General features: G+C 44.5%; 1 protein-coding gene across 1 annotated transcript; it reads left to right on the top strand.

Moving 5' to 3' along the window:
* Window positions 1–17,118: 17,118 nt before the first annotated feature.
* Window positions 17,119–40,275, top strand: LOC121550058 (PX domain-containing protein 1-like). The gene is made up of 5 exons (XM_041862166.2): window positions 17,119–18,053; window positions 32,739–32,830; window positions 33,008–33,125; window positions 34,953–35,064; window positions 37,459–40,275. Exons 1-5 carry the CDS (start codon window positions 17,798–17,800, stop codon window positions 37,580–37,582), a joined length of 702 nt encoding a protein of 233 aa, XP_041718100.1. The 5' UTR covers window positions 17,119–17,797; the 3' UTR covers window positions 37,583–40,275.
* The last annotated feature ends 31,814 nt before the right edge of the window (window positions 40,276–72,089 follow it).

Below are 72,089 nucleotides of genomic sequence, written 5' to 3' on the forward strand. Positions count from 1 at the left end.
TGCTGCTGTTATTCCAAACATTTCCTTAGAACCTCAACTGTACTATCTTCCTTTGCCTTATCCTCAACCCCCCCTATGTGCTCCCTCAGCTTCCCCTTGGTTCTGGTAAGGGGGTGGAAACTCCAAAATGGCAGCCTGCTGTGGCACCCTTCCCCTCACCACTACCACCTCATCGTCTGGATTTATTCCTCCAGGCCTGATCTGCCAGGGAGTCTTGATCTAGACCTTTCTATAAGGGGAGCTGTGGGTTCTGTCTTAGACCTCGCTCTCTCACACACTGCTTCTTTCTCCTTTACACACCTTATGTATCTGTTTAAGCATGGATTCCAGTTTAATTACATCAAGTCGCCCAGTAAAGCCATTTTATTTTTTTCCAATTAGGTAAATAATACACATTTCGTTTGTCTCTAATTTCCATGTATTTCTAATCCCCAGTCAATTCTGGAACCTCTTGTGAGGATTTGCCTCCCATGGTTGGTTCTGTTAAAAATCCCTTAGCCACCTCTTCTATATAACAAGTTATTCAAAACAGTTTCACACAACAATTGGAATCACCCCTTCCTGTATAGATACTAGTCCCCCAGAATTATCTCCTACTCTACGGATGAATTCATCCCCACAATGTAATCTTGATAATTCCTGAAAGTCTCATACAACAGGAATGGGTTCTCCCTCTTTTCTATACAACCACCTGGAACCACCCCTTCCTGTATATGTAGTCTTGACTAGTCCCCCAGAATTATCTCATACTCTACGGAGGAATTCATCCCCACAATGTAATCTTGATAATTCCTGACAGTCTCATACAACAGGAATGGGTTCTCCCTCCTCTATACAACCACATGGAATTATTCATAGATGTGACTTTTGAGCAAATATTAGATCTCACACGTATACAACCTTACATGATTATTGGTTAACACTATAGGTAACCCGGAGTTTGTAAGGCTCCAGTTTCATGAAACGGATAGAGTTACGGCAAAATCTACAGTTGTTTGTGACTTTTGACTTTACTAATATTCTATTTCTCACACATGCTATTTTAATTCCTTCTGGTGTAGTTTTTGTATTTGTTTAACCCAGATGATTTGTTGACTGTTCTATACTCTCTTACAGGTTACATCCCTTAGGTGTACTTTTAATAGTTACTTCTATTTCAACACCGGGTAGTTTATTTTGGTAATGGCCTATTACCGTGAATCGTTACGGACCCACCAACAGGTTGACTACCCCAGAATTATCTCCTACTCTACGAGGAATTTATCCCCACAATGTAATCTTGATAATTCCTGACAGTTTCACTTAAAATGTCTATGCATTGATCAATTTGCTACTTTTCAATATTTGAGCAAGTTCTCAAATCAATTTCACCAAGTAATGAATAAAGACTACTGACCTTATCCTTGCAGCCGAGATTCAATGTAGGTTTGGATTCCGTCATTAATCAGGTGTCCTCTGGCCTGTCTTAACCCTTAATGTCAAAGGGCAGGACTTTCTATTCACGAATGTATCATTCGCCCGTCGACGTTTTTCAGAGTTACCTGGAATGACAGAGGCAGGTATTGGATTCCGAGCTCGAAGGACCAAGCTGTTACGTGAATTATTTAACAAACTATTTCAGTGTCTCTGTGCGTCTCCCAAAAGGTTGTAAATCTTTTGGGATTTAAGTAACGGAAAGAGTCCTGGTCTGCATAGTCAGAGATTTATTCATTGAGAATTCTGCCATCACAATTTCAGAGTCCATCTTTTATACTCATACGTCATACAAAAATCCCTCCTCTCTATAGGCGGGCTGTAGTTTTCCACTTTAAAACTGCTCTCCTGACCATCAGTACACACACACACACACACACACACACACACACGCACTCTTCCAAGCCTAACAGTTTCTCTCCTCCCTAAATTCCTCAGTTATCTTGGTTTCTCAGTTGCCTGTAGAGAGTTCTCCTTGTCCTTTGTTGTCTGGTCTAACTCTTACTCACATTGCTAAATAGTAGCTCAATGTCATAGTCTTGGTCATAGTACTGGTCCTACACTCACACATTCTAACACATTTCACACAGTTTCAGGGTGTAATAATTAGTCATTAATAATTAATCTATCACTTGTCAAAAGCTTTTGATACTGTAGACCATGTTATTCTGTTGAATAAGCTGTCCTCGATAGGGTTGGGTACTGATGCTTGCTGATGGTTTCATAATTATCTCAAAAACCGGTTTTTAGAAAATGTTGCTAATTTATTACAAATTACAGCCTTAAGTCTTCTTGGGTATGACGCTACAAGCTTGGCACACCTGTATTTGGGGAGTTTCTCCCATTCTTCTCTACAGATCCTCTCAAGCTCTGTCAGGTTGGATGGGGAGCGTTGCTGCCCAGCTATTTTTAGGTCTCTCCAGAGATGTTCGATCGGGTTCTAGTCCGGGCTCTGGTTGGGCCACTCAAGGACATTCAGAGACTTGTCCCGAAGCCACTCCTGCGTTGTCATGGCTGTGTGTTTAGGGTTGTTGTCTGTTGTAAGGTGAACCTTCGCCCCAGTCTGAGGTCCTGAGCGCTCTGGAGCAGGTTTTCATCAAGAATCTCTCTGTACTTTGCTCCGTTCATCTTTCCCTCGATCCTGACTAGTGTCCCTGTCCCTGCCGCTGAAAAACATCCCCACATCATGATGCTATCACCACCATGCTTCACCGTAGGGATGGTGCCAGGTTTCCTCCAGACGTGACGCTTGGCATTCAGGCCAAAGAGTTCAAACTTGGTTTCATCAGACCAGAGAATCTTGTTTCTCATGCTCTGAGAGTCTTTAGGTGCCTTTTGGCAAACTCCAAGCAGGCTGTCATGTGCCTTTTACTGCGGAGTGGCTTCTGTCTGGCCACTCTACCATAAAGGCCTGATTGGTGGAGTGCTGCAGAGATGGTTGTCCTTCTGGAAGTTTCTCACATCTCCACAGAGGGACTCTAGAGTTCTGTCAGAGTGACCATCGGATTCTTGGTCACCTCCCTCCCCTTGCTCAGTTTGGCCAGGCGGCCAGCTCTAGGAAGAGTCTTGGTGGTTCCAAACTTCTTCCATTTAAGAATGATGGAGGCCACTGTGTTCTTGGGGACCTTCAATTGTGCAGAATTTTTTTTGGTACCCTTCCCCAGATCTGTGCCTCGGCACAATCCTGTCTCGGAGCTCTACGGACAATTCCTTCGACCTCATGGCTTGGTTTTTGCTCTGACATGCACTGTCAACTGTGGGACCTTACATAGACAGGTGTGTGCCTTTCCAAATCATGTCCAATCAATTGGATTTACCACAGGTGGACTCTAATCCAGTTGTAGAAACCTCTCAAGGATGATCAATGGAAACAGGATGCAACTGAGCTCAATTTTGAGTCTCATAGCAAAGGGTCTGAATAATGTAAATTATGGGGTATTGTGTGTAGATTAATGAGGAAAAACATTTATTTAATCCATTTTAGAATAAGGCTGTAACGTAACTGTCACGCCCTGATCGAGAGAACTCTCGTTGGTTGGGTCAGGGTGTGAGTTTTCTGTTGAGATCTATGTTAGTGTATTTCTATGTGGTAGATCTAGGTTATATTTCTATGTTTGGCCGGGTGTGATTCCCAATCAGAGACAGCTGTCGCTCGTTGTCTCTGATTGGGGATCATACTTAGGTAGCCTGGTTGCCTACCTTAGTTGTGGGATCTTGTTCCTGTTAGGCTTGTATGTGTATAGCCCTTTGGACTTCACGTTATGTTGTTTCTTGTTTTGTTGTATGTTTATTGAGGAAATAAACATGTACGCTTTTCACGCTGCACCTTGGTCCGACCCGTCTCTCAATGTTCGTGACAGTAACAAAATATGGAAAAAGTAAAGGGGTCTGAATACCTTCTGAAGGCACTGTAGATGGGTTCAAATCTGAGTTCCTTGAGTTGCATAAAGTGGTGCCCCAAGGTTCGATACTCAGCCCACTACTGTTTACAATCTATATAAATAACATTGTTAATGCTTTAAATATGTATATATATATATTCATTTGTATGCAAACGGTACACAAATTGAGTGAGTTCCTTCCTACAAATATCTTGGTATCTGGCTTGATGACAAACTGTCATTTGAAAAATATGTCACTGAGCTGGTGAAGAAGTTGAAGTTCATGGTTGGTTTAATTTACAGAAACAAAGCATGTCTGACTTTTGTTAATAGGAAGGAAATTATCCAGGCCACTTGTTTTTCAAATGATAGTTTGTCATCAAGCCAGATACCAAGATATTTGTAGGAAGGAACTCGCTCAATTTGTGTACCGTTCAAACTAGTCATTACAAATTCATTGTATAAATTGTCAGTTCAACTTCGTAAAAAACGCACCCAATATAATTCCTCATTTGAGATGCTTGACATGGTCCCCCCTGTCTTATTTTCCATGATCTGAAAAGCAAAAGTGATCCTAGAACGGCACACATAGTCTTGGATACCTTGTAAATATGGGCCCAGAAGTATGCAGCATATAAAGAGGATGGGTGAAGTGATGGTGAATAACCCAGTTACCAGTATTTCCCTGGGTTAGTTATGTCTAAGAAGGCTATAAGGGAAGCATGGAATTCATGATTGACCATACTGCCATGGCTATATAATGAAAAAGAATATGTAAGACAGCTTCCCTGGTTGTGCAGGGGATAAAAGTCATTTTTACATGACCTGGAAACCTAATGAGAACTTTTTGGGAATGTTCTGTGGTGGTTGTTACAGATGTTGCGCATTCTTTGAATGTTTTTGGGATGTTATCATTCTAATGTTAGGGTTTTATCTAACTGTCAACTATGCCTCTGTCTATCCCTGCTCTCTCCTCTCCGCACAGGCTATACAAACGCCTCACACCGCGTGGCTGCTGCCTCTCTAACCTGGTGGTCCCTGCACGCACCACCCACGTGGAGTTCCAGGTCTCAGGCAGCCTCTGGAACTGCCGTTCTGCTGCCAACAAGGCAGAGTTCATCTCAGCCTATGCTACCCTCCAGTCCCTCGACTTCTTGGCGCTGACGGAAACATGGATTACCACTGAAAACACTGCTACTCCTACTGCTCTCTCCTCGTCTGACCACGTGTTCTCGTATACCCCGAGAGCATCTGGTCAGCGGGGTGGTGGCACAGGAATCCTCATCTCTCCCAAGTGGACATTCTCTATTTTTCCCCTGACCCATCTGTCTATCTCCTCATTTGAATTCCATGCTGTCACAGTCACTAGCCCATTTAAGCTTAACATCCTTGTAATTTATCGCCCTCCAGGTTCCCTCGGAGAGTTCATCAATGAGCTTGACGCCTTGATAAGTTCCTTTCCTGAGGATGGCTCACCCCTCACAGTTCTGGGGGACTTCAACCTCCCTACGTCTACCTTTGACTCATCTCTCTCATCTCCCCCCTACTCACAAGGCAGGCAATACGCTTGACCTCATCTTTACTAGATGCTGTTCTTCTACTAATCTCACTGCAACTCCCCTCCATGTCTCCGACCACTACTTTGTATCCTTTTCTATCTCGCTCTCCTCCAACACTACTCACTCTGCCCCTACTCAGATGGTAATGCGCCGTCGCAACCTTCGCTCTCTCTCTCCCGCTACTCTCTCCTCTTCCATCCTATCATCTCTTCCCTCTGCTCAATCCTTCTCCCTCCAATCTCCTGATTCTGCCTCCTCAACCCTCCTCTCCTCCCTTTCTGCATCCTTTGACTCTCTATGTCCCCTATCCTCCCGGCCGGCTCGGTCCTCCCCTCCAGCTCCGTGGCTTGATGACTCATTGCGAGCTCACAGAAGAGGGCTCCGGGCAGCCGAGCGGAAATTGAGGAACACTAGACTCCCTGCGGACCTGGCATCTTTTCACTCCCTCCTCTCTACATTTTCTTCATCTGTTTCTGCTGCTAAGGCCACTTTCTACCACTCTAAATTCCAAGCATCTGCCTCTAACCCTAGGAAGCTCTTGCCACCTTATCCTCCCTGCTGAATCCTCCCCCCCCCTCTGTGGATGACTTCGTCAACCATTTTGAAAAGAAGGTTGACGACATCCGATCCTCGTTTGTTAAGTCAAATGACACTGCTGGTCCTGGTCACACTGCCCTACCCTATGCTTTGACTTCTTTCTCCCCTCTCTCTCCAGATAAAATCTTGCGACTTGTGACGGCCGGCCGCCCAACAACCTGCCCGCTTGACCCTATCCCCTCCTCTCTTCTCCAGACCATCTCCGGTGACCTTCTCCCTTATCAACTCATCCTTGACTGCTGGCTATGTCCCTTCCGTCTTCAAGAGAGCGAGAGTTGCACCCCTTCTCAAAAAACCAACACTCGATCCCTCTGATGTCAACAACTACAGACCAATATCCCTTCTTTCTTTTCTCTCCAAAACTCTTGAGTGTGCCGTCTTTAGCCAACTCTCTTGCTATCTCTCTCAGAATGACCTTCTTGATCCAAACCAGTCAGGTTTCAAGACTGGTCATTCAACTGAGACTGCTCTTTTCTGTGTCACGGAGGCTCTCCGCACTGCTAATGCTAACTCTCTCTCCTCTGCTCTTGTCCTTCTAGACCTGTCTGCTGCCTTTGATACTGTGAACCATCAGATCCTCCTCTCCACCCTCTCCAAGCTGGGCATCTCCGGCGCGGCTCACTCTTGGATTGCGTCCTACCTGACCGGTCGCTCCTACCAAGTGGCGTGGTGAGAAGCTGTCTCCGCACCACGTGCTCTCACCACTGGTGTCCCCCAGGGCTCAGTTCTAGGCCCTCTCCTATTCTCGCTATACACCAAGTCACTTGGCTCTGTCATTTCCTCACATGGCCTCTCCTATCATTGCTACGCAGACAACACACAACTAATCTTCTCCTTTCCCCCTTCTGATAACCAGGTGGCGAATCGCATCTCTGCATGTCTGGCAGACATATCAGTATGGATGACGGATCACCACCTCAAGCTGAACCTTGGCAAGACGGAGCTGCTCTTCCTCCCGGCTCGCCATCACGGTTGACAACTCAGTTGTGTCCTCCTCCCAGAGTGCGAAGAGCCTTGGCGTGACCCTGGACAACACCCTGTCGTTCTCCGCTAACATCAAGGCGGTGACCCGATCCTGTAGGTTCATGCTCTATAACATTCGGAGAGTACGACCCTGCCTTACACAGGAAGCGGCACAGGTCCTAATCCAGGCACTTGTCATCTCTCGTCTGGATTACTGCAACTCGCTGTTGGCTGGGCTCCCTGCCTGTGCCATTAAACCCCTACAACTCATCCAGAATGCCACAGCCCGTCTGGTGTTCAACCTTCCCAAGTTCTCTCACGTCACCCCGCTCCTCCGCACACTCCACTGGCTTCCAGTTGAAGCTCGCATCTGCTACAAGACCATGGTGCTTGCCTACGGAGCTGTGAGGGGAATGGCACCTCCGTAACTTCAGGCTCTGATCAGTCCCTACACCCAAACGAGGGCATTGCGTTCATCCACCTCTGGCCTGCTGGCTCCCCTAACTCTGCGGAAGCACAGTTCCCGCTTAGCCCGTCAAAACTGTTCGCTGCTCTGGCACCCCAATGGTGGAGCAAGCTCCCTCACGACGCCAGGACAGCGGAGTCACTCACCACCTTCCGGAGACATTTGAAACCCCACCTCTTTAAGGAATACCTGGGATAGGATAAAGTAATCCTTCTAACCCCCCCTTACCCCACCCCAAAAAACAAAACAAAAAAATAAACATTGTAAAGTGGTTATCCCACTGGCTATAAGATGAATGCACCAATTTGTAAGTCGCTCTGGATAAGAACGTCTGCTAAATGACGTAAATGTAAATGTAGAACTTAATGGGAATCTTAGCTAATGTTCTGGGAATGTTCCCGGTTTGCTCGGAAGAGAGCATGTGACAACAACTTGTCCAATCCAGGTATCAAATTATTTCTGTGTTAGTAGAGTTTACACCTCTTAAAACACAATATCCAAAGAGCATAAGCAACTCCCACAATCATAGTCTTTCTCTTCCAGAAGGTTTTAGGTTTTATTTAGTCTCACCAAAGAAAAGAAGTGAAAGACAAAACAGTACAAATAAAAAAACAGGTAAAAATGGTGTACAGGTAAGGTTGGAAGCCCAAAAGGGCTTATATGAAAACCACACCACAAATATAAGATTATAAAAAAAGTTTGTTCAATCAGTTAAACAAAGTATATTAATTATAATTGTACATGACACACTCAGTATACAAGAAAAAACATGTTTGATTATGTGTGTGCATTTGTGTGAGAGAGAGTATGAGAGTTAGGCTACATGGAGGGGATTATTGGGAAGTTTGGTTCATCAGGCTGACCCCCAGTCCTCGCTTGAAGTTATTGAGGGATGATGAGGTTTTAGCAATGTGAAGATAATAATTCCAGAGTATGGTACCTCTGTATCTGATAGAGAATTGACTATGTGAGGTGCGGCAGTGGGGAGGGTGAAGGTTATCGCAGTGTCTTGTGTTATATAGATGGAATTCAGAATTAACCTGGAAGAATCCATTGAAGGGTTTACAGTATGTAAACTGTCTGGGAGGTATGATTATTTGTAGATGAAAGTGCATAATTGGCGCACATTAATGACGTAAATAAACAAGATATGGAGGAGGTGGCTAGTCTTGCAAATTTATTTTGTATGATGAGTAATTTGTGTAGGTAGGAGGCATACAGTGCATTCGGAAAGTATTCAGCCTTACATTACAGCCTTATTCTAAAATGGATTAAACACATTTTTAGAAATGTTTTAAAATGTATTAAAAAAAACAAAAATACTTTATTTATATAAGAATTCAGACCCTTTGCTATGAGACTTGAACTTGAGCTCAGGTAAATCCTGTTTCCATTGGTCATCCTTGAGATGTTTCTACAACTTAATTGGAGTCCACCTGTGGTAAATTCAATTGATTGGACATGATTTGGAAAGGCACACAACTGTCTTTATAAGGTCCCACAGTTGACAGTGCATGTCAGAGCAAAAACCAAGTCATGTTGTCCGTAGAGCTCCAAGACAGGATTGTGTCGAAGCACAGATCTGGGGAAGGGTACCAATAAATGTCTGCAGCATTGAAGGTCCCCAAGAACACAGTGGCCTCCATCATTCTTAAATGGAAGAAGTTTGGAACCACCAAGACTCTTCCTAGAGCTGGCCGCCCGGCTAAACTGAGCAATTGGGGAGAAGGGCCTTGTTCAGGGAGGTGACCAAGAACCCGATGGTCACTCTGACAGAGCTCTAGAGTCCCTCTGTGGAGATGCGAGAAACTTCCAGAAGGACAACCATCTCTGCAGCACTCCACCAATCAGGCCTTTATGGAAGAGTGGCCAGACGGAAGCCACTCCTCAGTAAAATTATTTCTTCAAACCAAGCTGCTTACCTATTGCAGATTCAGTCTTCCCAGCCTGGTGCAGGTCTACAATTTTGTTTCTGGTGTCCTTTGAAAGCTCTTTGGTCTTGGCCATAGTGGAGTTTGGAGTGTGACTGTTTGAGGTTGTGGACAGGTGTCTTTTATACTGATAACAAGTTCAAACACGTGCCATTAATACAGGTAATGAGTGGAGGACAGAGGAGCCTCTTTAAGAAGAAGTTACAGGTCTGTGAGAGCCAGAAATCTTGCTTGTTTGTAGGTGACCAAATACTTATTTTCCACCATAATTTGCAAATAAATTCATTAAAAATCCTACAATGTGATTTTCTGGAAAAAATAATCTCAATTTGTCTGTCATAGTTGACGTGTACCTATGATGAAAATTACAGGCCTCTCTCATCTTTTTAAGTGGGAGAACTTGCACAATTGGTGGCTGACTAAATACTTTTTTCCCTACTGTAAAGTTATTTTCCTGCAGATCTATTAGCTCTTTATTGAACTATTTTTGTTGATCGACTAGTTCATACATTTTACATTTACATTTTAGTCATTTACCAGACTTATCCAGAGCGACTTACAGTTAGTGAGTGCATACATATATATATATATATATATATATATATATACACACATCTTTTTTTCATACTGGCCCCCCGTGGGAATCGAACCCACAACCCTGGCGTTGCAAACGCCATGCTCTACCAACTGAGCTACATCCCTGCCGGCCATTCCCTCCCCTACCCTGGAGTGTAGTGCTTGATACGTATTCCTCTTCTGTATTTGCAGTGTTTTTCTGTCTAGTATTAGCCATGCTACAAGGTTGTTGTGAGCTAAAATGAGTTCGCAAACACAACCCACACCCCGCCTCCCGAAAACAAGTGAAATGGCAAACACACACAAGCAACACAGACTTGATCACACATGCACCAGTACCATAAACAGAGAGAAGGCGGAGGACTAACTCACTGTATGGATCCTGGATGCACTTTATTAAAAAAGCGGGAGATCACCAACTCGCAACTTAGTACTGTCGATACAAGCAGTATGCGAGGCAATAAGCCAAAATACCGGTCGAAGATGCTTGGGAGAGACAGTGGTAGGAGCATTCGCTTACCCACGGAACGAGCAGCGTGAACAAGCATTTCCTATTTTACAGGACTCTTGTAAAAACAATTAATATGACAGTGTCATCCCTTATGTCTCCCCCACCTATAAAAGAGAATGGAGAAAATCCTTTGAGGAACAGTTGGATATAAAGAAGGCATATGTTAAAGCGGGACTCCTTGGGTTACTTTGATTGATAAAGCCATTATGATGGAAGATTGTATGTGGCGCTTGGGCTCGGCAGACGGAACCATTATACTACATTATAAACTGGGTGGTTCGAGCCCTGAATGCTGATTGGCTGACAGCCATGGTATATCAGACCGTATACCACGGGTATGACAAAACATTTATTTTTACTGCTCTAATTACGTTGGTAACCAGTTTATAATAGCAATAAGGTACCTCGGGGGTTTGTGGTATATTGCCAATAGACCACGGCTAAGGGCTGTGTCCAGGCACTCTGTGTTACGTTGTGCGTATGAACAGTCCTTAGCCGTGGTATATTGGCCATATTCCACACCCCCTTGGGCCTTATTGCTTAATTATACTCACCTGACTGGAGACAATTCCTCTCTTGTTGTTGAAAATTGTATTTTTTCACATAAGTAGTGCACTGAGCCTTTACTAGTCCTGTACTAGCGGACGGATATTTAAGTGATAATGCCAGAGAAGCCGGTGTTTGGAGGATATATTGGCACGGGTGTTGTTAGGCCTGAAACGAAGTCCTTCCACAAGATATAGTCCCGACACAAATCTAGAGATGCTACCCAATCCGGCTGGTCGTTCGATCTATCGGTTCGGTTGCCAGACCCAGTCGTTCAGTCTTTTTGTTCTGTATCTATAGACGCTACTCAGTCGTTCATTCTAAATGTTCCATAGCCATACTGGCTGGCAACGTTCTTATCCCTTGCTTGCTAGCTAGCCAACTGCGGCTAACTTACAGTCACGTCAAACAGTGCAGCCAGAATAACAACAGTAGCAGCATTTGCATTTGCTTAAGCTGGTTTCTTGTGACATTTATTTGGATACATCCATAACAATGAGCTAATGAGGCGCGATTTCGCCAGGCATAGAAAATGTGCTCTCTCTCATCAGGATTTTTTATATTGAAACAATGTTGCAAATATCGGAGCGACAGACAGCAAGGTTTATACAAATCTCCGCTGTTGAAAACAAAATGTTAGTCTAAAAGAAATGTGAGATAATGTCTACGGAGATGGTGGCCTCGTGACTAGCTCTTAGGAAACTTTGCTGTATTTTTTTTTAAATGTATTATTTTGTACATTATTAGCTCAGGAAATATTTTGTGTCATTACATACAGCCGGTAAGAACTTTGGATATCAGAGCGGCGGTAACTCACCAGAACTACCAGCATTACGACCAGGAATACGACTTCCCCAAAGCAGATCCTTTGTTCACCAGAGCAATTGAACTGATTACAGAGTCCGACCCAAAACATTGCCGGCGGAGGAGAGGCACTCGAGGCGGCCTGCTGGTTTGACTTAGGAGGCGCGCACACCACCCACCGCTTCCGAGTATATTACTCGCTAATGTTCAGTTTTTGGATAATAAAGTTGATGAGCTCAGGGCATGGATTTCTTTCCAAAGAGACATCAGGGCCTGTAACATTACATTTACATTTTAGTCATTTAGCAGACGCTCTTATCCAGAGCGACTTACAGTTAGTGAATACATTTTCATAACATACTTTGTTTCACAGAAACATACTCTGTCGGAATCGGTCCAGCCAGAAAGATTCTCAGTTCATCGCGCAGATAGGGAAAAACTGTCTCTTCGGGAAGCAGAAGGGCAGAGGTGTGTGTTTCATGATTAACAACCTATGGTGTAATTGTAGTAACATACAGGAACTCAAGTCCTTTTGGTCAACCGACCTAGAATACCTCAGAATCAAATGCCGACCGTATTATCTCCCAAGAGAATTTTCCTCCGTTATAGCCACGGCCGTTTATATCCCCCCTCAAGCCGATACCACGACGGCCCTCAAAAGAACTTCACTGAATTTTATGCAAACTGGAAACCACATATCCTGAGGCTGCATTTATTGTAGCTGGGGATTTTAACAAAGCAAATTTGAGGACTAGGCTGCCGAAGTTCTATCAACATATCGATTATAGTACTCGCGCTGCTAAAACTCTGGACCACTGTTATTCAAACTTCCACGATGCTTACAAGCCCCTCCCCCGCCCTCCTTCCGGCAAATCTGACCACGACTCCATTTTGCTTCTCCCTTCCTATAGGCAGAAACTCAAACAGGAAGTACCCGTGCTAAGGACTATTCAACGCTGGTCTGCCCAATCGGAATCCACGCTTCAGGATTGTTTTGATCACGCAGACTGGGATATGTTCCGGGTAGCTTGCGAAAATAATTTAGACGAATACACTGAAACGGTGGCTGAGTATATCAGGAAGTGTATAGGAGATGTGTATTGGAGATGTCGTACCCACTGTGACTATTAAAACCTACCCTAACCAGAAACCGTGGATAGATGGCAGCATTCGCGCGAGACTGAAAGCATTTAATCATGGCAAGGTGACTAGGAATATGCCAGAATACAAACAGTGCAGTTACTCACTCCGCAAGGCAATCAAACAAGCAAAACGTCAGTATAGAGACAAAGTGGAGTCGCAATTCAACGGCTCAGACATAAGACGTATGTGGCAGGGTCTACAGACAATCACGGACTACAAAAGGAAAACCAGCCACGTCGTCGAGACCGACGTCTTGCTTCCGGACAAGCTAAACACCTTCTTCGCCCGCTTTGAGGATAACACAGTGCCACCGACGCGGCCCGCTACCAAGGATTGTGGGCTCTCCTTCTCCGTGGCAGACGCGAGTAAAACATTTAAACGTGTTAACCCTCGCAAGGCATCCCTAGCCGCGTCCTCAGAGCATGCACAGACCAGCTGGCTGGTGTGTTTACGGACATATTCAATCTCTCCCTATCCCAGTCTGTGTCCCCACATGCTTCAAGAGGGCCACCATTGTTCCTGTACCCAAGAAAGCAAAGGTAACTGAACTAAACGACTATCGCCCCGTAGCACTCACCTGTCATCATGAAGTGCTTTGAGAGTAGTCAAGGATCATATCACCTCTACCTTACCTGCCACCCTAGACCCACTTCAATTTGCTTACTGCCCCAATAAATCCACAGACGATGCAATCGCCATCACACTGCACACTGCCCTATCCCATCTGGACAAGAGGAATACCTATGTAAGAATGCTGTTCATTGACTATAGCTCAGCTTTCAACACCATAGTACCCTCCAAGCTCATCATTAAGCTCGAGGCCCTGGGTCTGAACCCCGCCCTGTGCAACTGGGTCCTGGACTTCCTGACGGGCCGCCCCCAGGTGGTGAAGGTAGGAAACAACACCTCCACTTCGCTGATCCTCAACACTGGGGCCCCACAAGGGTGCATGCTCAGCCCACTCCTGTACTCCCTGTTCACCCATGACTGCGTGGCCAAGCACGCCTCCAACTCAATCATCAAGTTTGCAGATGACACAACAGTAGTAGGCTTGATTACCAACAATGACGGGACAGCCTACAGGGAGGGGTTGAGGGCTCTGGGAGTGTGGTGCCAGGAAATATAACCTCTCACTTAACGTCATCAAAACAAAGGAGATGATCGTGGTCTTCAGGAAACAGCAGAGGGTGCACCCCACTATCCACATTGACGGGACCGCAGTGGAGAAGGTGGAAAGCTTCAAGTTGCTTGGCGTACACATCACTGACAAACTGAAATGGTCCACACAGACAGTGTGGTGAAGAAGGTGCAACAGAGCCTCTTCAACCTAAGAAGGCTAAAGAAATTTGGCTTGGCACCTAAAACCCTCACAAACTTTTACAGATGCACAGTTGAGGGCATCCTGTCGGGCTGTATCACAGCCTGGTACGGCAACTGCACTGCCCGCAACCGCAAGGCTCTCCAGAGGGTGGTGCGGTCTGCACAACGCATCACCGGGGGCAAGCTACCCGCCCTGCAGGACACCTTCAGCACCCGATGTCACAGGAAGGCCAAAAAGATCAAGGACAACTACCACCCGAGCCACTGCCTGTTCAACCCGCTATCATCCAGAAGGCGAGGTCAGTACAGGTGCATCAAAGCTGGGACCGAGAGACTGAAAAACAGCTTCTATCTCAATGCCATCAGACTGTTAAACAGCCATCACTAGCACATTAGAGGCTGCTGCATATAGACATAGACTCGAAAAATCACTGGCCACTTTAAGAAATGGAACACTAGCCACTTTAATAATGTTTACATATCTTGCATTACTCATCTCATATGTATATACTGAATTCTATAATATTTTACGGTATCTTAGTCACTTTAATAATGTTTACATATCTTGCATTACTCATCTCATATGTATATACTGTATTCTATACTATTCTACTGTATCTTAGTTCATGCCCCTCTAACACTGCTTGTCCATATATGTATATATTCTTAATTCATTCTTTACTTAGATTTGTATGTATTGGGTATATGTTGTGAAATTGTTATATATTACTTGTTAGATATTACTGCACTGTCAGAGCTAGAAGCACAAGCATTTAGCTACACCTGCAATAACATCTGCTAAACACGTGTATGTGACCAATAAAATTAGATTCTATTTGATTTAGATGCTTTTTATAGTGGAGATCAAGTTTATAAATTGCCTGGCTGGGCTGATGAGACAGTGGATTGCGGAGTCAGATGGAACAGAGTAAATAGGTATTTTAACGTCATAGACTTAGCCAGTGGTAATTTGTGGAATTCAGGATTAGACCCACCCGTTGTATAAAGCCATCTGTAGCGTGGGCAGTTTGTTTTTTGTTGTTGTTGAAAATGTTATTTTTTCACAAAAGTAGTGCACTGGGCCTGGACCGATATAGGCGTATGTAGCAAAGGCAAAAAAATTATCCTGTCACCCCTCCCTCACCCCCTTCCCACGGCTATGGACACATTTAGAGTTTATGAGATTACAAATTCAAGCACATGTCTGTGTTACTGTGTAACAATATCACTGATGTAAAACTGGGTGAGGTCAGTGTGGATACAACCACAACTTTTGACATAACTCTTTAAGATGCAACTTAAAAAATATGACCAGTTGAGAATCCCTGAAATGTGAGAATTGAGTTGCTCCATCCTTGGCAACCTATCTGAAATGCATAGCCTCTTTGGTTCTTCTCCAAGTTACCCTATTATGTCCTTAGATAAGGAAACGAGCCAAAGTATGAGCATCCTCACCTATGACCAAAAGTCTGCAGGTAGCACTGTATCTGTATTTCGAGCACTCTATTATTTTATCATGTACTGTGCCATTATCACCATCGTTAGACAACTGATGTTGCAGAGACAGAGATAATGTGCACTATTCTATTCGATTCAAATCAAATCAAATTTTATTGGTCACATGCGCCGAATACAACAGGTGCAGACATCACAGTGAAATGCTTACTTACAGCCCTTAACCAACAGTGCATTTATTTTTAACAAAAAAGTAAAATTAAAACAACAACAAAAACAGTGTTGAGAAAAAAAACAGCAGAAGTAAAATAAAATAACAGTAGGGAGGCTATATATACAGGAGGGTACCATTGCAGAGTCAATGTGCGGGGGCACCGGCTAGTTGAGGTAATATGTACATGTGGGTAGAGTTAAAGTGACTATGCATAAATAATTAACAGAGTAGCAGCAGCGTAAAAAGGATGGGGTGGGGGGGCAGTGCAAATAGTCCGGGTAGCCATGATTAGCTGTTCAGGAGTCTTATGGCTTGGGGGTAGAAGCTGTTGAGAAGTGTTTTGGACGTAGACTTGGCACTCCGGTACCGCTTGCCGTGCGGTAGCAGAGAGAACAGTCTATGACTAGGGTGGCTGGAGTCTTTTACAATTTTGAGGGCCTTCCTCTGACACCGCCTGGTATAGAGGTCCTGGATGGCAGGAAGCTTGGCCCCAGTGATGTACTGGGCCGTACGCACTACCCTCTGTAGTGCCTTGCGGTCGGAGGCCAAGCAGTTGCCATACCAGGCGGTGATGCAACCAGTCAGGATGCTCTCGATGGTGCAGCTGTAGAATTTTTTGAGGATCTGAGGACCCATGCCAAATCTTTTCAGTCTCCTGAGGGGGAATAGGCTTTGTCGTGCCCTCTTCACGACTGTCTTGGTGTGTTTGGACCATGATAGTTCGTTGGTGATGTGGACACCAAGGAACTTGAAGCTCTCAACCTAAAGATCTGATCACGTACCATCTAAGACCATATACAGTATGTTTGGTTTTCTCAGTTCTGCTAACTCTTTATTTAATTTGTGGGTTATTCCTGTGGTGGAACTGAAAATACATCACCAGAGACCAGACTAGCAAGGAACAGCATAATGCAAATTTGGAGGGGAAAGTATGTATGAAAAAAAGAGAGGACATTTTGCATGTCATAAGACAAGCCAGAGTAGGGAATATTTAACATACATACTATAGCTGGTGAACATAACTATACAGCAGAAAGAAACGTAATGCAATTTTTAAAGTAGCCTAAGCAGCTTACATGGACATTTCGGTCTCTCTTTGGGCCGTTGCATTCCTTGCATAATATCCGCACTGATTACAAGGAGGGAGAAGAAGAGGGGAGGGAGAGAGCGGAGAACTCAGTCAACTTCTGCGAGGGGAGGGAAAACAGACGGATGTTTTCGCCTGAGCGAAAAAAGCCGTCAACTCTGTTTAATCAGTGTGCAAGATGCATCCTCACAAGGTAGACCTCGACAAACTGTCAGGGGAGTGAAGCCTTGAAGAACTGTTAATCGAATATGCAACTCTTTTGCATTTACTTCTACGCATGAAGATAATCAGAAGACTCGTAGAAGAACAGTAAAACAATTTAAAAAAAAAATACTATTTGCTACTAATATAGCACATTTTGGGAAAGGGCAACTAACTTTAAGGCTTCATCATATGCAACCCTGAACTTCAAATATGGACTAGTCAAATAAATAATTGTAATTGAACAAAAGCTAAATTGCTCTTTTTGATTCCATTTGAATTCGGGGAGGATTATCTTGTCGAAGTAAAATCCATTATATTGTTACCTTGCTGTGACAGTGCCACGTTTGAGATTGAGTCTGATGGGCTAAGCAAGCGAAACTAAAATAATTTTGCTGATGGGCTAGCCTACATTGTAACGGTTTAAGAGTTAGGTTGGACGTTTTTGAAATGGTCTTGGCGAAATAGTTATTTTACCCTGGTTAGGGTGGGCAATGTTATTCCAAAGTACATGACTTCACTCCAACGTCCCACTCACCCTTCTAAGAATGCTGGACTGAATGCTGAGGAATGGCGTCGGCGATATTCGAGGGGACATCTCTTGTCAATATGTTTGTCAAGGATTGCTGGGTGAACGGAATCCGAAAACTGATCATAAGTCAACGAGGAGAGGAAGAAGAATTCTACGAGATCAGAACTGAGTGGTCGGACCGAAACGTTTTGTACTTGCACAGGAGTTGTTCAGATTTTGGGAGATTGTTCAAAAGACTGGTTGAATCCTTTCCTGAGGACAGAAGAGTTCTCACCAAGTCCCCGCTTATAGAAGGTTGGTATCGTGTACCCCCATTGCCACTTGAAATGTGGTTTAATTAATTAATCAATTAAGTAATTCATGAATTATATGGGCATGTGAATACACAATAGGCAGGCACAACACAATGTTTTACAGGGGCATTAAATGGGCACATTTGACATAGATCAGTTGATACACTGACTGTATTATATACAGTGACTAAATGTTGTTTTCATGACCCAGGGACACACTGTCCATTTAATAATTGACAGGGTCCACTTTGGAGTGACACACAAAACCTTCACTGATACTGTTTTAAAGGGTAAGTAGCACAAATGTAACCACATGTAACATATGGATTTGTATTAGTATACGCATCAAAAGTCCCAATGCAAAGTTACACCTCACTTCTCTATTTTTCGAGTTATTACATAAAACCGATAAGAATGCCGAAGTCATGCTGGAAAATGTTTTTGTGGGGTGTGACGTTATATGGAGGACCCAGCAAGCCAGCCTATTCCATATAGAAAACTTCAAATGTATAACTTCAAATTAAACCAAGTTGTTTGGACTCATGACAACTGTTTTTTTTCAGCCAACTAACATGCAAATACTTTATTAATTTATTTTTAGAAATCAGCTTGCAAGGTTGCTAGCCAACTAGCCTGCTAATGTTAGCCCTACCAGCCTGCTAACTTTACTTTAGCACTGCATGAGTCAGTCAGTTGCTATCAACACCTAGCTTACAGCTACATTAAAGTAAGCTAACGTTTTGGAAATACATAACGCCATCAAACCAGTTATCAAATAATGTTACAGGTATATGCAGTTATTTTAGCCAGCAAGCCATACAGCTAAAGTTAGTTATTTTAGCCTCCTAGCTAGCCTAGCCTGCTACCTAGCCTAGCTAGCCAACCACCATGGTCGCCACAGCTAAGTAGTAAGCCAAAGAGCAAAACTAACTAGTTTAGCACCGGCAGGAGCCAACAAAAAAAGCCAGCAGATATAAAGTAGAGGGAGCAGAGACTTACTGAGTGATGGCTTAGTTAGCTACCAAAGAAGAGCCAAGGAGAGAGGTGCTTCAGAGGGAGAGGCCTTTTCACTGGCCGAGGGAGTGTCAGCTAATCCAATAGCGATATAGTGAGGTAAATCCACATTGAATTTACCCGGTTATCTACATCACTGCTGACACTTGCAATGTATTTTGTATTTGTATTTATTAAGGATCCCCATTAGCTGCTGCCAAGGCAGCAGCTACTCTTCCTGGGGTCCTGCAACATTAAGGCAGTTATATACAATTAAAAATATTACATTACATTATATTTCATAACACTTTACCCAATACATTTAGTGTGTTCCCTCAGGCCACTACTCCACTATCACATATTTACAATACAACATCCATGTGTACGTGTGTGTAGAGTGAGTGTCTATATGTATGTGTGTATCTACCTGTGTATTTTTACCTGTTTTGTAAATCAGATTCTACTGCTTGCATCAGTTACCTGATGTGGAATAGAGTTCCATGTAGTCATGGCTCTATGTAGTACTGTGCGCCTCCCATAGTCCGTTCTGGACTTGGGGACTGTGAAGAGACCTCTGGTGGCATGTCTTGTGGGGTATGCATGGGTGTCCGAGCTGTGTGCCAGTATTCCAAGTATTCCCCGGGTCCACCCATATGTAAAAATGTATGCACACATGACTGTAAGTCGCTTTGGATAAAAGCGTCTGCTAAATGGCATATTAAACAGACAGCTCTGTACAGTCAGCTGGTCGACACCTCTCACAAAAACAAGCAGTGGTGAAATCAATCTCTCTTCCACTCTGAGCCAGGAGAGACTGACATGCATGTCATCAATGTTAGCTCTCCGTGTACTTTTAAGTGCCAGCCGTGCTGCCCTGTTCTGAGCCAACTGCAATTTTCCCAAGTCCCTCTTTGTGGCACCTGACCACAATACTGAAGAGTAGTCTAGGTGCGACAAAACTAGGGCCTGTAGGACCTGCCTTGTTGATAGTGTTGTTAAGAAGGCAGAGTAGCGCTTAATTATGGACATACTTCTCCCCATCTTAGCTACTGTTGTATCAATATGCTTTGACCATGACAGTCTACATCCAGGGTTACTCCAAGCAGTTTAGTCACCTCAACTTGCTCAATTTCCACATTATTCATTACGAGATGTAGTTGAGGTTTAGGGTTTAGTGAATGATTTGACCCAAATACAATGCTTTTAGTTTTGGAAATATTTAGGACTAACTTATTCCTTGCCACCCATTCCGAAACTAACTGACACTCTTTGTTAAGTCTTGCAGTTATTTCAGTTGCTGTAGTAGCTGACGTGTATAATGTTGAGTCATCCGCATACATAGACACACTGGCTTTACTCAAAGTTAGTAAAGATGGAAAAAAGCAAGGGGCCTAGACAGCTGCCCTGGGGAATTCCTGATTCTACCTGGATTATGTTTGAGAGGCTTCCATTAAAGAACACCCTCTGTGTTCTGTTAGACAAGTAACTCTTTATCCACAATATAGCAGGGGGTGTAAAGCCATAACACATACGTTTTTCCAGCAGCAGACTATGATCGATAATGTCAAAAGCCGCACTGAAGTCTAACGAAACAGCTCCCACAATCTTTTTATCATCAATTTCTCTCAGTACCGGTAGGTCGGAATGAAAGAGAGATTGCAGGCTTCACATTCACGTTCGGCCCAGCACCCGGTTTCAGTCTCATTCCGTATTCTGCCTTCCACATGCGTGCCACAACTATGATCACCCTGCACACCCTTACAAAAAAAAATGTCACGTGAAAAAAGACGTGTTTTCTTTTTTCACAAGTCGGACACGTATGAAGTTTTACATGGATTTTTCACATGTTAATTTTTCACGACTCAGATGCGTGGTTTCCCAACATTGTATGTGATATTCTAAGTTTCACGTGTGCTTTTGTAACAGGCAGGATTTAGAACCCAGGTCTCCCATGGAAGAAGCAAATATCTTGACCTTTAGACCAAGAGGGCAGACACTGGGTTTCTCTTCCAATGTACACTACCGTTCAAAAGTTTTAGAACACCTACTCATTCATGGGTTTTTCTTTATTTGTACTATTTTCTACATTGTATAATAATAGTGAAGACATCAAAACAATGAAATAACACATATGGAAACATGTAGTAACCAAAAAAAGATTATTCAAATAGCCACCCTTTGCCTTGATGACAGCTTTGCACACTCTTGGCATTCTCTCAACCAGCTTCACCTGGAATGCTTTTCCAACAGTCTTGAAGGAGTTCCCACATATGCTGAGCACTTGTTGGCTGCTTTTCCTTCACTCTGCGGTCCGACTCATCCCAAACCATCTCAATTTGATTGAGGTCGGGGGATTGTGGAGGCCAGGTCGTCTGATGCAGCACTCCATCACTCCTTCTTGGTAAAATAGCCCTTACACAGCCTGGAGGTGTGTTGGGTCATTGTCTTGTTGAAAAACAAATGATAGTCCCACTAAGCCCAAACCAGATGGGATGGTGTATCGCTGCAGAATGCTGTGGTAGCCATGCTGGTTAAGTGTGCCTTGAATTCTAAATAAATCACTGACAGTGTCACCAGCAAAGCACCCCCACACCATAACACCTCCTTCTCCATGCTTTACAGTGGGAAATACACATGCAGAGAACATCCGTTCATCCACACCGCGTCTCACAAAGACACGGCAGTTGGAACCAAAAATCTCCAATTTGGACTCCAGACAAAAGGACAAATTTCCACTGGTCTAATGTCCATTCCTCGTGTTTCTTGGCCCAATCAAGTCTCTTCTTCTTATTGGTGTCATTTAGTAGTGGTTTCTTTGCAGCAATTTGACCATGAAGGCCTGATTCACACAGTCTCCTCTGAACAGTTGATGTTGAGATGTGTCTGTTACTTGAAATGTGATGCATTGTGAAGCATTTATTTGGGCTGCAATTTCTGAGGCTGGTAACTCTAATGAACTTATCCTCTGCAGCAGAGGTAACTCTGGGTCTTCCATTCCTGTGGCTGTCCTCATGAGAGCCAGTTTCATCATAGCACTTGATGGTTTTTGCGACTGCACTTGAAGACATTTTAAAAGTTCTGGAAATGTTCCGTATTGACTGACCTTCATGTCTTAAAGTAATGATGGACTGTTGTTTGCTTACTTGAGCTGTTCTTGACATAATATGGACTTGGTATTTTACCAAATAGGGCTATCCTCTGTATACCCGCCCTACCTTGTCACAACAAAACTGATGGGCTCAAGTGTTAAACAAATCAAAATATATTTTATATTTGAGATTCTTGAAATAGCCACCCTTTGCCTTGATGACAGCTTTGCACACTCTTGGAGAGCAAGCTTCTCTGTTCTTTTCACTGGGCTTGTCACACCTGTATTTGAGGAGTTTCTCCCATTCTTCTCTGCAGATCCTCTCAAGTTCTGTCGGGTTGAACGGGGAGCGTTGCTGCACAGCTATTTTCAGATCTCTCCAGAGATGTTTGATCGGGTTCAAGTCCGGGCTCTGGCTGGGCCTCTCAAGGACATTGAGACTTGTCCCGAAGCCACTCCTGCGTTGTTTTGGCTGTGTGCTTAGGGTCATTGTCCTGTTGGAAGGTGAACCTTCGCCCCAGTCTGAGGTCCTGAGTGCTCTTGAGCAGGTTTTCATCAAGGCTCTCTCTGTACTTTGCTCCGTTCATATTTGCCTCGATCTTGACTAGTCTCCCTGGCGCTGCCGCTGAAAAACATCCCCACAGCATGATGCTGCCACCACCATGCTTCACCGTAGGGATGGTGCCAGGTTTCCTCCAGACGTGACGCTTGGCATTCAGACCAAAGAGTTCAATCTTGGTTTCATCAGACCAGAGAATCTTGTTTCTCATGGTCTGAGAGTCTTTAGGTGCCTTTTGGCAAACTCCAAGCGGGCTGTCATATGCCTTTTACTGAGGAGTGACTTCTGTCTGGCCACTCTACCAAAAAGGCCTAATTAGTGGAGTGCTACATAGATGGTTCTACATCTGGAAGGTTCTTCCATCTCAGCAGTGGAACTCTATAGCTCTGTCAGAGTGACCATCGGGTTCTAGGTCACCTCCCTGACCAAGGCCCTTCTCCCCCGATTGCCAGCTCTAGGAAGAGTCTTGGTGGTTCCAAATTCTTCCGTTTAAGAATGATGGAGGCCAGTGTGTTCTTGGGAACCTTCAATGCTGCAGAAATGTTTTGGTACCCATCCCCAGATTTGTGCCACGACACAATCCTGTCTCGGAGCTCTACAGACAATTCCTTCGACCTCGTGGCTTGGTTTTTGCTCTGACATGCACTGTCAACTGTGGGACCTTATATAGACAGGTGTGCCTTTCCAAATCATGTCCAATCAATTGAATTTACCACATCTCAAGGATTATAAATGGAAACAGGATGCACCTGAGCTCAATTTCGAGTCTCATATCAAGGGTCTGAATGCTTATGTAAATAAGGTATATGTTATTTATGTTTAATACATTTGCTAAAATTTCTTAACCTGTTTTTGCTTTGTAATTATGGGGTATTGTGTGTAGATGAGGAAAATGTTTAATTTAATCCATTCTAGAAAAAGGCTGTAACGTAAGAAAATGTGGAAAAAGTCAAGGGGTCTGAATACTTTCCGAATCCACTGTATATCAATGCAACACCATGGAGCACTACAATAATAATGGATGTGGATGGTTCAGAAATTAGTGTGGCGCCGCCGATCTTGGGGTCGATTCCGGAGGCGCGTTGCGGGTCGGCCGGGACGAAGCCTGTGGAAGTCCAGAATGAGAGAACGATCGAGGAGGTCCCGCGCCGGAACCCAGCACCGCTCTTCAGGACCGTACCCCTCCCAGTCGACCAGGCACTGGAGAAGCCCCCGACGACGCCGTGAGTCCAACAGGCTGCGGACTGAGTATTTCAGGACCACCTCGACGTCCAAGGGAGGGGGGAGGTGCGTTGTGGGGTCCAGCACTAGCCAAGGGACCAGCTGCCATCGGCCTGAGGAGAGATGCATGAAATGAGGGTGAGATACAATTACAGCTCCCTGTCAATTACCGTAAGTCACCTCATTGACTCTCCTCAGGACTTTGAATGGCCCCACAAACCGCAGGCTCAGCTTCCGGCAGGGCAGGTGGAGGGGCAGGTCCTTCGTAGAAAGCCAGACCCTGTTGAAAAACTGGGGCCACAATGCGGTGACGATCGGCCTGCGCCTTCTGCCGGAGGACGACACGCTGGAGACGGGTGTGCGCTGTGTTCCATATCTCCTCGGCGTGCCGGAACCAATCGTCCACCGCAGGAGCCTTGATCTGACTCCGGTGCCAGGGCCGGCTGATAGCCTAGAACACACTGAAAGGGTGTGATGTTAGTGGAGGAGTGACGGAGGGAGTTTTGTGCGTATTCTGCCAAAGGCAGAAACGCAGCCCACTCCCCTGGCCAGTCCTGACAGTAACTACGAAGGTACCTACCCAGTTCCTGATTTACCCTTTCCACCTGCCCACCTGCCCATTAGATTGGGGATGGTACCCTGAGGTGAGGCTGACCGTGAACCCCAGTCCTTTCATGAAGGCCTTCCAGATACGGGAGGTGAACTGAGGACCATGGTCCTCCGTGAACCTGTAGTGCCGGAAGACATGAGAGAAGAGAGCCTCCACGGTCTGCGGGGCCGTAGGGAGACCAGGCAGAGGAATCAAATGACAGGCTTTGGAAAACCGGTCCACAACGACCAGGATGGTGGTGTGCCCCTCCGAGGGGGGAAGGTCTGTGACAAAGTCCACAGAGAGATGGGACCAGTGTCATTGTGGAACCGGCAGCGGGTGGAGTTTGCCATAGGGGAGGTATCTAGGTGTCTTGCTCTGTGCGCAGGTGGAGAGATGTAAACCCGGACGTCTTGGCGGAGAGACAGTCGATAGTACGGGCTATACCCGGGTGCCCCGACACAGATGCTGTGTGTACCCAGGTCCCGCACATCAGAGGGCACGTAGATGCATCCTTCAGGACAGTGGGCAGGTGAGGACTCCTGTCGCAGGGCTCGACGGATGTCTGCGTCCACATTCCACACGACAGGAGCCACAATGCGGGACAGGGGAATAATGGGTGTCACTTTCTCCCTCCGATCCTCTGTGTCATGCACCCGGGACAACGCATCGGCCTTAACGTTCTTTGATCCCGGCCGGTAGGAGAGGCTAAAGTCAAACCTGGCGAAGAATAGGGCCCACCTGGCCTGACGCGGGTTCAGCCTCTCGCTGCTCGAATGTACTCCAAGTTCCGGTGGTCCGTCCAGACAAGGAATGGGTGTTTAGCACCCTCCAGCCATTGCAGCCTTGCTTTCAGTGCCTTCTTGATGGCCAACAACTCACGATCCCCCACGTCGTAATTCCACTCCGCGGGAGACAGCTTCTGCGAGTAGAAGGCGCATGGATGGGGTTTAGGCGGCGATCCAATGCATTGGATCCCCTACTCCAACCTTGGAGGTGTCCACCTCCACGATGAAGGGCAGAGACGGGTCAGGGTGAGCCAGAACAGGCGCGTTAGTAAAACGTTCCTTGAGTGCATGGAAGGCTTCGTTGGCCTCCCCAGTCCAGCGCAGCTGTCGAGGACCTCCCTTCAGGAGGGAGGTGAGATGGGCCACCACTGTGCTGAAACCCCTAATGCGCCTAAAATAGTTGGCAAAACCAAGGAAGCGCTGCACCGCCTTGATGTTGGATGGAACAGGCCACGACCGTACTGAACTGACCCTCTGCTCTTCCATCTCCACTCCCGGGGTGGATATCCGATAGCCAAGGAAGGAGACCGCCTACTGAAAGAAAAGGCACTTCTCATCCCTGGCGTACAGGTGATGCCCTATCAGCCTCTCCAAAACGGACCTGACATGAGAGACATGTTGCTCACATGTAGTGGAGTACACCAAGATGTCGTCTATGTACACCACTACACAGCGACCCAACATGTCTCTAAACACCTCATTAATGAATGATTGAAACACTGAGGGTGCATTTGTCAGGCCATAGTACCCTATATTCATAGTGTCCGGTGCTGGTGCTGAAGGCGGTCTTCCATTCATCCACCTCTCTGATGCGCACCAGGTTGTAGGCACTGCATAAATCTATTTTAGTTAAGTACCTAGCACCGTGCATCTGTTCGATCACAGTGGGTATGAGAGGCAGGGGATAACTGAATTTAACAGTATCCTTATTCAGTGTCCGGTAATCGATACAAGGGTGGAGACCTCCGTCCTTCTTCTTCACAAAAAAGAAGCTGGAAGAGGCCGGAGAGGTGGACGGACGGATTAATCCTTGGGCCAGCGCCTCCTGGAGGTAGGCCTCCATGGCTTCGGTCTCTGCATGCCAGAGAGGGTAGAACCAGGCAGTAGGTCGATAGTGCAGTCCCATGGGCAATGAGGGGGTAGGCACGTGGCATTAGTATTCGAAAAGGCCACCTGTAGGGCCCGGTATTCCTGCGGGATAGGGACGTGGGTGGCCTGGTCCGGACTTTCCACAGAGGTGGCGCAGATTTACACAGAGAGACACCTCCCCTGACACTCCTGCGACCAACCCAACAACCTCTCTGTCCACGATATACTGGGGTTATGCAACTGTAGCCAGGGGAAACCTAAAACTACGGTGTGTGCAGGAGAGTCTAAGATGAGGAAAGTGATGCGTTCATGGTGGTTGTGGTTAACTGTGAGGGAAATGGGAATCGTGGTCTGGTGCACTAGTCCTGTTCCTAGGGGATGGTTGTCTAGGGCATGGACTGGGATAGGGGGTTGTAAAGGGACTAGAGGAATGCGTAATGATAAGGCCATTGACCAGTATAGGAAATTGCCAACAACACCTGAGTCCCCTAGGGAAGGACTCAGTGGGGGACCAGGATAGTCAGGGAAGGTGACGGGGAGGAGGACGGGCTGGGTGGACAGAGAGGAACAAGGCACGACCACGCCTACCTGGGAAGGTGCAGGAGCACTCCTCGGCCTGTCGTTTCCTCTCCTGGTTCTCCTTCTGGGACAGGTGTTCCAGGGGTGGTCCAACTCCCCGCAGTAGGAGCAGAGACCCTGTTGACGGCGGCGTTGACCTTCCGCAGGGGGGAGGTGCGTCGTGCCCACCTCCATGGTATCAGTCTCTCTGGAGATTCCTGGGAGAGACCCGAATCCCCGGGATGGGCGACGATGGGCACGCAGGAGATTATCCAGGCGGATGGCCATGGTGATGAGCTGGTCCCGCGTGAGGTCCTCATTGCGACAGGCCAGCTCGGTCTGGACGTCCGCCTGTAGCCCGCTGCGGAAAACCGTCAACAGGGCCTGGTCGTTCCAGCCAGTGGACGCAACCACCGTCCGGAAATCCAGAGCGTACCCCGACGCTGTTCTGGACCCCTGGCGTGGACGAAGGAGACGCTCACCTCCTTCTCAGCCCTCTGTTGGCTGGTCGAAGACGGCACAGAAGAGTTGGGTGAATCGCTCATAGGACTGCACTTCAGGACCATCCCTCTCCCAGACTGCGTGCGCCCACTCCAGAGCTTGGCCTGTCAGCACCGAGATCACCAAGGCCACCTTATCCCTCTCGGAGGCCGTCCCGGCATGACGGGCAAGGTGAAGGTCACACTGCAGGAGAAAACCCCATACAGTGAGCTGGGGTGCTGTCAAACCACTCCGGGAGGGCCAGGTGAACGTTGCTGATCAGACCGGGTGATGTAGATGGTGGTGGGGTGGCTGGAACGACTGCGGAGAGCTGGGAAGGTGGTGGTGTAGCCTGCAGTTGGCGCATGGCCCGGAGCACCTCGTCCATGGCAGTTCCGAGGCGCTCCAGGCACGAGCCGTGGTGGCGGGGCTTCGCTCCTACAGCGGAGAGGTCGGGATGTCCTGCTGCTTCCTGTTTTCTTGGGTCAGTCATTCTGTCACTGGTGTAGAGAGGAGTAGGCAGGAGGCAGTCGCAGGTTTAGAACTACTGAATTTATTTAAGCACCATAGATCAAAGCGGAACGAAACCCAAACGCAGTTGTGCTCAAAATATATCTTCATAAACAAAAAAGCACAGGGCGAACCCAAAGTGCAAAATATAAAGTACTCAGGAAATAGTAGGAGATTCCTCTCAGGAAAACAAGTAACATTTACAATGACCGACAAAGACAAATGGCAGAGGGAGTATATATACAGTGATAGAGTGGGGATTGGAACTGGTGTGTGTAATGATGACGAGACAAGTCCGGGGTTGATGAGTGAAGGGCGTTTTCCAGCAGTAGGTTCGGCAGCAGCTAGAAGGCCGGCGACGCCGAACGCCTGAGCTGGACAGGAGGGGGAGCCAAAGCGAAGGCTGGTGTGACAACGTGGAAACTACAAATGTGATTTTCACATGTTAATGTTTTTCACATGAACTTGCAATTCACATGTGAGGTGAAAACATGTTATTCTCCTCATGTGTAAAAGTGGTGTTAACATGTGAACTCTAAATGTAATACATGTGAAAACATGGTTTCACGTGAAATTTAAACTCAACATGTGAAAACAGCCATTTCACATGTGAAAATGCCTTTTGAAACAAAAAAAAGCAAGTTTTTTTTGTACGGGCCGCCTCTCTGGCACTTCTCCTTTGTCCGTGCCCGCTCAGGCTAAGTGTGTTTTGGAAACTGTCCCCCATAGCAGCCTTTTTGTGTTGACTGGAAGGCTCTGCTTCCTTCCCATACACCGAAATAGCCTGTCAGTGCTGAGGATGATGATTGGCACTTCTCATGCATCTAGTCTGCCATGTGTGATGCATGATGGGAGAAGAGAGAGACATGGGGCAATAAAAATGACTCACTTTGCACTTCTTCTTTTCCTTTGTCTTTCATCCATCCTCATGTCTTGTTGGTGGCGACTGAGAGACAAAAGGAGGGAGTTTGGTATTGAAATAGAGACTTAATCCCAGTGCTACTCTAGTGGTAGTGCCGGTAGAGTTGAATCATGTCAGTGATGGATAGCTGGCCACAGATTAATCCCATTCCATTCTCTCATGCCCATCTCGGCTCGATATTTCATTTAGATGCTACGTTATAATTGGCACTCAGATGAAAAGTGGACCTAGCTCTAGCTCTTCTTAATTCCCCATGAAGCATTCTCCTTTCCCCCAGCTCTTGTTTTCCTGTTTCTGTGCTGTACCTTAGCAACAATGGAGGCGTAAAGAACTTTCACGCTGATGTCATCGTGGTGAGAGGGTGATACACAGGCTTGGCTGAAGGAGTGGGCGTTCCTATATTTAGGCTAGCCCCTTCTGTGGCCTGCTCAGGGCTTTATCAAATCGCAGTCATCTGACATGTGACCCTGGAGTGGGCACCATAGACAGGCAGTGATAGGTTCTGCTGGCATGAGGGCACTGCCCAAACATGCAGACATGACTGACTCAGACTGGTGATGGAGAGGAGAGCCCAGAACTGTGTTATAAAGACTTAGTCTGTCTTTTTATGGAATTTTCTGTATCTGATGACCGAGCAGCAACACCTAATGGAACATGCTGATCAAACCGGGGAGATGGCGGTTAGATAATGTCACAGTACATTACACTGCTATAGGCTATAATGTTCTAGTATCATGTTGACATTGGCCTTTCTGATGTGCTGGTGGATGCTATTGTGAAATAGCTGCTGATAATGTCAGATAAATGTTGAAATATCATGTGTAAGGATGATGTGGAGGCTCATGCTTCCTATCATGTTGCCCGCCCTCCTGCCATGGTTGATATGCAAATGACAGCTAAAACAGGTATCACATTGAGTAACTACACTTTCATTATGTTGTAAGCAATGTCATTACCATAAATAGTTTTTTAGCTAAACAAGACAGTAAAACGATTCTTGCTACAATGTGCAAGAAAACATTGATTTATGTTGAGAAAGATACCAGCAGTATCTGTGCAGTGCTCTTCTCTGTCAACTGAATGTAGCCTATGAGCTGTTGGCGTATTTCTTAGCTGCAGGATCATTCTTTGATGTGCACATGGGAACAGTTTGGATGGCCAGAATGCTGGTACAGAGGACAATTATTGGACCGATTTGGCCCCATACTACAGTAATGTCACACAGGGAGAACAGAACACACACAAGTTTAGTGTTTCCCTCCTCAACGAGGACAACCGATTCCAGGAAGTGGAGACAGAAATGGACTCTTCCACTGGAAGTGAGGAAATGCAATCAGGAAGCCTGTAGGAAAAAACTGATATTTGATGGCTTATTTCCAGACGACCACTATCTATATAAATGTTGTTTTAACTTCCAAATATACAGTTGAAGTCGGAAGTTACACTTAGGTTGGAGTCATTAAAACTCGTTTTTCAACCACTCCACAAATTTCTTGTTAACAAACTATAGTTTTGGCAAGTCGGTTAGGACATCTACTTTGTGCATGACACAAGTCATTTTTCCAACAATTGTTTACAGACAGATTATTTCACTTATAATTCACTGTATCACAATTCCAGTATGTCAGAAGTTTACATACACTAAGTTGACTGTGCCTTTAAACAGCTTGGAAAATTCCAGAAAATGATGTCATGGCTTTAGAAGCTTCTGATTAGGCTAATTGACATAATTTGAGTCAATTGGAGGTGTACCTGTGGATGTATTTCAAGGCCTACCTTCAAACTCAGTGCCTCTTTGCTTGACATCATGGGAAAATCAAAAGAAATCATCCAAGACCTCAGAAAAAAATTGTAGACCTTCACAAGTCTGGTTCATCCTTGGGAGCGATTTCCAAACGCCTGAAGGTACCACGTTCATCTGTACAAACAATAGTACGCAAGTATAAACACCATGGAACCATGCAGCCATCATGCTGTTCAGGAAGGAGACGCGTTCTGTCTCCTAGAGATGAACGTACGTTGGTGCAAAAAGTGCAAATCAATCCCAGAACAAGAGCAAAGGACCTTGTGAAGATGCTGGAGGAAATGGGTACAAAAGTATCTATACCCACAGTAAAACTAGTCCTATATCGACATAACCTGAAAGGCCGCTCAGCAAGGAAGAAGCCACTGCTCCAAAACTGCCATAAAACAGCCAGACTACGGTTTGCAACTGCACATGGGGACAAAGATCGTATTTTTTGGAGAAATGTCCTATGGTCTGATGAAACAAAAATAGAACTGTTTGGCCATAATGACCATCGTTATGTTTGGAGGAAAAAGGGGAAGGCTTGCAAGCCAAAGAACACCATCCAAACCGTGAAGCACGGGGGTGGCAGCATCATGCTGAGGGGGTGCTTTGCTGCAGGAGGGACTGGTGCACTTCACAAAATAGATGGCATCACGAGGAAGGAAAATTATGTGGATACATTGAAGCAACATCTCAAGACATCAGTCAGGAAGTTAAAGCTTGGTCGCAAATGGGTCTTCCAAATGGACAATGACCCCAAGCATACTTCCAAAGTTGTGGCAAAATGGCTTAAGGACAACAAAGTCAAGGTATTGGAGTGGCAATCACAAATACCTCAATCCTATAGAAAATCTGTGGGCAAAACTGAAAAAGTGTGTGCGAGCAAGGAGGCCTAAAAACCTGACTCAGTTACACCAGCTCTGTCAGGAGGAATGGGCCAAAATTCACCCAACTTATTGTGGGAAGCTTGTGGAAGGCTACCCGAAATGTTTGACCCAAGTTAAACAATTTAAAGGCAATACTACCAAATACTAATTGAGTGTATGTAAACTTCTGACCCACTGGGAATGTGATGAAAAAATAAAAGCTGAAATAAATCACTCTACTATTATTCTGACATTTCACATTCTTAAAATAAAGTGGTGATCCTAACTGACCTAAGTCAGGGAATTTTTACTAGGATTAAATGTCAGGAATTGTGAAAAACTGAGTTTAAATGTATTTGGCTAAAGTGTATGTAAACTTCCGACTTCAACTGTACATAATTTTTTTCACATAGTTGTGGTCGCTAGAATTTTCAGATATCAAAATGGGGTGGTGGGCCAAAAAAGTTTGGGAACCTCTGGCCTATATATTTAAGGTTTATTTGAATTGTACACATTTGCAGCTAAAAGCTGTATTGTAGTGTACATAGGCCAACGTAAGTAAAAAAATAAAATAATAATACAATATTTGTAGGAAACAATATTACAGTTAAGCAGAATTAAGCAGTATCACAAAGTAAGGCATAGGGCTGTTGTAGTATCTTGTAATACTTTGCATTTGCAGTTTCTTAAAACTATGTCATCTGAACTTAAGGAAGTCTATTTGTGTTTCTCTGTACATGCCGTGCCTAGAACAAAGATCAGTGGAGCATTGTGAACATAAAGGCTATTGCAGTTAACTGATTGCCACCTTTTCAATTCCGTTTTGGGTTAACAATTATTGAATTGGGCCCTCCTCTCGTTTAGCCTTTGTTGTGTGTCCTGGCCTTTTGATAGATAAGACGCTAGTGGACACACGGGTCAAAGTAGCTGCCCTTTGTTATGGTCGATGCACAGATAGGTTTTACCTCATGCGCTCCCATTAGGAGAGTTGTTTTGGCATGAAAGCTCAGACTTGTTCTTTGAGTTGAATTCATTAGAATTTGCAACTTGCCTATGTTGCCTAACTCAAGTCAACCTAAGGCTGATGTGATTCACTGGAAGATTTACTTACTAAGAAAACAAAGATTCTCTGTTTTTTTTAGACTACTTGTAAAACAAAGTGTTATTAACCAAGCAAAAACTATGTAATAACCATTATCGTTGTCTTCCTATGTTTGTGTTGTTTTATATTCAGGTCTGGTTAAGATGAAAGAGGCCAATGACATTGAGGTGAAGCTAAATGAGGTGGAGAGGTTACTGAAGAATACGATCAACATGCCATGGAAGGTAGGTTACGCTACTACCACCCCCTGCACACATATTGTATTTGATTAACATGTGCGCACATCTATTCACTTATACAGCTTCAGACATACCACATTTGACTCAGGTTAACTCTCATGCATTGTGTATGGTTCACATTAAAATAACCCAAACTCATGCTGCCTGTGTGGCACTCCACAGTATTCTAGGTCAGAGGTGGTGTTGACATTCTTTGAACGATCACCCTTGGACCAAGTGCTGAAGAATGACAACATCCACAAGATCCAGCCATGCTTCCAGAGTCCATACAAGATATCAGGTATTGATTCATTAGGAAACATAGGGGCTCCTCTGATTCCCCTTACTTCAAATCAAATTTGTATTTGTCACATGCGCCGAATACAACAGGTATAGACCTTACCGTGAAATGCTTCCTTACAAGCCCTTAACCAACAATGCAGTTCAAGAAATAGAGTTAAGAAAATCTTTACTAAAGAAACTAAAGTTAAAAAAGAAAAAATATAGAAATAACAATAATGAGGCTATATACAGGGGGTACCGGTACCGAGTCAATGTGCGGGGGTACAGGTTAGTCGAGGTAATTTGTACATGTAGGTAGGGGTAAAGTGACTATGCATAGATAATAAACAGCGAGTAGCAGCAGTGTAAAAACAAGGGGGGGGTGATCATTGTAAATAGTCCGGGTGGCCATTTGATTAATTGTTCAGCAGTCTTATGGCTTGGGGGTAGAAGCTGTTAAGGAGCTTTTTGGTCCTAGACTTGGCGCTCCGGTACCGCTTGCCGTGCGGTAGCAGAGAGAACAGTCTATGACTTGGGTGACTGGAGTCTTTGACAATGTTTTTGGCCTTCCTCTGGGCCGTACGCACTACCCTCTGTAGCGCCTTACGGTCAGATGCCGAGCAGTTGCCATATCAGGCAGTGATGCAACCGGGCAGGATGCTCTCGATGGTGCAGCTGTAGAACTTTGAGGATTTGGGGACCCATGCCAAATCTTTTCAGTCTCCTAAGGGGGAAAAGGTGTTGTCGTGCCCTCTTCACGACTGTCTTGGTGTGTTTGGACCATGATAGTTCGTTGGTGATGTGGACACCAAGGAACTTGAAACTCTCTACCCACTCCACTACAGCCCATCGATATTAATGGGGGCCTGTTCAGCCCGCCTTTTCCCCTAGTCCACGATCAGCTCCTTTGTCTTGCTCACATTGAGGGAGAGGTTGTTGTCCTGGCATCACACTGCCAGGTCTCTGACCTCCTCCCTATAGGCTGTCTCATCGTTGTCGGTGATCAGGCCTACCACTGTTGTATCGTCAGCAAACGTAATGGTGTTGGAGTCGTGTTTGGCCACGCAGTCGTGGGTAAACAGGGAGTACAGGAGGGGACTAAGCATGCACCCCTGAGGGGCCCTAGTGTTGAGGATCAGCGTGGCAGATGTGTTGTTGCCTACCCTTACCACCTGGGGGCGCCCCGTCAGGAAGTCCAGGATACAGTTGCAGAGGGAGGTGTTTAGTCCCAGGGTCCTTAGCTTAGTGATGAGCTTTGTGGACACTGGTGTTGAACGCTGAGCTGTAGTCAATGAACAGCATTCTCACATAGGTGTTCCTTTTGTCCAGGTGGGAAAGGGCAGTGTGGAGTGCGATTGAGATTGCATCACCTGTGGATCTGTTGGGGCGGTATGCGAATTGGAGTGGGTCTAGGGTTTCCGGGATGATGGTGTTGATGTGAGCCATGACCAGCCTTTCAAAGCACTTCATGGCTACTGACGTGAGTGCTATGGGGCGGTAATACTGACGTGAGTGCTACGGGGCGGTAATCATTTAGGCAGGTTACCTTCGTTTCCTTGGGCACAGGGACTATGGTGGTCTGCTTGAAACATGTAAGCAGGCCCAACATGGCATCCGAACCAAGAAAACTCTAACGGATCAGATAAGATAGCATTTTATTGTCTGTTTTCAAAGAAATGTGCCTTGCATTATCACAAATTCCTTAGAGGAAACAACAACAGGCAATATAGAAACAAATATATGGGGGCAGAAGACTGTTCATGTCCTGAACTGTAGAATGTTGTAAGGGTTTTTTGCTCTCCCCTGGCCAGTGGTTATGTCAATCTGTCTGTTTTATGCCCCACAGAGATCATGTGTTTGAATGGCTTCTGTCTAGCCAACACTGAGACCATCGTGTTTGACGAGTGTCTGCCACAGGACAAAGAAAGACCCTCATCCACTGACTCTGCAGAACACCAGTAAGTAGCACATTACTTTATTACTTATTTTACCTGTTAGATTCACCTTGCCAGTCAATACGAATGTCATTGTACAGTTGAAGTCAGAGGTTTACATACAATTTAGCCAAATACATTTAAACTCAGTTTTTCACAATTCCTGACATTTAATCCTAGTAAAAATTACCTGTCTTAGGTCAGTTAGGATCACCACTTTATTTTAAGAATGTGAAATGTTAGAATAATAGTAGAGAGAATGATTTATTTCAGCTTTTATTTATTTCATCACATTCCCAGCGGGTCAGAAGTTTACATACACTCAATTAGTATTTGGTAGCATTGCCTTTAAATTGTTTAACTTCCACAAGCTTGGGTCCAACGTTTCGGGTAGCCTTCCACAATCTTCCCACAATAAGTTGGGTGAATTTTGGCCCATTCTTCCTGACAGAGCTGGTGTAACTGAGTCAGGTTTTTAGGCCTCCTTGCTCGCACACGCTTTTTCAGTTCTGCCCACACATTTTCTATAGGATTGAGGTCAGGGCTTTGTGATGGCCACTCCAATACCTTGACTTTGTTGTCCTTAAGCCATTTTGCCACAACTTTGGAAGTATGCTTGGGGTCATTGTCCATTTGGAAGACCCATTTGCGACCAGGCTTTAACTTCCTGACTGATGTCTTGAGATGTTGCTTCAATAAATCCACATAATTGTCCTTCCTCATGATGCCATCTATTTTGTGAAGTGCACCAGTCCCTCCTGCAGCAAAGCACGCCCACAGCATGATGCTGCCATCCCCGTGCTTCACGTTTGGGATGGTGTTCTTCGGCTTGCAAGCATCCCACTCTTTGTCCCCATATGCAGTTGCAAACCGTAGTCTGGCTTTTTTATGGCGATTTTGGAGCAGTGGCTTCTTCCTTGTTGAGCAGCTTTTCAGGTAATGTCGATATAGGACTCGTTTTACTGTAGATATATATACACTTTTGTACCCGTTTCCTACAGCACCTTCACACGGTCCTTTGCTGTTGTTCTCAGATTGATTTGCACTTTTCGCACCAAAGTACATTCATCTCTAGGAGACAGAACGCGTCTCCTTCCTGAGCAGTATGACGGCTGCGTGGTCCCATGGTGTTTATACTTGCGTACTATTGTTTGTACAGATGAACGTGGTACCTTCAGGCGTTTGGAAATTTCTCCCAAGGATGAACCAGATTTGTGGAGGTATACAAAAAATTTTCGGAGGTCTTGGCTGATTTCTTTAGATTTTCCCATGATGTCAAGCAAAGAGGCACTGAGTTTGAAGGTAGTCCTTGAAATACATCCACAGGTACACCTCCAATTGACTCAAATTATGTCAATTAGCCTATCAGAAGCTTCTAAAGCCATGACATAATTTTCTGGAATTTTCCAAGCTGTCTAAATCCACAGTCAACTTAGTGTAGTAAACTTTTGACCCACTGGAATTGTGATACAGTGAATATAAGTGAAATAATCTGTCTGTAAACAATTGTTGGAAAATTTACTTGTGTCATGCACAAAGTAGATGTCCTAACCGACTTGCCAAAACTATAGTTTGTTAACAAGAAATTTGTGGAGTGGTTGAAAAACAAGTTTTAATGACTCCAACCTAAGTGTATTTAAACTTCCGACTTCAACTGTATATTGAGACAGAAATTGTAATTTCCTCAACCTCATAGCAGAGGTGAAATTGTGTGTGTGGGAGTTATTATTTATATATTTTCTACAATGTTGACTTTGGGGCTGTAACTTCCTGCTTCACAAAGAGAGAAGCATGACAGTATGCATGTTAACCCGCTTCTATTTTCTTCAACCTTAGTCATTCTGTTTTTCTCATCCATTTAGGCATATTTTATTATACAAATGCATCCTGTTCCTTTCTGTACAGTACAGATTCCCTTTACTACACACACACCGACAGGGACCTTTTACAAACATAAGTGGCTGTATGTACCATTCTGAGCATGTGAGTAACATGCATTCCTTGAATGCAAAGCGGTTCCAGCGTCCCCCACCTCAGGAAGTGTCTCAGTGCACCTCTTCATTCCCTGGCTGGGGGTGTGAGGAGGAAGCTAGGGAGGGACCTTTACTCACAGTCTCCACAAGAGAACACATTTTACCACTTATAACAAAGGTGAAATTTCACAGCAAGTGCATGTTACTCAAGTGCGGGATCATATCATACAGACCACACGTGTTTTTCTTAAAATAGTTAGCGTTCATCACAAAACTGGGAAAGTAAGACTATTATGAATAAAGGAATGCAGGCAGGATTGGAAGATAAGATCAGGAATTTGTTTAGTGCTTTGCTGTTTGGATTCAATATTGAACTGATGTTTTAGTTGCTGTGTCTTATTATGGGAACTGAGTGATACCTATGTCTGGCATTTTCCTCTCTCAGGGACGAGGATGGCCGGGAGTTCCTGACGGTGGAACCAGACATCAGTGGTGATGACTCGGATGCCTATCTCACCAACCTGTCCTATTACCACCTTCTCCCCTTTGAGACGGACATCCTGGAATGAGGAACCAAAATGGCAGATGGGTGGCACCATTGCCTGCTCAGATGCTGTCAGAAAGCAACCCATGTCATGTGACCTAGCTATGGAAAGATCTGCGTAACTGCACCGACCAACTTTGCTGCTGCTGCTGCTTATAGGCCAGCGTTCGTCTTGGCAGCTTTGTCTTGGCAGCAGGAGAGCGGATCCTGGTGTTCAGCAGCTGTATGGACAGACAGAAAGGGATACAGACAGACATACTGTAGTATTACTCACAGAAAGATTGTATAGAGAGATATTTAATATCAATGTCCAATGTCTTTGAGATCACCAGTGTGCCTCATCCTCTTTCCTCAAGCTGTTGTCTCAAGATGGGGTTATAAGGAAATAGGGAGACTACCCATTTCATGGTCCTCAAACTGCTTTCTCTGTGGGATTCTGGTTGTCAAGGAGCTTGGTGTACAATGAGGACCAGTTATAATGCAGAAACAACACTTCATAGAACTGTGTTCAGTATTGGCCTTAAACTGCAGTGTTGGTATTACGAGAGATTATGTTGTTTTCTGTGGAGTGATAGCTTGATTCTCCTAATTGGGATTGAATGGGAAATGTACTTTTTTTTCAATGCAACTTTTCCTCACCAGACCTAATGTCACGACGATAAATTGTGATTGTTATTGTATTAAAAATGTAGATAATGTGACATATCAGAACACTACATAACAATATGAATTACAGTACCTGAATGGTTTGAGTAGCTAAAATGAACCTTTGAATAATCTCAATCTGGGGATTGTTATCATGTGAAAAGCGTGTTTTGCTGGTTCAAGCAGGGCCTGTATTATGTTGTGTAGGCTACTGTAATTGCCATGTGAGCTGAGCCCAGCAGCTCAGTCCAACAGCTGACTACAGTCTCAGTGTGTGAGCTGAGCCCAGCAGCTCAGTCCAACAGCTGACTACAGTCTCAGTGTGAGTCTGCAGCCCAGCAGCTCAGTCTAACAGCTGACTACAGTCTCAGTGTGAGTCTGCAGCCCAGCAGCTCAGTCCAACAGCTGACTACAGTCTCAGTGTGAGTCTGCAGCCCAGCAGCTCAGTCCAACAGCTGACTACAGTCTCAGTGTGAGTCTGCAGCCCAGCAGCTCAGTCCAACAGCTGACTACAGTCTCAGTGTGAGTCTGCAGCCCAGCAGCTCAGTCCAACAGCTGACTACAGTCTCAGTGTGAGTCTGCAGCCCAGCAGCTCAGTCTAACAGCTGACTACAGTCTCAGTGTGAGTCTGCAGCCCAGCAGCTCAGTCCAACAGCTGACTACAGTCTCAGTGTGAGTCTGCAGCCCAGCAGCTCAGTCCAACAGCTGACTACAGTCTCAGTGTGAGTCTGCAGCCCAGCAGCTCAGTCCAACAGCTGACTACAGTCTCAGTGTGAGTCTGCAGCCCAGCAGCTCAGTCCAACAGCTGACTACAGTCTCAGTGTGAGTCTGCAGCCCAGCAGCTCAGTCCAACAGCTGACTACAGTCTCAGTGTGAGTCTGCAGCCCAGCAGCTCAGTCCAACAGCTGACTACAGTCTCAGTGTGAGTCTGCAGCCCAGCAGCTCAGTCCAACAGCTGACTACAGTCTCAGTGTGAGTCTGCAGCCCAGCAGCTCAGTCTAACAGCTGACTACAGTCTCAGTGTGAGTCTGCAGCCCAGCAGCTCAGTCCAACAGCTGACTACAGTCTCAGTGTGAGTCTGCAGCCCAGCAGCTCAGTCCAACAGCTGACTACAGTCTCAGTGTGAGTCTGCAGCCCAGCAGCTCAGTCCAACAGCTGACTACAGTCTCAGTGTGAGTCTGCAGCCCAGCAGCTCAGTCTAACAGCTGACTACAGTCTCAGTGTGAGTCTGCAGCTCAGTCCAACAGCTGACTACAGTCTCAGTGTGAGTCTGCAGCCCAGCAGCTCAGTCCAACGCTGACTACAGTCTCAGTGTGAGTCTGCAGCCCAGCAGCTCAGTCCAACAGCTGACTATAGTCTCAGTGTGAGTCTGCAGCCCAGCAGCTCAGTCCAACAGCTGACTACAGTCTCAGTGTGAGTCTGCAGCCCAGCAGCTCAGTCCAACAGCTGACTACAGTCTCGGTGTGAGTCTGCAGCCCAGCAGCTCAGTCCAACAGCTGACTACAGTCTCAGTGTGAGTCTGCAGCCCAGCAGCTCAGTCCAACAGCTGACTACAGTCTCAGTGTGAGTCTGCAGCCCAGCAGCTCAGTCCAACAGCTGACTACAGTCTCAGTGTGAGTCTGCAGCCCAGCAGCTCAGTCCAACAGCTGACTACAGTCTCAGTGTGAGTCTGCAGCCCAGCAGCTCAGTCCAACAGCTGACTACAGTCTCAGTGTGAGTCTGCAGCCCAGCCCGAACAAATACTCTCTTTATCTAAAGAAAACAAATCACCATGTTGTGTGCAAAACCACTATAGGGAAATTGTTGAATTTAGGCAAACACTGGATTTTCCTCCCCCTGTTATCTACAATTGAAGAGTTTCTTTCCAAAACACTATATATCCATTTTCAGAAATGTTGGTAAATTAGATGTTATTGTTTAAAGAACTTATGAAAGAGATTGGTGTATTTTTTCACTATCTAATCATGGCATGGGGCTGTTCAATCACATACATGCATTTGTTTGAAATCTATCACTTGATGGTTTCATTTCAGAGAGACAAATAAGGATCTTTCTTTGCAAAATGCTATATATCCGCCTCACTCTCAGTGAAATAAGTAGTACTGCTAGGTTTTATACAGTCAAATGTAACAAATAACTACATATATATATATATATACACACACACACTACATGCCCAAAAGTATGTGGACACCTGCTCGTCGAACATCTCATTCCAAAATCATGGGCATTAATATGGAGTTGGTCTCCGCTTTCCTGCTATAACAGCCTCCATTCTTCTGGGGAGGCTTTCCACTAGATGTTGGAACATTGCTCCGGGGACTTCCATTCAGCCACAAGAGCATTAGTGAGGTCGGGCACTGATGTTATGCAATTAGGCCTGGCTCGCAGTCGGCGTTCCAATATTTACGCGCTACGCGCTTCAGCACTCGGCGGTCCCGTTCTGTGAGCTTGTGTGGCCTACCATTTCGCGGCTGAGCTGTTGTTGCTCCTAGACTTTACCACTTAACAATAACAGCACTTACAGTTGACTGGGGCAACTCTAGCAGGGCAGAAATTTGACGAACTGACTTGGAAAGGTGGCATCTTATGACGGTGCCACGTTGAAAGTCACAGAGCTCTTCAGTAAGGCCATTCTACTGCCAATGTTGGGCTATGGAGATTGCATGGCTGTGAGCTCGATTTTATACACCTGTCAACAACGTATGTGGCTGAAATAACCGAATCCAATTGAAGGGGTGTCCACATACTTGTGTATATACAGCTTCGGAAAAAATAAGAGAATTCAACAGACACTGGAATGGAACGTCTGTCATACATGTAGAGATGCTGATTTAAGAAAAATTTGCAGTGGTATCTAAATTTTTTCCAGAGCTGTATATCCAGCTGTGGAAAAAATTAAGAGCCCACTGCAAAATTATCAGTTTCTCTGGTTTTACTATTTATAGGTATGTGTTTGGGTAAAACTAACATTTGTTTTATTCTATAAACTACTGACAACATTTGGTAGAGCATGGTGTTTGCAACGCCAGGGTTGTGGGTTCGTTTCCCACGGGGGGCCAGTATGAAAAAATAAAAAAATTATGTATGCACTCACTAACTGTAAGTCGCTCTGGATAAGAGCGTCTGCTAAATGACTAAAATGTAAATGTCAATGTATTTCTCCCAAATTCCAAATAAAAATATTGTAATTTAGAGCATTTATTTGCAGAAAATGACAACTGGTCAAAATAACAAAAAAGATGCAGTGTTGTCAGACCTCGAATAATGCGAAGAAAATAAGTTCATGTTCATTTTTAAACAACACTATACTAATGTTTTAACTTAGGAAGAGTTCAGAAATCAATATTTGGTGGAATAACCCTGATTTTCAATCACAGCTTTCAGGCGTCTTGGCATGCGCTCCACCAGTCCTTCACATTGATGTTGGGTGACTTTATGCCACTCCTGGCGCAAAAATTCAAGCAGCTCGGCTTTGTTTGATGGCTTGAGACCATCCATCTTCCTCTTGATCACATTCCAGAAGTTTTCAATGGGGTTCAGGTCTGGAGATTGGGCTGGCCATGACAGGGTCTTGATCTGGTGGTCCTCCATCCACACCTTGATTGACCTGGCTGTGTGGCATGGCGCATTGTCCTGCTGGAAAAACCAATCCTCAGAGTTGGGGAACAATGTCAGAGAAAAAGGAAGCAAGTTTTCTTCCAGGACAACCTTGTAGGTGGTTTGATTCATGCGTCCTTCACAAAGACAAATCTGCCCGATTCCAGCCTTGCTGAAGCACCCCCAGATCATCACCGATCCTCCACCAAATTTCACAGTGGGTGCAAGACACTGTGGCTTGTAGGCCTCTCCAGGTCTCCGTCTAACCATTAGATGACCAGGTGTTGGGCAAAGCTGAAAATTGGACTCATCAGAGAAGATGACCTTACTCTAGTCCTCTACGGTCCAATCCTTATGGTCTTTTGCAAACCTCAGCCTGGCTCTTCTTTGCTTCTCATTGATGAAGGGCTTTTTTCTAGCTTTGCACGGCTTCAGCCCTGCCCCTAGGAGCCTGTTTCGAACCGTCCTCACCATGCACTTCACCCCAGCTGCCTTTTGCCATTCTTTTTGTAGGTCACTTAATGTCATCCTACAGTTGTTGAGTGACATTCGAATGAGTTGGCAGTCATCCCGGTCAGTAGAGAGTCGTTTTCGGCCTCTGCCGGTCTGTAGCTTTGTTGTCCCCAATGTCTGCTGCTTGACCTTGTTCTTATGAATCGCTGTCTTTGAAATTTTAAGGATGTTAGTAATCTGATGCTCACTGTATCCCTCTGCCAGTAAAGCCAGAATTGAACCCTTCTTTTCCTCACTCATAACATTCCTTTTCAACTCTTTTGGCATGGTCAATAGTTATTTTATGATTAATATTACTTTTGAGGTACTATTAGCACTGTTTTTGCCATCCAGCTGGTCCTATTGCAAGAGGATAGTGATGACCACAGCAGTGGTTTTTATACTTTTCCTCATTAAATAAGATTTGGTTCAGGTGATCCTAATTCAGTAGAATGAGGTGTGCCTGGGTTGGAATTCAATAGACACTGGAATGGAATGGCTGTCATACATGTAGAGATGCTGATTTAAGAAACATTTGCAGTGGTCTCTTAATTTTTTCCACAGCTGTGTATATATACAGTGGGGCAAAAAAGTATTTAGTCAGCCACCAATTGTGCAAGTTCTCCCACTTAAAAAGATGAGAGAGGCCTGTAATTTTCATCATAGGTACACGTCAACTATGACAGACAAAATGAGAAAAGAAATTCCAGAAAATCACATTGTAGGATTTTTTATGAATTTATTTGCAAATTATGGTGGAAAATAAGTATTTGGTCAATAACAAAAGTTTCTCAATACTTTGTTATATACCCTTTGTTGGCAATGACACAGGTCAAACGTTTTCTGTAAGTCTTCACAAGGTTTTCACACACTCTTGCTGGTATTTTGGCCCATTCCTCCATGCAGATCTCCTCTAGAGCAGTGATGTTTTGGGGCTGTCGCTGGGCAACACAGACTTTCAACTCCCTCCAAAGATTTTCTATGGGGTTGAGATCTGGAGACTGGCTAGGCCACTCCAGGACCTTGAAATGCTTCTTACGAAGCCACTCCTTCGTTGCCCGGGCGGTGTGTTTGGGATCATTGTCATGCTGAAAGACCCAGCCACGTTTCATCTTCAATGCCCTTGCTGATGGAAGGAGGTTTTCACTCAAAATCTCACGATACATGGCCCCATTCATACTTTCCTTTACACGGATCAGTCGTCCTGGTCCCTTTGCAGAAAAACAGCCCCAAAGCATGATGTTTCCACCCCCATGCTTCACAGTAGGTATGGTGTTCTTTGGATGCAACTCAGCATTCTTTGTCCTCCAAACACGACGAGTTGAGTTTTTACCAAAAAGTTCTATTTTGGTTTCATCTGACCATATGACATTCTCCCAATCCTCTTCTGGATCATCCAAAGGCACTCTAGCAAACTTCAAACGGGCCTGGACATGTACTGGCTTAAGCAGGGGGACTGCAGGATTTGAGTCCCTGGCGGCGTAGTGTGTTACTGATGGTAGGCTTTGTTACTTTGGTCCCAGCTCTCTGCAGGTCATTCACTAGGTCCCCCCATGTGGTTCTGGGATTTTTGCTCACCGTTCTTGTGATCATTTTGACCCCACGGGGTGAGCTCTTCCGTGGAGCCCCAGATCGAGGGAGATTATCAGTGGTCTTGTATGTCTTCCATTTCCTAATAATTGCTCCCACAGTTGATTTCTTCAAACCAAGCTGCTTACCTATTGCAGATTCAGTCTTCCCAGCCTGGTGCAGGTCTACAATTTTGTTTCTGGTGTCCTTTGACAGTTCTTTGGTCTTAGCCATAGTGGAGTTTGGAGTGTGACTGTTTGAGGTTGTGGACAGGTGTCTTTTATACGGATAACAAGTTCAAACAGGTGCCATTAATACAGGTAACGAGTGGAAGACAGATGAGCCTCTTAAAGAAGAAGTTACAGGTCAGTGAGAGCCAGAAATCTTGCTTGTTTGTAGGTGACCAAATACTTATTTTCCACCATAATTTGCAAATAAATTCATAAAAAATCCTACAATGTGATTTTCTGGATTTTTTTTTCTCAATTTGTCTGTCATAGTTGACGTGTACCTATGATGAAAATTACAGGCCTCTCTCATCTTTTTAAGTGGGAGAATTTGCACAATTGGTGGCTAACTAAATAGTTTTTTCCCCACTGTATGTATGTATGTATGTGTGTATGTATATGTATATATATATATATATATATATATATATATATATATATATATATATATATATATTAGTACAGAGTGTGTGTGTATCTATCTATATGTGTGTGTATATATATGTATGTATGTATATGTGTGTATATCTATATATACACTGCTCAAAAGAATTAAGGGAACACTTAAACAACACAAGTAACTCCAAGTCAATCACACTTCTGTGAAATCAAACTGTCCACTTAGGAAGCAACACTGATTGACAATACATTTCACATGCTGTTGTGCAAATGGAATAGACAACAGGTGGAAATTATAGGCAATTAGCAAGACACCCCCAATAAAGGAGTGGTTCTGCAGGTGGTGACAACAGACCACTTCTCAGTTCCTATGCTTCCTGGCTGATGTTTTGGTCACTTTTGAATGCTGGCGGTGCTTTCACTCTAGTGGTAGCATGAGACGGAGTCTACAACCCACACAAGTGGCTCAGGTAGTGCAGCTCATCCAGGATGGCACATCAATGCGAGCTGTGGCAAGAAGGTTTGCTGTGTCTGTCAGCGTAGTGTCCAGAGCATGGAGGCGCTACCAGGAGACAGGCCAGTACATCAGGAGACGTGGAGGAGGCCGTAGGAGGGCAACAACCCAGCAGCAGGACCGCTACCTCCACATTTGTGCAAGGAGGAGCAGGAGGAGCACTGCCAGAGCCCTGCAAAATGACCTCCAGCAGGCCACAAATGTGCATGTGTCTGCTCAAACGGTCAGAAACAGACTCCATGAGGGTGGTATGAGGGCCCGACGTCCACAGGTGGGGGGTTGTGCTTACAGCCCAACACCGTGCAGGACGTTTGGCATTTGCCAGAGAACACCAAGATTGGCAAATTCGCCACTGGCGCCCTGTGCTCTTCACAGATGAAAGCAGGTTCACACTGAGCACATGTGACAGACGTGACAGAGTCTGGAGACGCCGTGGAGAACGTTCTGCTGCCTGCAACATACTCTAGCATGACCGGTTTGGCGGTGGGTCAGTCATGGTGTGGGGTGGCATTTCTTTGGGGGGCCGCACAGCCCTCCATGTGCTCGCCAGAGGTAGCCTGACTGCCATTAGGTACCGAGATGAGATCCTCAGACCCCTTGTGAGACCATATGCTGGTGCGGTTGGCCCTGGGTTCCTCCTAATGCAAGACAATGCTAGACCTCATGTGGCTGGAGTGTGTCAGCAGTTCCTGCAAGAGGAAGGCATTGATGCTATGGACTGGCCCGCCCGTTCCCCAGACCTGAATCCAATTGAGCACATCTGGGACATCATGTCTCGCTCCATCCACCAACGCCACGTTGCACCACAGACTGTCCAGGAGTTGGCGGATGCTTTAGTCCAGGTCTGGGAGGAGATCCCTCAGGAGACCATCCGCCACCTCATCAGGAGCATGCCCAGCGTCATACAGGCACGTGGAGGCCACACACACTACTGAGCCTAATTTTGACTTGTTTTAAGGACATTACATCAAAGTTGGATCAGCCTGTAGTGTGGTTTTCCACTTTAATTTTGAGTGTGACTCCAAATCCAGACCTCCATGGGATGATACATTTGATTTCCATTGATAATTTGTGTAATTTTGTCAGCACATTCAACTATGTAAAGAAAAAAGTATTTAATAAGATTATTTCATTCATTCAGATCTAAAATGTGTTAATTTAGTGTTCCCTTTATTTTTTTGAGCAGTAATAACACTACCGTTCAAAAGTTTGGGTTCATTAGAAATGTCCTTGTTTTCTAAAGTAAAACAATTTATTTGTCCATTAAAATAACATCAAATTGACCAGAAATACAGTGTAGACACTGTTAATGTTGTAAATGGCTATTGTAGCTGGAAGCAGCTGATTTTTAATGGAATATCTACATAGGTGTACAGAACCATCAGTCCTGTGTTCTAATAATAATAACAATAATAATAAGCCATTTAGCAGACGCTTTTATCCAAAGTGACTTACAGTCATGCGTGCATAAATTTTTTTTTGGCACGTTGTGTTTGCTAATCCAAGTTTATAAGTTTAAAAGGCTAATTGATCATTAGAAAACCCTTTTGCAATTATGTTGGCACAGCTGAAAACTGTTGTGCTGATTAAAGAAGCAATACAACTGGCCTTCTTGAGACTAGTTGAGTATCTGGAGCATCAGCAATTGTGGGTTCGATTACAGGCTCAAATTGGCCAGAAACAAATAACTTTCTTCTGAAACTCGTCAGTATATTCTTGTTCTAAGAAATGAAGGCTATTCCATGCGAGAAATTGCCAAGAAACTGAAGATCTCGTACAGCGCAATTTGTCTCTAACCAGAATAGAAAGAGGAGTGGGAGGCCCCGGTGCACAACTGAGCAAGAGGACAAATACATTATGAGTGTCTAGTTTGAGAAACAGGCACCTCACAGGTCCTCAACTGGCAGCTTCATAAAATATTACCCGCAAAACACCAGTCTATACGTCAACCTCCCGAGTTGCGCAGTGGTCGAAGGCACTGGATCGCAGTGCTAGCTGTGCCACTAGAGATCCTGGTTCGAATCCAGGCTCTGCTGTAGCCGGCTGCAACCGGGAGACCAATGGGGCGGCGCACAATGGCCGGCAGGGAGGTAGCTCAGTTGGTAGAGCATGGTGTTTGCAACGCCAGGGTTGTGGGTTCGTTTCCCACGGGGGGCCAGTATGAGAAAAAAAAAAAAAAAGAATCATGTATGCACTAACTGTAAGTCGCTCTGGATAAGAGCGTCTGCTAAATAATGTAAAATGTAAATGTAAAACAGTGAAGAGGCGACTCCGGGATGCTGACCTTCTAGGCAGAGTTGCAAAGAAAAAGCCATATCTTAATCTTTTCTTTTTATTGGCCAGTCTGAGATATGGCTTTACACAGCCTGGAGGTGTGTTGGGTAGTCACACTAAGCCCAAACCAGATGGGATGGCGTATCTCTGCAGAATGCTGTGGTAGCCATGCTGGTTAAGTGTGCCATGATTATCTGTTCAGGAATCTTATGGTTTGGGGGTAGAAGTTGTTAAGAAGCCTTTTGGACCTAGACTTCCGCTTGCCGTGCGGTAGCAGAGAGAACAGTCTATGACTAGGGTGGCTGTAGTCTTTGATAATTTTTAGGGCCTTCCTCTGACAACGCCTGGTATAGAGGTCCTGGATGGCAGGAAGCTTGACCCCAGTGATGTACAGAGCCATACGCACTACCCTCTGTAGTGCCTTGCGGTCGGAGGCCGAGCAGTTGCCATACCAGGCGGTGATGCAACCAGTCAGGATGCTCTCGATGGTTTAGCTGTATAACTTTTTGAGGATCTGAGGACCCATGCCAACTCTTTTCAGTCTCCTGAGGGGGAATAGGCTTTGTCGTGCCCTCTTCGCTATTGTCTTGGTGTGTTTGGACCATGAAAATTTGTTGGTGATGTGGACACCAAGGAACTTGAAGCTCTCAACCTGTTCCACTACAGCCCCGTCGGTAAGAATGGGGGCGTGCTCAGTCCTCTTTTTTTCCCCCCTGTAGTCCACGATCATCTCCTTTGTCTTGATCACATTGAGGCAGAGGTTGTTATCCTGGCACCACACGGCCAGGTCTCTGACCTCCTCCCTATAGGCTGTCTCATCATTGTCGGTGATCAGGCCTACCACTGTTGTGTCGTTGGAAAACTTAATGATGGTGTTGGAGTCGTGCCTGGCCATGCAGTCATGTGTGAACAGGGAGTACAGGAGGGGACTGAGCATGCACCCCTGAGGGGCCCCCATGTTGAGGATCAGCGTGGCAGATGTGTTGTTACCTACCCTTACCACCTGGGGGCGGCCCGTCAGGAAGTCCAGGATCCAGTTGCAGAGGGAGGTATTTAGTTCCAGGGTCCTTAGCTTAGTGAGGAGCTTTGTGGGCACTATGGTGTTGAACACTGAGCTGTAGTCAATGAAAAGCATTCTCACGTAGGTTTTCCTCTTGTCCAGGTGGGAAAGGGCAGTGTTGAGTGCAATAGAGATTGCATCATCTGTGGATATGTTGGGGCGGTATGCAAATTGGAGTGGGTCTAGGGTTTCTGGGATAAGGGTGTTGATGTGAGCCATGACCAGCCTTTCAAAGCACTTCATGGCTACAGACGTGAGTGCTACGGGTCGGTAGTCATTAAGGCAGGTTATCTTAGTGTTCTTGGGCACAGGGACTATGGTGGTCTGCTTGAAACATGTTGGTATTACAGACTCAGTCAGGGACATGTTGAAAATGTCAGTGAAGACACTTGCCAGTTGGTCAGCGCATGCTCGGAGTACACGTCCTGGTAATCCGTCTGGTCCTGCGGCCTTGTGAATGTTGACCTGCTTAAAAGCCTTACTCACATCGGCTACAGAGAGCTTGATCACATAGTCATCCGGAACAGCTGATGCTCTCATGCATAATTCAATGTTGCTTGCCTCGAAGCGAGCATAGAAGTGATTTAGCTCGTCTGGTAGGCTTGTCATCAAGGCAAAGGTTGGCTACTTTGAAGAATCTCATATAAAATATAATTTGATTTGTTTAACACTTTTTTGGTTACTACATGATTCCATATGTGTTATTTCATATAAAGAAAAACCCTGGAATGAGTAGGTGTGTCCAAACTTTTGACTGGTACTGTGTGTATATGTATGTATATATATATATATATATATATATATATATATATATATATATATATATATATATATATATATACACACTACATACATACATACATACATACATACATACATACATACAGTGGGGAGAACAAGTATTTGATAACCTGCAAAATCGGCAGTGTTTCCTACTTACAAAGCATGTAGAGGTCGGTAATTTTTATCATAGGTACACTTCAACTGTGAGAAACGGAATCTTAAAACAAAAATCCAGAAAATCCCATTGTATGATTTTTAAGTAATTAATTTGCATTTTATTGCATGACATAAGTATTTGATCACCTACCAACCAGTAAGAATTCCGGCTCTCACAGACCTGTTAGTTTTTCTTTAAGAAGCCCTCCTGTTCTCCACTCATTACCTGTATTAACTGCACCTGTTTGAACTTGTTACCTGTATAAAAAGACACCTGTCCACACACTCAATCAAACAGACTCCAACCTCTCCACAATGGCCAAGAACATAGAGCTGTGTAAGGACATCAGGGATAAAATTATAGACCTGCACAAGGCTGGGATGGGCTACAGGACAATAGGCAACCAGCTTGGTGAGAAGGCAACAACTGTTGGCGCAATTATTAGAAAATGGAAGAAGTTCAAGATGACGGTCAATCACCCTCGGTCTGGGGCTCCATGCAAGATCTCACCTCGTGGCGCATCAATGATCATGAGGAAGGTGAGGGATCAGCCCAGAACTACACGGCAGGACCTGGTCAATGACCTGAAGAGAGCTGGAACCACAGTCTCAAGGAAAACTATTAGTAACACACTACGCCGTCATGGATTAAAATCCTGCAGCGCACGCAAGGTCCCCCTGCTCAAGCCAGCGCATGTCCAGGCCCGTCTGAAGTTTGCCAATGACCATCTGGATGATCCAGAGGAGGAATGGGAGAAGGTCATGTGGTCTGATGAGACAAAAATAGAGCTTTTTGGTCTAAACTCCACTCGCCGTGTTTAGAGAAGAAGGATGAGTTCAACCCCAAGAACACCATCCCAACCGTGAAGCATGGAGGTGGAAACATCATTCTTTGGGGATGCTTTTCTGCAAAGGGGATAGGACGACTGCACCGTATTGAGGGGAGGATGGATGGGGCCATGTATCGCGAGATCTTGGCCAACAACCTCCTTCCCTCAGTAAGAGCATTGAAGATGGGTCGTGGCTGGGTCTTCCAGCATGACAACGACCCGAAACACACAGCCAGGGCAACTAAGGAGTGGCTCCGTAAGAAGCATCTCAAGGTCCTGGAGTGGCCTAGCCAGTCTCCAGACCTGAACCCAATAGAAAATCTTTGGAGGGAGCTGAAAGTCCATATTGCCCAGCGACAGCCCCGAAACCTGAAGGATCTGGAGAAGGTCTGTATGGAGGGTGGGCCAAAATCCCTGCTGCAGTGTGTGCAAACCTGGTCAAGACCTACAGGAAACGTATGATCTCTGTAATTGCAAACAAAGGTTTCTGTACCAAATATTAAGTTCTGCTTTTCTGATGTATCAAATACTTATGTCATGCAATAAAATGCAAATTAATTACTTAAAAATCATACAATGTGATTTTCTGGATTTTTGTTTTAGATTCCGTCTCTCACAGTTGAAGTGTACCTATGATAAAAATTACAGACCTCTACATGCTTTGTAAGTAGGAAAACCTGCAAAATCGGCAGTGTATCAAATAGTTGTTCTCCCCACTGTATATGACTCAATACAGTAGTATGAGATCTGTATGTAAGACATTCACGTTTGACATTTTAGTCATTTAGCAGATGCTCTTATCCAGAGTGACTTATAGTTAGTGCATTCATCTTATGATTGCCAGGTAAGACAACTACATATCACAGTCAAATATACAGTATACAAACATTCCATTCCAGCTAAACAATGGAAATATCATATTCTATGGGATATATAGCGTTTTGCAAAAAACACATTTTAATACACACTTAAAATATATTAATTACAAATCTGAGAACAGTAATATTTTAGACACACATGAAGGTACCCATAAGCATTCATTTCTGGTGAGAAAACACAAATATGTAAAATTTGTGGATATAGAAATTTGAAATAAACTCTTCAATAAACATCTGTTTAACCATAGCCAAAACGTGATTCCCCAATAGCACTAAATAATCTATAATTTAAATGCATCCATGTGGGAATGGCACGTTCAAAATATGGCATGCCCCAACATGGTTCCTTTCCACATTTCAAGTCAAATGAAAGATAATAAACTAAACAATTGACTCAACATTTGTTTCCACTGAAGGTTGTCCAGCTGGCTGCACATTCAGCAGTCCTGTGTCTGTGGTGGGGACTGTCGTTGTTTAGTTTTTACAAGTGTCCCTGACTCCCTGCAGTAGTGAATCTAGTTTCTCTGTATGTGTGAAGCTGCACCAGCTTTAAGCCCTCTGGCTACTGGGTAGCTAGCTATCTGTCTTCCTCTGCTCTGCATAGTTCTGTAGCCACAGGGGTTTGCCCTCCCCTGAATACACAGGCACTGAACACTAGGAAACTTGGCACATGGGGCCTTCACCCGACCCCAAACCTCTCTCCCCTAGTTATCAACACAGTCATGGCCATTGCTTAGCCCGTGAGAAAACATCTTTCTCTGCATGTGAAACTATCCCACTCACGTTCTCTTCCTGCTTTCTTCTCTATTTTCTCCAAGGCAAATTGCCTAAAGAGGAGGAAAATCACATGATATAAATGTTATTTTTGCCACTGGAGGTTCTGTTTGACTGGGTGCATTGGAGAAATGGCACCACATCCTTCTTTTTGCTCCCTGGGAGAGAAGTATAATGCCATCACTAGCAACTCTATGCTGAAAAACGGACTTTACTGAGGATGTAAAAAAAATAAAAAATAATGTTGGATGTATTAATTTCTATTCAGAGTCAGTCTAGACAGTCAATATTGATTCGTGAAGGATCCTGTGCAGTGTGCATGCATCCATCCACCAGTCATTGCTAAACGGTACTCAACCTTTTCTTGTGTGGCCTCAGGAGTACCCAACCAAATTCCAGTACTTTGGTCTCCGTCACACTCTTGGAACACACCAGTATGTCAAATTCAACGATGTCTGACATAGGTGTGATCATTTGGGAGAATATGCTTTGTTTATACTATGATATTCTAATTTAATATAAAGAGGTTATTTATTTTTCTAGTCCAAATGTTTGACAGACTGGCTCTCATATGACTTAGCTATGCTAATTATGCTCAATCTTGTAACCTGGAAGGGGGAGAAAGTAAGGAACTTGTCTGTCGGCCTTGCATTAAAGAACATAATTGGTTAAGGAAAACTGTGATAAATAAAAAAGTATATCAGTTTCACTTAAGGACCAAAGGATTGACAGCCGTCCCATATAGATTGCAAAATAGTTGGGAAGAGATCTTTGACGTACCAATCCCATGGCATAGTGTTTATGAACTGACACGCAAAACGACACCGGATTCAAAAATTAGAATCTTTCAATTTTAATTATTATATAAAATTCTTGCTACCAATAGAATGTTATTTATATGGGGGATACAATCTTCCCAGCTCTGCAGATTTTGCTGTGAAGAGATAGAATCATTAGATCATTTGTTTTGGTTCTGTCCATTTGTAGCTTGTTTTTGGACACAGGTCCAGGAATGGCTAAAGGATTGCAATATTTACCTGGAACTAACCTTGCAGATAGCATTACTGGGTGATCTGAAAAGTCATAGTCAATCAATCAATAATATAATAATACTTTTAGCAAAAATGTTTATTTTTAATTCACAATCTGTAGAAGCAATGAGAATAGAAAGGTTCAGAACTTTTGTAAAACATCACAGTATGGTTGAAATATATATGGCAAATAGAAATCCTATATGGATGGTGTTAAGAGATAGATGGGAGGTATTGAATAGAGTTGAAGGATGGGACTAATAACAAATAACAACAAATAATAACAAAGATAGCTAATAATGTAAGCATACTGTGTCCATAATAAGTATATAGGTTGTATGTTGGGAGCTTTTGGGAAAGAGCACAGTTAGAAAGATATGGCATTTAGAAGCAAACCGGATGGACATCATGAAAATTATCGGAGAGGTTGAGAGTAGAAGAGGTTCAGGAGCAAAAAAAATAAATAAATATATATATATATATATATATATATATATATATATATGGATATAGAATTATTGTAAAATTAACTCTGTCCATAAGGTGTAGATAGTAATTATAGACCGGAAGTAGAGGCCTGGGCGTTGTTGTTCACTAATTTACTCCAAGTAGGGAAAGGATGGTGGGGTTGAAAAGTAATAAAGGGGAATATATATATATATAAAAAAAAAAAAACATGGGGGATTGGAAGTGATGCAGACAATTACATTGATAGAAGATACAATCTATCTGCAATATTAAGCTGATCCATCCCCCCAGAAAAAATAATAAAAATCTTGTAACCTGGTGTTGATATGCTTACGGCCACTTTGCGGAGAATGTATAACTGTGGTAGACAAGGGTTGATTATATCCAACATGGTATTATTTTTTGGAACCTTGAAACATCTGCTCAGTATTATATTAATGATTTTATATTAATACTTATTTAGAATCATCAATGCTGTCTATGATTGGCAGGCTATATAACAATGATATTATACATGTTTTGTAATAAAAAAAGTATTGACTGTTACTGTTTCATATTTCATTTTCAGCTAACGTTATATCTCAATGGAAGATGAGCCAATTGAAAATCAACAGGTTCTGCAACTCGAGAGCTTCAGGATGTGTGTAACACGGCCATCTTGTGGTAGGTATCAGCATCACACACACACTATTAAACTGTGGGATGAGGCTGGAATGGACTGATAGTACATGGATATACAGTGGGGGAAAAAAGTATTTAGTCAGCCACCAATTGTGCAAGTTCTCCCACTTAAAAAGATGAGAGAGGCCTGTCATTTTCATCATAGGTACACGTCAACTATGACAGACAAAATGAGAAGAAAAAAATCCAGAAAATCACATTGTAGGATTTTTTATGAATTTATTTGCAAATTATGGTGGAAAATAAGTATTTGGTCAATAACAAAAGTTTCTCAATACTTTGTTATATACCCTTTGTTGGCAATGACACAGGTCAAACGTTTTCTGTAAGTCTTCACAAGGTTTTCACACACTGTTGCTGGTATTTTGGCCCATTCCTCCATGCAGATCTCCTCTAGAGCAGTGATGTTTTGGGGCTGTCGCTGGGCAACACAGACTTTCAACTCCCTCCAAAGATTTTCTGTGGGGTTGAGATCTGGAGACTGGCTAGGCCACTCCAGGACCTTGAAATGCTTCTTACGAAGCCACTCCTTCGTTGCCCGGGCGGTGTGTTTGGGATCATTGTCATGCTGAAAGACCAGGCCACGTTTCATCTTCAATGCCCTTGCTGATGGAAGGAGTTTTTCACTCAAAATCTCACGATACATGGCCCCATTCATTATTTCCTTTACACGGATCAGTCGTCCTGGTCCCTTTGCAGAAAAACAGCCCCAAAGCATGATGTTTCCACCCCCATGCTTCACAGTAGGTATGGTGTTCTTTGGATGCAACTCAGCATTCTTTGTCCTCCAAACACGACGAGTTGAGTTTTTACCAAAAAGTTCTATTTTGGTTTCATCTGACCATATGACATTCTCCCAATCCTCTTCTGGATCATCCAAATGCACTCTAGCAAACTTCAGACGGGCCTGGACATGTACTGGCTTAAGCAGGGGGACACGTCTGGCACTGAGTCCCTGGCGGCGTAGTGTGTTACTGATGGTAGGCTTTGTTACTTTGGTCCCAGCTCTCTGCAGGTCATTCACTAGGTCCCCCCGTGTGGTTCTGGGATTTTTGCTCACCGTTCTTATGATCATTTTGACCCCACGGGGTGAGATCTTGCGTGGAGCCCCAGATCGAGGGAGATTATCAGTGGTCTTGTATGTCTTCCATTTCCTAATAATTGCTCCCACAGTTGAATTTCTTCAAACCAAGCTGCTTACCTATTGCAGATTCAGTCTTCCCAGCCTGGTGCAGGTCTACAATTTTGTTTCTGGTGTCCTTTGACAGCTCTTTGGTCTTGGCCATAGTGGAGTTTGGAGTGTGACTGTTTGAGGTTGTGGACAGGTGTCTTTTATACTGATAACAAGTTCAAACAGGTGCCATTAATACAGGTAACGAGTGGAGGACAGAGGAGCCTCTTAAAGAAGAAGTTAAAGGTCTGTGAGAGCCAGAAATCTTGCTTGTTTGTAGGTTACCAAATACTTATTTTCCACCATAATTTGCAAATAAATTCATTAAAAATCCTACAATGTGATTTTCTGGATTTTTTTCTCTCAATTTGTCTGTCATAGTTGACGTGTACCTATGATGAAAAGTACAGGCCTCTCTCATCTTTTTAAGTGGGAGAACTTGCACAATTGGTGGCTGACTAAATACTTTTTTTCCCCACTGTACATTGGTTGTCTACAAATAATCATATGTCAACAAAACATACAATGGAGTAAAAAAACCTTAAATGTTAGGTTATAGAGTAAAACAGTTATAAACTCACTAATCTCATAAGCATACAGTAGGTTAGTGGAATCAATTGTACAGTAGTATGGTCATTGAACAGCAGGAAATATCCCAAAGGAAGAGTGTGTCTGTCAATGTAACTATGATGAACACTGTGATAGACTACATAGCCCTTCTTATCATAAAAGTACCGTATGTATTTATGATTCATGTAACATTGTGATACTTCCGATTTAATGCAGCCTAATTACAGCATATGCTCAGACAGACTGGATTTACCACTTGTATTTCCTATTTGATGTTACCATACAGAGCAATGGCAACAGTGAAAGCCACCTTGTTTTGTGCAGGTACTTACACGTTCTAAACGGTTTTGTTCATACAGTTGAAGTCGGAAGTTTACATACACTTAGGTTGGTCATTAAAACTTGTTTTTCAACCACTTAACACATTTCTTGTTAACAAACTATAGTTTTGGCAAGTCGGTTAGGACATCTACTTTGTGCATGACACGTAATTTTTCCAACAATTGTTTACAGACAGATTATTTCACTTATATTTCACTGTATCACAATTCCAGTGGGTCAGAAGTTTACTACACTAAGTTGACTGTGGATTTAAACAGCTTGGAAAATTCCAGAAAATTATGTCATGGCTTTAGAAGCTTCTGATAGGCTAATTTACATAATTTGAGTCAATTGGAGGTGTACCTGGGGATGTATTTCAAGGCCTACCTTCAAACTCAGTGCCTCTTTGCTTGACATCATGGGGAAATCAAAAGAAATCAGCCAAGACCTCAGAAAAAACATTGTAGACCTCCACAAGTCTGGTTCATCCCTGGGAGCAATTTCCAAATGCCTGAAGGTACCACGTTCATCTGTACAAATAATAGTACGCAAGTATAAACACCATGGGACCACGCAGCCGTCATACCGCTCAGGAAGGAGACGCGTTCTGTCTCCTAGAGATGAACGTACTTTGGTGCGAAAAGTGCAAATCAATCCCAGAACAACAGCAAAAGGACCTTGTGAAGATGCAGGAGGAAACAAGGATTTCTTATAAGCGTCCGGATTAGTGTCCCGCTCCTTGAAAGCGGCAGCTCGGTGCGGATGTTGCCTGTAAAACATGGCTTCTGGTTGGGATACGTACGTACGGTCACTGTAGGGAAGACGTCATCGATGTACTTACAGTGAGGGAAAAAAGTATTTGATCCCCTGCTGATTTTGTACGTTTGCCCACTGACAAATAAATGATCAGTCTATAATTTTAATGGTAGGTTTATTTGAACAGTGAGAGACAGAATAACAAAAACATCCAGAAAAACACATGTCAAAAATGTTATACAATGATTTGCATTTTAATGAGGGAAATAAGTATTTGACCCCCTCTCAATCAGAATGATTTCTGGCTTCCAGGTGTCTTTTATACAGGTAACGAGCTCTGATTAGGAGCACACTCTTAAAGGGAGTGCTCCTAATCTCAGCTTGTTACCTGTATAAAAGACACCTGTCCACAGAAGCAATCAATCAATCAGATTCCAAACTCTCCACCATGGCCAAGACCAAAGAGCTCTCCAAGGATGTCAGGGACAAGATTGTAGACCTACACAAGGCTGGAATGGGCTACAAGACCATCGCCAAGCAGCTTGGTGAGAAGGTGACAACAGTTGGTGCGATTATTGGCAAATGGAAGAAACACAAAAGACCTGTCAATCTCCCTCGGCCTGGGGCTCCATGCAAGATCTCACCTCGTGGAGTTGCGATGATCATGAGAACGGTGAGGAATCAGCCCAGAACTACACAGGAGGATCTTGTCAATGATCTCAAGGCAGCTGGGACCATAGTCACCAAGAAAACAATTGGTAACACACTACGCCGTGAAGGACTGAAATCCTGCAGCGCCCGCAAGGTCCCCCTGCTCAAGAAAGCACATATACAGGGCCGTCTGAAGTTTGCCAATGAACATCTGAATGATTCAGAGGAGAACTGGGTGAAAGTGTTGTGGTCAGATGAGACCAAAATGGAGCTCTTTGGCATCAACTCAACTCGCCGTGTTTGGAGGAGGAGGAATGCTGCCTATGACCCCAAGAACACCATCCCCACCATCAAACATGGAGGTGAAAACATTATGCTTTGGGGGTGTTTTTCTGCTAAGGGGACAGGACAACTTCACCGCATCAAAGGGATATGGACGGGGCCATGTACCGTCAAATTTTGGGTGAGAACCTCCTTCCCTCAGCCAGGGCATTGAAAATGGGTCGTGGATGGGTATTCCAGCATGAAAATGACCCAAAACACACGGCCAAGGCAACAAAGGAGTGGCTCAAGAAGAAGCACATTAAGGTCCTGGAGTGGCCTAGTGTCACACCCTGGCTCTGGGACTCTATATGTTGAGCCAGGGTGTGTTCATTCATTGTGTTTATTTCTATGTTGGTAATTCTGTTGTGTTTACTTCTATGTTGGCTAGAGTGACTCCCAATCAGAGGCAACGAGTGTCAGCTGTTGTTGGTTGTCTCTGATTGGGAGCCATATTTATACTATCTATTTTCCCTTTGTGTTTGTGGGTTCTTGTTCCGTGTTCGGTCATTGTTACCGTGGACTTCACGAGTCGTTTCTTGTTTTGTTGATTGTGTTCTATTATCACTAAAGATAATAAAGTTAAACATGTTCGTTCATCACGCTGCGCCTTGGTCTGTTCAATACGACGATCGTGACACCTAGCCAGTCTCCAGACCTTAATCCCATAGAAAATCTGTGGAGGGAGCTGAAGGTTCGAGTTGCCAAACGTCAGCCTCGAAACCTTAATGACTTGGAGAAGATCTGCAAAGAGGAGTGGGACAAAAATCCCTCCTGAGATGTGTGCAAACCTGGTGGCCAACTACAAGAAACATCTGACCTCTGTGATTGCCAACAAGGGTTTTGCCACCAAGTACTAAGTCATGTTTTGCAGAGGGGTCAAATACTTATTTCCCTCATTAAAATGCAAATCAATTTATAAATTTTTTTACATGCATTTTTCTAGATTTTTTTGTTGTTATTCTGTCTCTCACTGTTCAAATAAACCTACCATTAAAATGATAGACTGATCATGTCTTTGTCATTGGGCAAACTTACAAAATCAGCAAGGGATCAAATAATTTTAATATAATATATTAAATTAAATATCAAATACTTATTTCCCTCACTGTAAGTGCATCGATGACGTCTTCCCTACAGTGACCGTACGTACATATCCCAACCAGAAGCCATGTTTTATAGGCAACATCCGCACCGAGCTGCCGCTTTCAAGGAGCGGGACAATAATCCGGACGCTTATAAGAAATCCCGCTATGCCCTCAGACAAACCATCAAACAGGCAAAGCGTCAATACAGGACTAAGATTAAATCCAACTACACCGGCTCTGATGCTCATCGGATGTGGCAAGGCTGGCAAACTATTACGGACTACAAAGGGAAACCCAGCCGCGAGCTGCCCAGTGACGCCAGCCTATCAGACGAGCTAAATGCCTTTTATGCTCGCTTTGAGGCAAGCAACACTGAAGCATGCATGAGAGCACCAGCTGTTCCGGACGACTGTGTGATCATGCTCTCCGTAGCCAATGTGAGCAAGACCGGTCAACATTCACAAGGGCACGGGGCCAGACGGATTACCAGGACGTGTACTCCGAGCATGCGCGGACCAACTGGCAAGTGTCTTCACTGACATTTTCAACCTCTCCCTGACCGAGTCTGTAATATCTACCTGTTTCAAGCAGACCACCATAGTCCCTGTGCCCAAGAAAGCGAAGGTAACCTGTCTAAATGACTACCACCCCGTAGCACTCACGTCGGTAGCCATGAAGTGCTTTGAAAGGCTGGTCATGGCTCACATCAACACCATCATCCCGGAAACCCTAGACCCACTCCAGTTCGCATACCGCCCCAACAGATCCACAGATGACGCAATCCACACTGCCCTTTCCCACCTGGACAAAAGGAACACCATGTGAGAATGCTGTTCATTGACTACAGCTCAGCATTCAACACCATAGTGCCCACAAAGCTCATCACTATGCTAAGGACCCTGGGACTAAACACCTCCCTCTGCAACTGGATCCTGGACTTCCTGACGAGCCACCCCCAGGTGGTAAGAGTAGGCAACAACACATCTGCCACGTTGATCCTCAACACTGGGGCCCCTCAGGGGTGTGTGCTTAGTCCCCTCCTGTACTCCCTGTTCACCCACGACTGCGTGGCCAAGCACGACTCCAACACCATCATTAAGTTTGCTGATGACACAACAGTGGTAGGCCTGATCACCGACAACAATGAGACAGCCTATAGGGAGGAGGTTAGAGACCTGGCAGTGTGGTGCCAGGACAACCACCTCCCTCAATGTGAGCAAGACAAAGGAGCTGATCATGGACTACAGGAAAAGGAGGGCCGAACAGACCCCCATTAACATCGACGGGGCTGTAGATGAGCGGGTCGAGAGTTTCAAGTTCCTTGGTGTCCACATCACCAACTAACTATCATGGTCCAAACACACCAAGACAGTCGTGAAGAGGGCATGACACCTTTTCCCCCTCAGGAGACTGAAAAGATTTGGCATGGGTCTCCAGATCCTCAAAGTTCTACAGCTGCACCATCGAGATCATCCTGACCAGTTGCATCACCGCCTGATATGGCAACTGCTCTGCATCCGACCGTAAGGCGCTACAGAGGGTAGTGCGTACGGCCCAGTACATCACTGGGGCCAAGCTTCCTGCCATCCAGGACCTATATACCAGGCGGTGTCAGAGGAAGGACCAATAAATTGTCAAAGACTCCAGTCACCCAAGTCATAGACTGTCCTCTCTGCTACCGCACGGCAAGCGGTAACGGAGGGCCAAGTCTAGGTCCAAAAAGCTCCTTAACAGCTTCTACCCCCAAACCATAAGACTACTGAACAATTAATCAAATGGCCACCCAGACTATTTACATTGACACCCTGCTGCTACTCGCTGTTTATTATCTATGCATAGTCACTTTACCCCTACCTACATGTACATTGACTCGGTACCAGTACCCCCCCTATTATTCAATGTGATCTAAAAGGCAAAGCTGATCCTAAATCAGCAGTCCTACTCTGAGTGGCTTGATACATACAGACCCTGACCTCTGTGTATAGGGCTCACCTCCTGGTGTAGTAACTTTGCCTTTGACCCCTGGACCTGCCTTTGGATTGGAATCAGGTTTTTGTTGGAGTTCGAGCTGTTCAGATTTCGTCCATAATATCTCCTCACAACATGACTGGCATAAAGAACCAAATTCACGGTCTTTCTCTTGGTGTTTCTAGCTCTCTTTCTCTCCCCCACATTCACTCACTCACCTCTCTCAGGCTAAAGGGTGATCTTACCTATAATTACAAGGGGCCAAGGACAACGGATGACATCGTAGAATTCACCAACAGGGTAGCAGGTTAAGTCATAGGACTCTTACAAAATGCAGTTTTGAGTCAACATCTCTTATGGGTGATATAAATGAGTACATAATCGCTTAATGTAAGTCTATATAAATTAATTTACCAGACGAAAATGGCTATACATGCCCTGCATGTAGGCATATGAATCCTGTAGTCTCACTGGACATTAGCCAAGTAAAACTCAACTCCACGATGCACTTCACATCAACGGAGTTGTGCGGCGACTAGTGTGGGCGGACTGGAGCTCCTACATCACATGAAATTAAGTTATCAAAAACTACAGATTTCAGCAGCCAAAGAATAGCATGCAATTACGTGGGACAATTACGTTCGGCCATGTCGGAGTCAAAGCTGCCTAGTAAAGTCAGTCAGAATGATGTGCTATAGACAAGGTTGGAAGGTGCCATTTTAATTCCACTGCCACCAGTACATTTCAGATCCCCTTCAGTGTATGAGCACCAGCTCGCCACACTCTTGCATCACATTTCTGAAGCTGGGAGCATTACTGCAAGAGCACAGGCTCTGCACACTGAAAAGGTTTTTGAAGAACAACTGTAGTAAATAGTCTAATATTAAAATCGGAATAGTAAAATCATCTTTTCAGTAATACAGTGTGAAAACACATCTCATGGTGCTTTAAAGAGAAACAGTCTAGTCAGTATTGTCACAGGCCGGCTCATAGCCTGTGGCAAAAATGAGGGGACATGAACAGGTATAGGCCAATCAAAAGGTTCTTTATTGTAAACCAAAAACTATTAACTTTAAACAAAGAAAAAGGAATGAGAAATGTCATAATGTAGGGTGTAGGTAAGGTGCATGGATGCATGAATCTGTGTGTGTGAACATGACTGAGTGGAAACTAAGTAGACCTACAAAGGAACAAACCAAACAGGATCGTACCTGGAGGAGCAGGAAGAGAGAGAGAGAGGTTAGTGAAGCAGTTTTCAATACCCTGAGCCCAGGTGGCTCCAATCACACCAACTCCAATCACTAACGACCCTCTGTCTGCAGGAGGAACCGCCCCTGCACTGCAGAGGGGCCGTGACACTCCCCTCCTTAAAATGAGGGTCCCACCCTCAACCCAAATTACGACCCAATATATTTAAAACAATCCAAAATTCCTCCCAAAAACCAAAAAAATACAAACAGATACCAGTCCCGGCTTCCAACAGTAGCCCCGTGTCCCCTAGCTGAATGTCCGTCCTCAAACTCAGCAGCCCTGGTACCTGGGGAGCAATTTAAGAGAAAAGAGGCGCAGACAGCCCGCAGGGGTCAGCAGAGAGAAAATACAAACTAGGCTAAAGGAGCATGGGACAGAGCATCAGCAATGATATTATCCTTACCACTAATATGTCTAATATCGAGGTTGAATGGTTGCAAGAACAAAGCCCAATGCATCAGGTGCTGGTTTGGATTTTGCAGTGCTGTAAAGCCCAAATGAGACCTAAAGCCTCCTTTTTAATTACAGAATAGTTCTGCTGATACTTATTAAATTTCCGGGAAAAGAAACTGACTGGACACTCAACATTGTCATCATTTTCCTGGAGAAGCACAGCCCCAGCACCAATTTGACTGGCATCTACCTGCAATTTGAAAGGTTTCCCAAAATTTGGTGCTGCCAACACGGGTGCCAAACACAAAAGAGCCTTAACTGCATCAAATGCCTCTTGACACTGGGTGGACCAGATAAATTCAGCCTTGCCCTTCAGATTGGTCAGGGGGGACACTACTACCGAAAAGTTTACAGAAAGCACGGTAGTACCCCGCCATTCCCAGGAAGCGCATCAGTTCTTTCTTTGTGGAGGGCTGGGGGAACTGCTTCACAGCCTGAACCTTGGCTTCCACGGGACAGACAACACCCTGACCCACAACCTTGCCTAGGTATGTGACTGTAGCTTCAGCAAACTCACACTTTGCCAAATTGATAGTCAACCTGGCCCACACCAGTCTTTCGAACAGGGCTTGCACTCTACAGACATGCTCCTCCCAAGAGTCTGAGTATACGACCACGTCATCCAAATACACGGCACACCCTTCCAGACCTGAGACCACCCGATTCATCAGCCTCTGGAAGGTGGCTGGAGCATTCCGCAAGCCGAAAGGCATCACTGTATAAGAGAACAAACCAGATGGAGTTATAAAGGCAGCAATCTCACAAGCTCTTTTGGTAAGGGGTACTTGCCAATATCCCTTTAAGAGATCAAATTTGCTAACATACTTTGCCGACCCAACTTGATCAATACAGTCCTTCATCCTAGGAAGAGGGTAAAGGTCTGCTTTAGTAACATTGTTAACTTTTCTATAATCAGTGCAAGGTCTAAAAGTGGAATCAGACTTCTTGACCAGAAGACAGGGTGAAGCCCAATTTGAACAACATGGCTCCGCATTACCATTGTCCAACATATACTGCACCTCTGTTTCCAACTGCAGTCTGTTCTCCTGAGATACACGATAAAATCTCTGTTTAATAGGCTTAGCATCTCCGATATCTATGTCATGCTCAATTAAATGGGTTCGATAGAGTGTCAGAAAACAAAACAGGGTAGCTTCTAATAAGAGCTACCAATTCATCACGTTTCTCAGAGTCTAAATGATCTACCAAAACCAAGGTTTTGCAAAGTCTGGGAGTTTTTCAACCGACCTTGTAAGACCTCATCCGAAACCCTAACTACCTCCTCTTCTCCCCCCTCCACAAAGTTAAAGCCACAAGATGTAGTGACTGGAGCAGCAGTCAACGCTGACCTCACCGCTGGAGTGCCTTCCACTTTGCTTAGATCACGGGAGTGATAACATTTTAACAGGTTCACATGGCATAATTTAGAGGACTTCCTATGACCAGGGGTTTCAATAAGATAGATTTGAACTGACACTTTGCGCAACACAGTGAAAGGACCACAGTATTTCGCCTGAAAAGGTGAACTTACAAGAGGCAAACGATCAAGTACACGATCACCGGGACTAAACTCACGGAGCTCAGCCTGTCCGTCATATTTCAGTTTCATTTTCTGTTGAGAACATATTAGTTTTTCTTTCGCCAGTTCACCAGCCCTATACAACTTCAGCCTAAAACCATTTACAAAGTCAATAAGTTTCCGAGGTAGTTCTTCAGGCAAACAACCATCCTGCAGCACTGCTAAAGGCCCACACACCTTATGACCAAACTAAGTCATTTGGGCTAAACCCTGTGCTTTCCTGCACTACTTCACGAGCAGCTAGTAACAGCCAAGGTAACCCCTCCTCCCAATCTGCAGACAGTTCTGTACAATATGCACGAAGCAAGGATTTTAAAGTTTGATGAAAACGTTCCAAAGCTCCCTGGCTCTGGGCATGGAACACAGTAGACTTGTTGTGTTTAATTTTAAGCTGTTTGAGAACCTGAGAAAATAAATGGGAGGTAAAGTTAGACCCCTGATCTGACTGGATGATTTTTGGAATCCCAAATGTTGAAATAAATTGAGTTAACGCTTTAATTACTGATTTTGAAGTTATGGTACGCAAGGAAAAAGCTGTCGGATATCTAGTTGCTTGACACATAACAGTTAATAAGTAGCTATGACCTGACTTGGACCGTGGTAAAGGCCCAACACAATCGATAATAAGATGCTCAAAAGATGGATACAAAGGTGCTGCTTTAAAACCTGGTTTGGCTTGCTTGTGCGCTGACACGTATCACAAGTTTTAATAAACTGAGCTACATCCCGCTTTAAACGTGGCCAGAAAAAATAACGGAGTATACCGTCATAAGTTTTACGAACACCCATATGACCTGCCACATCATCATGTGAAGTTTGCAACACTTTATTTCGCAAAGTAGTAGGTACAACTATTTGAAAGACTGGTTCTCCTAGACCCTGATCATAGTGTGGAACCCATTTCCTGACCAACAGCCCATCAAGAAGAAAATAACACTGAGCACTATTAGTCACCACTGAATCAGGAACAACTTTATCAAACAGATCAGCCAAGGTAGTATCAGCCTTTTGCTCAGCTATCAATGAATCTCTAGAACTAGTCAACTGTTCTGTCTGGAGTTTGACTGGCAACTCAAGACTTTCTGGCTTACTCTTAACATTATTACGAGAGGCAGCGCCGGTAACAGCACAAACTGGAAATACCTTAGGAGACACACAGTTGAGATCAGTGTCCCCAGCAAGGGTATCTCCAGAAGGTTGCTTCATAAAGATGTTTAATTTGCCATCTGCCCACACCTTACTACCCGCCAAGTCATTCCCCAAAATCATGTGTACTCCCTCCACTGGCAACTGGGGTCTAACCCCAACATCTACATCACCCTCTACCAGACCACATTTTAGGGTAACTTCATGTAAAGGAGAGGAGAATGGAACTAAACCCATACCACGTACCATTACACATCTGCCAGTATCAGACTCCTTAGAGAATGGCAACACAGATTCCAAAATAAAAGAATCTAAAGCTCCAGTGTCTCTTAAGATCTTGATTGAAACATTTTGGTTGCCATCTACCAGGGACACTACACCATCTGAAATAAAGGCAGAAAAATCACCGTGGGAAGACTGAGAATCAAACTCAACTAGTGGCTGAAAAAACTAATTCTGGTAGTCAAAGGCTGTAATAAGAGCTGCCATCACAGCAGGTCTAACTTGACCTGACTTTTTTGATTTAAGTAGAGGACAGGATCTTTCTTCCAATGTCCTTCAACTAAACAGTAGCAACAGGTATTAGCATTAACCGGTGCTTTAAGTCCTCCAGACCCAAACTTCTGCTGAGGCCTTTGAAAAGAAGCTCCAAAATAAGGTGACCTACTATTCCTAGAAGTAAAGTTATTTTTATATAAATATATATAAATAATATAAATAATTGGTCATTTAGCAGACGCTCTTATCCAGAGCGACTTACAGGAGCAATTAGGGTTAAGTGCCTTGCTCAAGGGCACATCGACAGATTTTTCACCTAGTGGGCTCGGGGATTAGAACCAGCGACCTTTCGGTTACGGGCACAACGCTCTTAACCACTAAGCTACCTGCCGCCCGGTACATGGTACATGTCACTGTTTGACTCAAAATGGCTTTTATGTGTTAGCTTGTACTCATCTGCAAGGACTGCTGCATCACTTGGAGACTTAACTTTACGTTCATTCATGTATGTAGCAACCTGGTCAGACACAGAATTTTTGAACTGTTCTAACAAAATCAAATTAGACAGACCCTCAAAAGTACTAACTTCAGAAGCTGTACACCAACGATTAAATACAGAAGTCAAATCACAAACAAACTCAGAATAGGTTTGTGAATCTAACTTTTTCCTGTAACGAAAACGTTGACGATATGCCTCTGGCACAAGCTCGTAGACCTTCAGAACTGCTGATTTAACTTTATCATACACTTTACTGTCAGCTACACCCAGTGCTACAAAAGCCTCACGTGCTTTACCTGTAAGTACACATTGCAACAACATAGTCATGTCCAAATCTGACCAAGCTCTAGCTTCCGCAATACGCTCAAATAAAGCAAAGTATGTGTCTGGATCTGACTCATCAAATTTAGGCAACAAAGATTCTGTGAAACATCAAACTGTGGTAGTCCCTCTGGTCTATTAGCATTTCTCAATCGCGCTATCTCCCTCTGCTGCTCAAAAGTTAATGAAGGACTAGACTGAAAACTTGTACCCTCACTACTAGCAGATTGACCCCAAAAAACACCTATTTCCATAAGACCCTGCTTTAACAGTCTCTTAAATTTTTTTAACAACAATCTCAATCTGATAATGTTCAGCAATTTCAATTAACTGCTCCTTAGTACACAACTCTAAGGCTACCTCTGAAGGAGCTTGAACAAAACCACTCAGAATGTAAGACATTTTACTCAACCAATACAACCATTACAAATGCTCCAAAACAAAAACAAATACACAATTCACCTGCTGTCAGTCTGGGTTCAAGGACAAGTGCCACACCCCACTACCCTCCAAAAACGACTAACTAACTGGCCCTAGTCTTCGTGCAGTCACATGCGGTGGGGTTTTATGCACACAAAACCAGTGGAGTGGAAAAGACAACCAGAAACTGGCAGCCCCCCCCATAACCACGGAGGTGCTCCCGAGCCGATGTAAGGGAAAAGGAAAACTCACTGCCACCTAAAACACCACAAGCCTCCTACTGACACTCGCTGATAAGCCTGAACAGGAGAGGACTCCAACTTGAACAACCCAGAAAAACCCAGTGAATTGCTACCCAAATTGAACTACCAAATTAACTAAACCAAAAGAACACATGGCTCTCAACACTCTCTCCAACAATATTGGCCCAACCAAAACATGCCCTCAAACCAAAACATTTGGCAATCTGAACTAAACTAACCCAAATTGACTATAAAACAATAGTCAAATAAGACAAATTACAAATAAAAACGTATCAATAATAAAGCAAAGGCAATCTAGACAAAACCTTAACCAACTATGACAAAATGTTAAAGTAAACTAAAATAAGACTACAGTGCAATTAACTTTAACTTACAGACGAGCCCCCACTTGTCACAGGCCGGCTCATAGCCTGTGGCAAAAATGAGGGGACATGAACAACAGGTATAGGCCAATCAAAAGGTTATTTATTGTAAACCAAAAACTATTAACTTTAAACAAAGAAAAAGGAATGAGGTGTGGAAATGTCATAATGTAGGGTGTAGGTAAGGTGCATGGGATGCATGAATCTGTGTGTGTAAACATGACTGAGTGGAAACTAAGTAACCCTACAAAGGAACAAACAAACCAGGATCATACCTGGAGAGAGAGAGAGAGGTTAGTGAAGCAGTTTTAAATACCCTGAGCCCAGGTGGCTCCAATCACACCAACTCCAATCACTAACGACCCTCCTCTGCCTGCAGGAGGAACCGCCTCTGCCGTGACAGTATCATGACCTACATTGTAGCTTTACAACATGTGTTCAGTCAGTGTGATGTGATGCATATATTAACTGAATCATTCTTAGCATGGTTCCTGGTAGGGCTGACCACATTTAGTCGATTGTTTGGTCGATGGGCTGTTGGTGGACCAAGATTTTTTTAGTTGAGCAGTGGCAAATATATTTAAAAAAATATTATGGCACACGAGACACCAGTCTGATTCACGCCTGTGATGGCAGAATCTGCGAAGGCCAGCAGCAGCGGGAGGAGGAGGGTCGGGAACCAATTTTTTTCTTCTGGTTAGGCTATATTGATCTCTGGCTACCTCTTTAGTAATTTGTGTGTCTTCATTTTTAATTGCTTAAAGCATCAGACAAGCTCAGTAGCCTACATGTAGTTGATTTTATTCAAACATATACAGTGGGGAAAAAAAGTATTTAGTCAGCCACCAATTGTGCAAGTTCTCCCACTTAAAAAGATGAGAGAGGCCTGTAATTTTCATCATAGGTACACGTCAACTATGACAGACAAATTGAGAAAAGAAAATCCAGAAAATCACATTGTAGGATTTTTAATGAATTTATTTGCAAATTATGGTGGAAAATAAGTATTTGGTCACCTACAAACAAGCAAGATTTCTGGCTCTCACAGACCTGTAACTTCTTCTTTAAGAGGCTCCTCTGTCCACTCGTTACCTGTATTAATGGCACCTGTTTGAACTTGTTATCAGTATAAAAGACACCTGTCCACGATCTCAAACAGTCACACTCCAAACTCCACTATGGCCAAGACCAAAGAGCTGTCAAAGGACACCAGAAACAAAATTGTAGACCTGCACCAGGCTGGGAAGACTGAATCTGCAATAGGTAAGCAGCTTGGTTTGAAGAAATCAACTGTGGGAGCAATTATTAGGAAATGGAAGACATACAAGACCACTGATAATCTCCCTCGATCTGGGGCTCCACACAAGATCTCACCCCGTGGGGTCAAAATGATCACAAGAACAGTGAGCAAAAATCCCAGAACCACACAGGGGGACCTAGTGAATGACCTGCAGAGAGCTGGGACCAAAGTAACAAAGCCTACCATCAGTAACACACTACGCTGCCAGGGACTCAAATCCTGCAGTGCCAGATGTGTCCCCCTGCTTAAGCCATATCCAGGCCCGTCTGAAGTTTGCTAGAGTGCATTTGGATGATCCAGAAGAGGATTGGGAGAATGTCATATGGTCTGATGAAACCAAAATATAACTTTTTGGTAAAAACTCAACTCGTCGTGTTTGGAGGTCAAAGAATGCTGAGTTGCATCCAAAGAACACCATACCTACTGTGAAGCATGGGGGTTGAAACATCATTTTTTGATGCCCCACGAGGTTTTTCTGCAAAGGGACCAAGACGACTGATCCGTGTAAAGGAAAGAATAAATGGGGCCATGTATCGTGAGATTTTGAGTGAAAACCTCCTTCCATCAGCAAGGGCATTGAAGATGAAACGTGGCTGGGTCTTTCAGCATGACAATGATCCCAAACACACCACCCGGGCAATGAAGGAGTGGCTTCGTAAGAAGCATTTCAAGGTCCTGGAGTGGCCTATCCAGTCTCCAGATCTCAACCCCATAGAAAATCTTTGGAGGGAGTTGAAAGTCTGTGTTGCCCAGCGACAGCCCCAAAACATCACTGCTCTAGAGGAGATCTGCATGGAGGAATGGGCCAAAATACCAGCAACAGTGTGTGAAAACCTTGTGAAGACTTACAGAAAACGTTTGACCTGTGTCATTGCCAACAAAGGGTATATAACAAAGTATTGAGAAACTTTTGTTATTGACCAAATACTTATTTTCCACCATAATTTGCAAATAAATTCATAAAAAATCCTACAATGTGATTTTCTGGATTTTTTCCCCCTCATTTTGTCTGTCATAGTTGACGTGTACCTATGATGAAAATTACAGGCCTCTCTCATCTTTTTAAGTGGGAGAACTTGCACAATTGGTGGCTGACTAAATACTTTTTTCCCCCACTGTACAGTATATGGAAAAATACACGTTAAAAAAATGTAGACCAATCGATTGGCCGTGGACTGCCCTAGTTCCTAGTTTGGGAGTCCTGCCATTGGTTCTCTGTTCTGGGCTGTTCCTGCTTTGCTGAACAGAGCAGCCAATGAAATGGTGTTTGCTCAGAGAGTGTGGAGAGTCCACTCCAGTGTCAAACAGGATAAAGGTCCACATTCTCTCTGGTGCTTGGTGCTCTATGACACACGTTTAATGCATGTGTTGATACACTATATATAAAAAAGTTTGTGGACACCCCTTCAAATTAGTGGATTTGGGTATTTCAGCCATCCCCGTTGCTGACAGGTGTATAAAATTGAGCACACAGCCATGCAATCTCCATAGACAAACATTGGCAGTAGACTGAAGAGCTCAGTGACTTTCAACGTGGCACTGTCATAGGATGCCACCTTTCCAACAAGTCAGTTCATCACATTTCTGCCCTGCTAGAGCTGCCCTGGTCAACTGTAAGTGCTGTTATTGTGAAGTGGAATTGTCTAGGAGCAACAACGGCTCAGCCGTGAAGTGGTAGGCCACACAAGTAGGCCACACAAGCTCACAGAACGGGAGCGCTGAAGCTCGTCTGTCCTTGGTTGCGACACTCACTACCGAGTTCCAAACTGCCTCTGGAAGCAAAGTCAGCACAAGAACTGTTTGTCGGGAGCTTCATGAAATGGGTTGCCATAGCTGAGCAGCCGCACACAAGCCTAAGGTCACCGTGCGCAATGCCGAGTGTCGGTTGGAGTGGTTTAAAGCTCGCCGCCAATGGACTCTGGAGCAGTGGAAACGTGTTCTCTGGAGTGATGAATCACGCTTCACCATCTGAGAGTCTGACGGACAAATCTGGGTTTGTCGGATGCCAGGAGAACCCTACCTGCCCCAATGCATAGTGCCAACTGTGAAGTTTGGGGGAGGAGGAATAATGGTCTGGGGCTATTTTTCATGGTTCAGGCTAGGCACCTTAGTTCCAGTGAAGGGAAATGTTAACGCTACAGGATACAATGACATTCTAGATTATTCTGTGCTTCCAACTTTGTGGCAACAGTTTGGGGAAGGCCCTTTCCTGTTTCAGCATGACAATGCCCCCGTGCATAAATCGAGGTCCGTACAGAAATGGTTTGTCGAGATTGGTGTAGAAGAACTTGACTGACCTGCACAGAGCTCTGACCTCAACCCCATCGAACACCTTTGGGATGAATTGGAACGCCGACTGCGAGCCAGACCTAATCGCCCAACAGCAGTGCCCGACCTCACTAATGCTCGTGGCTGAATGGAAGCAAGTCCCCGCAGCAATTTTCCAACATTTTGTGGAAAGCCTTCCCAGAAGAGTGGAGGCTGTTATTGCAGCAAAGGGGGGACCAACTCCATATTAATGCCCATGATTTTTGAATGAGATGTTCGACGAGCAGGTGTCCCACATACCTTTGGTAATGTAGTGTATCTACACGCCACCACACATGCAAGTTACTGTTACTTTATAAGGTAATTGCTGGATGGTCAACATTTGCATTGACCATAATGCATGTAGTTATAAATGCTAATTCAAATATGAAACTAGTACACCACCATTTACACTAGCTTGTAATTGTGTTATGAATAGCTGTGGGCATGTGGGGCTTAGTGAATTTGTTTGGACACATAGCTTATAGTTTTCGATTTCCGAGCATGAAACGGCACAGGGGATGTTCAGTGTGCTGCGTGGCTATATTAACGAAAAACTGATTCCATGGGATCAAATGGTGGGCTTTTGAACAGATGGGGGTCCATCTATGGCGGGCAGGCCTCTGTACTGTAGTTATGAATGTGTCTCCCTCTGCCATATGGACGCATTGTATGATACACCGAGAGCAACTGACAGCAAAAGAGCTGAACACAGAACTCTGAGATATACTGCAGCAGGTAACTTTGATTGTAAACTACATCAAACTACATCCACTGCCCGCATGCCTGTTCGCAATATTATGGAGATATGGGATCAGTGCATGACAATGTTCTATTTCACACCGAGGCTTGGTGGTTATCGAGGGGGAGTGTTGGAAAGATTTTTCGCATTGAGAGAGGAACTGT

The sequence above is a fragment of the Coregonus clupeaformis genome, chromosome 34 (genome assembly GCF_020615455.1).
Source record: "Coregonus clupeaformis isolate EN_2021a chromosome 34, ASM2061545v1, whole genome shotgun sequence".
Classification (NCBI taxonomy): domain Eukaryota; kingdom Metazoa; phylum Chordata; class Actinopteri; order Salmoniformes; family Salmonidae; genus Coregonus; species Coregonus clupeaformis.

Coding starts and splice junctions, on each gene's coding strand:
- LOC121550058 (XM_041862166.2), top strand. CDS start 17,798: ATGGCGTCGGCGATATTCGAGGGGACATCTCTTGTCAATATGTTTGTC. Junction 18,054..32,738: donor CAAGTCCCCGCTTATAGAAG/GTTGGTATCGTG, acceptor TTTTATATTCAG/GTCTGGTTAAGATGAAAGAG. Junction 35,065..37,458: donor ACTGACTCTGCAGAACACCA/GTAAGTAGCACA, acceptor TTCCTCTCTCAG/GGACGAGGATGGCCGGGAGT.